The sequence below is a fragment of the Arachis hypogaea genome, chromosome 15 (assembly GCF_003086295.3).
Source record: "Arachis hypogaea cultivar Tifrunner chromosome 15, arahy.Tifrunner.gnm2.J5K5, whole genome shotgun sequence".
Lineage (NCBI taxonomy): Eukaryota > Viridiplantae > Streptophyta > Magnoliopsida > Fabales > Fabaceae > Arachis > Arachis hypogaea.
In genome coordinates this window covers 27,945,268-28,016,428 of record NC_092050.1, presented here as the reverse complement: position 1 = coordinate 28,016,428, position 71,161 = coordinate 27,945,268, and the positions used below count along the sequence as shown (strand labels likewise).

Here is a 71,161-nt window from a genome sequence, read left to right as displayed (position 1 = left end):
TTAGATCCTATTTTATTACTCAAATCGGAAAGCCAAGGTTTTAATGATTCTAAATGAATTCGGCAAAATGAGTTATGCTATTCTCCCCTAAAGACTTGAGACTCTGTCGAGAAACTTTGTTATAAAATCCCATTGTGGGATGGGTGATTTTGAATGTTCCCAAAATGAATCTTTAACTTTCCATGGTTTTGGAAGTTTTGGAAAGAGAATGCCGAGAGTGGCTTTGTTTTAAAAAGGGAACTCACTTTGAGTAAATTTGGCTTATGAGCCTGAGATGATTTGAGGAATGAGATCTTTAAATCCAAGGCTAAAAAGAGTTGAAATTTGATTTCAAAGTGAAATGGCTTGAGAAAAGTGATTTATGGCTTAAATGCCGGTTTTATGAATTTGATGATGTTGAATGGTGGAAGTGTTGTTTTGTTGTGAGCCGGAATGGCCGTGTATGCTATTGAACTATGGCTGATTGCTGAATGAGTTGTGAGCCGTATGGCTGATTATGAATTATGAACTTAAGCCGAAGGGCTGTATTTATTGATAAATTGGCTGGTTCTGGATTGAACCGTGAGCCGGATGGCTGAGATGGATGGCGATCCATGGTTGAGTATAAATGCATGTATGCAATCGAATGAATTGTGAATTTAAGCCGGATGGTTGAGATGAATGTTGTATGCGAGTATGCTTGTGTTTTCTCTCTGGTCGTAAGGGTGACAGGGCACCGATGCCCTCTAATGGCGACAGGGCGCAGATACCCTCTAATGGCAACAGGGCGCAGATACCCTCTAATGATAATAAAGCGCAACAGAGAGACTGTATCCGGGTTAGCTACCGGACACGTCGGGTTGGCTTGGTAACCGACAGATGATATCATCAGCCACTAGGGACAGGCATGCATCATATGCATTTGTGTGACATTGGTTTGGTGTGCATATTATACTTGGTTTGCCTATGTGATTAATTGCTAACTGTTCTACTTGTAATAACTGTTTGTTTGTGCTTGAACTTCCTATCTGTGTTTGCATCTGGGACTCTGTTGGATTGTGGTGATTGGTTGATGGTAGGACTGTTTGGGGCCTAGGGCCGTGGTTGAAATGAGATGAACCGATGGTTAATTTCGGTTTTGTGTTTCTGGTTTGGAATAAAATATGAAAGGCTGTTTTGGTTCAGCATAGATAAACCATTTTGAAAGGCTTTTGAGTTTTTGAGAATTAATTGTTCCTCTTTCAGAAAAGATTTCAGACTTATATTTATTGTAAACCGTTGTTTTTGAAAAGAGGTATAAGACGGTTATTAATCACTGGTACGGTTTATCTTCACGTATCCTATTACAGTAATTCCCAAAAACCCTCTACTGAGAACCCTTTCGAGGATGATGTTCTCACCCCCCTACATTTTTCTCCTTTCAGGATATGGGCGCAGAAGTTACGAAGAGCTTATTTAATAGTTGTTGTGATGCTCTGTATTGTTTTAGTTATGGTTTACTGCACCCTCGCCTTTATCTTGATATAATCTGTAAGAGGGATAGGAATTGTATTGGATTATGTTTGTAACATTAATTATATATATATTTGTATATATATATGGATGTACTCTTTTTGAGTTTTGTAAGTTGTATGGTATTTATGGATGTACGTTATCGGATGAAAGTATTTTTGGGAGCGGTATTGTGGTTTAAAGTTTTAAACAGGCTCATATTTTAGTATTAAATAGTATAAGTGTCGTCGTAATATCCGATCTATCAGAGTTGCGCAGCCGGAAGCGTGAGCTTTGGTAGTTAGGGTGTTACATTATGGTATCAGAGCAGTTCTTCCTGTAGAGCCTGAGGAATGGACTGACTATGCTTCAATTGCATACTCTGAGTGTTTGTCATGTATTAGGTCTTGTCGAATGACGAGAATTAGAGCTTTATGCACATGACGGTCTATCGATTAACGTTGTTAGTCTTGCGTTGCATAATTCCTAATATTAAGTTTGGCCGGCTTAATACTAGTGAATTATGTATATGAAAGCACTGATGGGTTATCATAGATGAAATACGAGTTTTGAGTAAAGCGAATCGCGGGTTTTGGGAACGTTAGAAACTATTTCTCGAGGCTATTCAGTTGTGTGTCTTGAATTCTGTTCGAGTCGACCTGTTCCTTCATGTCCTAATTTGAAGTTCTTGTTTGCCAATCCTTTTGAAAAGTAGTTTGATTTTTCAACTCTATTCCTCCATTCATATGCATTCTTGTTTGATCTTAATTGCATATGCTTGTTTGGAATCCTTGTTGCGTCTATTTTCCTCTGTTTGAGTTCTTCTTGATTCAGGTATTCTTTGATATAGCTTTGAACTTGTCTTAATGCGCTGTGCTTTTAACTCCGGATTCCGAGTCTATTCTTTGAGAAATTGTTGATTCAGTTTTTCTCTTATTTGACAGTGATCACAGCCAATTTCGAGATTTTTATAAAAATTGCTGTTGACTAGATATACACTTATCTATATGTGGAACTTTGAAGATTTCTTATACAGTTTAACAACTATTTATTTCTAATGCCTCACCTGTACTTTTCTGGTTTATGGAACTGCATTTACTTTAAATTACAATTTGACTTTCTAGTAATTTTACTATAGTTTCAATGCACATCTTCAATTGATTATGTATTTGAGGTATTTTTCAAAATTCTGGAAAGAAAGGGGATTCTTCGCTTTTATTCCGGTTGATTTTTGTTGATAAACTTTACCTAAATTATTTTTTACTTGAATTCGGTTTAGCATACTACATTGTTGGTGCTATTGTGATTCTTTTAAAAATGTTGGACTCATGGCTTTCTTCTTATGAGCGGACTAAAGTCTCTTTTTAAGCTTTTCACCTCTATGAATGTCATACGTGATTCTATTTTTAACTAATCTTTTACGTCTTGTGAACATTACCACTGATCTTGGTTCGCCCCCTCTTGTGAATCCCATCCTTATGTGAGTCAGTTTGATTCATTTCAAAATTAGTGCATCGCTTATTCACTCATTATCTTTACAAGAGTTTTTAGTCAAAGGATTATCCTTGAGAAATTACTAATGATTGATTTATCTTTTTCTATGACTTTTGTATTCTTTTGGATCAATTGAAAGCTTGTTTGATGACTCATGCCTAGTGAATCTTGTTTGAACTACTTTGATTTAAGATCCTTTCTAGTATGGCTTGACTCCTATTTAGTACATCTTAAACTTCTTGAATGTTCTTCTGAGATGGTGATTTCAAGAACACTTTTGGAGTCTTGTTTTGAACTTTTTAAAGAAGTTTTGAATTCTCTTGTAGGAAGTTTTAAACAGAATTTATTTTCTGTTGCTTGATTGAGATTTGAAACCATTGTTCAATTTTGACGAAGTTAATTTAAAGTTGGCATGCACTATTTTAAATGAAGTTTTTGGAAAGTTTCCTTGTTTAGTGGAAACCGGTTTGCTTGTAACGCACCACTTATTTCCTTTACTAAATTGTAAGCAAATTTCTACCTCGGAATTTCTTTTCTAAAGAGAGTTTAACTTATTCTTGCGTCCATGCTATAAATGTTATACACGCTTGTTTGAATATGAATTTTTAGAATTTTTGAACAAGCATTTGATTACTTCCAAGTTTTTATGAACTGCTTTTGGTTAAGTTGTGCATCTAATTATCTTTCTAAAATATTTGATGAAAATATTTTAGCTCTTAGCCAAAGTTGTGTGCATTTTGTTCTTAAAACTCTACATGATCTACTTCAACATGAAAACGTATTAAAAGCAAAACCACGTTTATGCTTTTATTTTTCTCTTGAAGGAGGCTTGTTGCTTAACTTTTCTTTTAAACTGCGAAGTGATTTTTCTGCAAGTTTTCGTTTCTTTTAAGAACAATGTATTCGAAAGTATTTTAGTATGCTCTTGAGTTTTGAGTTTGACTTGGGTTTGAAATATTCTCTTCTGTAAACCTTATACTTCTTTGACTCAGCTTGAGTTTGTTTCAAACTGATGCACTGGTTTTCTTCTTATTGATCCTATTGAACTTCTTTGATCCAAGGGTTATCTTTGAAGTTGTCAATTGGTTCATTGCTCGCAAACTTCACTGCTTGAGCATCCTTGTTTATCTGGAATTGGATACACTCTCTCAAATCTATGAGTATTATTGTTGACATTTATCTCTCATTTCTAAATCTTGTATCCTTCTGAGTAGACTCGAGAATTGTTTTGATATCACGTGCGACTTGTAGACGTAGTAACGCGATGTGTTAGTCTTTAAGACGTGATATGTGTATACGGAAGTTGAAGCGGCAGGTGTGCAACGTATGAGTTGTGGGTGTTTTGTTCCTTGCGAACGGGTTTGCGATTGTTAGGCTTATGATCGGATATGGGGTTTGTAAAGTGCTCGATGGAGTTGGAAGGTTGAAGCTTTGAGGTTGAGATGAGATTAGTGTACAGATGCTGAGCACGTCGTTGTAACCTCATCCTGTTTTATAACCTTCAATGCCTTACCTTACTATAACATGTTTGACCCATGTCACCTTTTGCAATTGAGCCTGCCTTGTAGCGTTTGCTTTGCAATCACACTCCTACCTTTACATCCTTATGCTTATGACAATCAAAGTATTTGAAAATCGTATATATGATTATATTGAAATATTTTTGCTTCTTCCTTAAATGTGTTCAAGGGTGAACCGTTATGGAATTTCTTTCATTTTGTATCAATTTTCGAGGGCGAAAATTTTTATAAGGTGGGTAGAATGTAAGACCCAGAACCTTTGAAAAGTATTATTATGATCAAATCTCAAACCATATTGTTATTTATAGCCTTAATTTCAGAAATTATTTTATTAAAGATAATTAAGGCAAGTTTTGATTTATTGGATTTGAGATAAGCTATGATTATTATCCAATTTTATAATTATTGGATTATTTTCTATATTTGAATTATAAAGTTGATAGTTATAAAATAATAAGTATTTTATATGATTTGGATTGGATAAGTAATATTTTAAATATTAATACTGCTATTTTGGAAAATGAAAAAATTAAGTATATTATTTCTTATTATTTGATTTGGGCATTTTATTGAAAATAATTGTAGAGTTGATGAACAAATAGTATTTTATATATTATTATTATTGGATTAGAATTTATTTCTAATTACTATATTATCCCTATTTTTAAGTGAAATTACTAAAATGCCCCTAACTCTAATTTTTGAAAATGAAACCCTAACCCAGTGACCCGCTAACCGACCCGGTTTTCTTCACTCACACTAAGCAGCAGTAGCTGCTGCCCCTCTACCCTAGACACCCACACGCAGAGGCAAAAAGGAAAAGAAAGGAAGAAACAAACGAAGCAAAAGGAGGGGTTCAAAGAAGAGAAGAGGGGAAACAGAGAGGGGACTCGCGGATAGAGAGAGATGGAATCGCGTCCGCCGTTGACCCACACCCTGCCGTTCCGCGTGACTGTGCCGACGTCGCCGTCAGTTTTCCTTGTCGCCGATGATGGAGAACCAAGAGAGGGGGACGTGCGAAGAGAGGAAGGCGCCGTGTCTGGAGGCTACCACCATCGAATCCTCCTTGTCACCGCCGTTCGGATCGAGAACAGGAGAGGAAGGAGGCGCTGTTTGACTGCCGCACCTCGCCGTCGATCGCCTTTGAACCGCGCCGAACCCAGGACTGCGGGCGTGAGGGATGCGATGCAGGAGCCCGACACGAGAAAGAGGGAGCGCACGTGCTCGCGCGAGGGGAAGGCGACGCTGCTGTCATCGCCGTTGCTGAGCTGCCGTCGCCGTTCCCCCAGAACCGCCACCGCTGGGTCGCTGTGAAGAGGGGACCGCTGCTGCGACGCCGCTGCTACTGTGGCTGTCGCGGTGTTCATCGCGTCCCTGGTCATCGCCGGCTGTTCTGATGATGTCAAGGGGTTCAGGCCGCCGCCAGTGTCGCTGCTGGAGAAGGGAGCTGCATCTCTGTGATTCTGACCACCGGGGATGGTTCTATGACTTCTGAGACCGCCGCCGGAGCTTCTGGCCATTTCTGTCGCTTGAGACCCTGCTGCCGTCGCCGGAAAAAGTATGCCGGTAAGGGTTTCGAATTTGATTTTCGTTTCTTATGAGATTCTGGAGTTTTATTGTTGCGGCATGTTGGTTTCAGTCACCGTTGCCGGAATCGGGTCGCCGCAGCCGCTGGAGGTGGCTGCCGGGGCCACCGCCAAACCGGTTCAGAGACCACTGCTGTTTCGGTTCAGCCGCTCTTTCTTTAGTTCGGTAAGCGTTTCGATTTGAAAGCCCTTTAGTTACCGTTCTGTTATCATACGCTGAGGTTTGTGGCGTTAATTGCTATAAGATTGAGTTTCGGTTGTTGTATGTTGTGATTAGAGTTGTTGAGACTGTTGCGAAAGTGGCTTGGAGCTGAGGTTTTGGTTGCCGCCAGTTCGGTTTGAGACAGAAAGGACTTGATGAGGCATATGGGTTATGGATTTTCGTTTTGAGGTAGGGGCGCTTTCCGAAAACTACAGTTTATTATTGGAATTATTACATATGGATACTGATGTGAGATATGGTGTAATTAGTGATTGTATCTGCCTTATGTATTATTTGATTGACTCGAACGATTATGGATGTTGGCTTGGTTGAATTGTTGTGTGGCTTGTGAAATGTAATGTTTGAAGTTGATTCTATAAATATTTGAAATGAGTTTAATCCGTTGAGGATTGGTTTGAATTGAGTCAATTATTTGATGATGTGAAAGATAGAATGCTCTTGAAATCCAGCCCGGGTTGCTTTAATTGCTCTGGTTTTGATAAATGATTTATTGCGGAACCGATTCTTTAAAGCTTTATAAATGAGTTAAATCGGTTGATATTGAGTTAATTTTTGAAATGGTTTCCTTGAGGTATGCCATTGAGGCGACTGTTGGATTTAGCTTGCTTTTGAATCGATTTCTGGTTTTGAGCTGTTGAAAAGGAATGAGAAACGGTTTAGTTGGGACCCGAACCGGGTGGCAAAAGTCCAAGTTTTAGGGGAGGTGCTGCCGAAATTTCTATAAAATCCGAGTCTTTATTGAAATGTTGTCTGGAAAATGATGAGTTAAAGACTTCTGCTATTTTATTTGAATTATCAAGAAAAGGATGATTCATGCTTTCGAAATGAGTTAGTAAAGAGGAAATTGTGATTTAGTCTTGCTTCTTAAGAAAGGCATTGTATCTCTTTCAAGAGAAAGTTATTTAGATGAAACTTGTGTTTTAAACCTGTTTGAATGCGAAAAGGGTTTATGCCTTTGAATTTGACTTGGGGGTTTCAATTAAAGAAGTTTCAATGACTTTGAAAGAACCTGAATGTCTATTGACAAGTTTTATTTTGAAATGTTTTGAGAAAGGTTTTAAGTACTCTTTGAACTCTGAACTTTTGCAAGACTAAAACAATTTTGAACAGTTGAAACGCTTTAGAATTTATCATGGGGGTTGAAGCTGGTTTTGCCTAAGTAAAGGAAACGGCTTTGAAAGAAGTAAATGATTACGTGACTCGGTTTGGCTTAGATCCTATTTTATTACTCAAATCGGAAAGCCAAGGTTTTAATGATTTTAAATGAATTCGGCGAAATGAGTTATGCTATTCTCCCCTAGAGACTTGAGACTCTGTCGAGAAACTTTGTTATAAAATCCCATTGTGGGATGGGTGATTTTGAATGTTCCCAAAATGAATCTTTAACTTTCCATGGTTTTGGAAGTTTTGGAAAGAGAATGCCGAGAGTGGCTTTGTTTTAAAAAGGGAATTCACTTTGAGTAAATTTGGCTTATGAGCCTGAGATGATTTGAGGAATGAGATCTTTAAAGCCAAGGCTAAAAAGAGTTGAAATTTGATTTCAAAGTGAAATGGCTTGAGAAAAGTGATTTATGGCTTAAATGCCGGTTTTATGAATTTGATGATGTTGAATGGTGGAAGTGTTGTTTTGTTGTGAGCCAGAATGGCCGTGTATGCTATTAAACTATGGCTGATTGCCGAATGAGTTGTGAGCCGTATGGCTGATTATGAATTATGAACTTAAGCCGAAGGGCTGTATTTATTGATAAATTGGCTGGTTCTGGATTGAACCATGAGCCGGATGGCTGAGATGGATGGTGATCCATGGTTGAGTATAAATGCATGTATGCAATCGAATGAATTGTGAATTTAAGCCGGATGGTGAAGATGAATGTTGTATGCGAGTATGCTTGTGTTTTCTCTCTAGTCGTAAGGGTGACAGGGCACCGATGCCCTCTAATGGCGACAGGGCGCAGATACCCTCTAATGATAATAAAGCGCAACAGAGAGACTGTGTCCGGGTTAGCTACCGGACACGTCGGGTTGGCTTGGTAACCGACAGATGATATCATCAGCCACTAGGGACAGGCATGCATCATATGCATTTGTGTGACATTGGTTTGGTGTGCATATTATACTTGGTTTGCCTATGTGATTAATTGCTAACTGTTCTACTTGTAATAACTGTTTGTTTGTGCTTGAACTTCCTATCTGTGTTTGCATCTGGGACTCTGTTGGATTGTGGTGATTGGTTGATGGTAGGACTGTTTGGGGCCTAGGGCCGTGGTTGAAATGAGATGAACCGATGGTTGATTTCGGTTTTGTGTTTCTGGTTTGGAATAAAATATGAAAGGCTGCTTTGGTTCAGCATAGATAAACCGTTTTGAAAGGCTTTTGAGTTTTTGAGAATTTAATTGTTCTTCTTTCAGAAAAGATTTCAGACTTCTATTTATTGTAAACCGTTGTTTTTGAAAAGAGGTATAAGACGGTTATTAATCATTGGTACGGTTTATCTTCACGTATCCTATTACAGTAATTCCCAAAAACTCTCTACTGAGAACCCTTTCGAGGATGATGTTCTCACCCCCTACATTTTTCCCCTTTCAGGATATGGGCGCAGAAGTTACGAAGAGCTTATTTAATAGTTGTTGTGATGCTCTGTATTGTTTTAGTTATGGTTTACTGCACCCTCACCTTTATCTTGATATAATCTGTAAGAGGGATAGGAATTGTATTGGATTATGTTTGTAACATTAATTATATATATATTTGTATATATATATATGGATGTACTCTTTTTGAGTTTTGTAAGTTGTATGGTATTTATGGATGTACGTTATCGGATGAAAGTATATTTGGGAGCGGTATTGCGGTTTTTAAAGTTTCAAACAGGCTCATATTTTAGTATTAAATAGTATAAGTGTCGTCGCAATATCCGATCTATCAGAGTTGCGCAGCCGGAAGCGTGATTTTTGGTAGTTAGGGTGTTACATGTTGCAACTACCCTAAGCAATTTCCACAGGCCACTTCTTAATTGGTTTAATTTAATACTGAAACTAAAAAAATAAGTCTAATCTCTCAACACGGGCGTGTGACATCAATCTGATCTCTGACACGGGCCATGTCACAGTCCTCTCCCGTCTGATCTCTCACATGGGGCGTGTAACAGCACTCTAACCTATCACATGGGCCGTGTGACAGCCATCTGAACTTTCGCACGGGACATGTCAAAGCGAGCCACTTTATCATACGGATTCTGTTACAACCATCTGACCTCTCGTATAGGTCGTGTCAAAGAGAATCGCTTTCTCACATAGCCTTGTGGGTGTCCAGTCTAACGGAATTAACATCAAACATGAATTACAAATTAAATTGATGAAGCCCTAAATCAAATACGAATTAAATAGAAAGCCAAAAATTGGCTGGGTAAAACTACCCTGTGTTACCCCCACCAAACTCCGTTAACAATCGAACTAAAACTCCGAAATCGTCAAAATCACAAGTATTGATATAATCATCCAATCAAATCTCAAATCTCAAAATTGAGTTCAGCCAGGTAAAACATCAAGTAGCATAAAATAGCAGAGGATTGAAGACTACATACCTCAAATGCAGTAACGTAATCGCTAGGAGAGTCAACTATCACACCCCGATTTCGTTGTGGCGCCGCAATTTTGTTGTGGCGCTGCGATTTCGTTGTGGCGTTGAGGAGGATAAACAGTGCACATAGCTTGGATTTTCGTAGAGAAAAAAAAAAAGAGGATATATTCTTTGGGGACAAATCAAACGAACGGAATTTAAGTTTTGGGAAAAAACGAGTTTTGAAAAAAACGAGTGGAGAGAGAGAGATTAGAGAAATCAGATGTGAGACGCGCGTGAAAATAAAAAAAACATGGAAAAGATAACTTGATAAAACTACAATCACAATCAACTACGTATTCCGTTGGTGAAATAACACGGCTCATAAGAATATATTGCATATAGAAAGTGTTTCGTGAAAATATTCAAGAAAAGAATCAATTTAATGAAAATTTATTTTCTAATTACTTCTATGAAATATATGAACCAGATAAAACATGTTATATATGCGAGTATATGACACTCACAACAAAAGTAAAAGTAACAAAAAGTTAGAAAACCCACCTTTATTCTATGATTTATATAAAAAAATATTTTAATTAATCATTATAAAATTCAATTAAAACATACTTCAATTGAAAAAGAAATTATTGTGACTTAGTTTAAGAATTAATTTCTCAAAATAAGAATTTTGTTACATCATCAATTGTGTTCAACTTTTATTTATATTTTTGAGATAGGAGACATACAATAATAAAAGTTACAAGCTTATTTAATGAAGAGGGAATATATTTTTAAACTCATGTATTTGTTTGAATTTGAGAACAAATTTGTGGCTTGCTTTGAACTAATAGTATATTCAATGTAACAAAGGTGAAAAAAGACAAGAAAAATCAAGTTGTTTAGTGATCACCATTTCTTGATCTATTATAACCGCAAACTCCAATATTATATGCAATTAACATAATTTCCTTTTATTTTAAATCGTGCAGATTATAAAAGAAAATTGAGGGCATTGTAATATGCTTCATACTTCTATTTATGTTTAGCATTTTACATGTTATCTTTAATTGTTTATGCTCTGTAAGACCGTTAGTTATATTAATTACAAATATTTTGTTAAATTTAGTACATGAATAAAAAATTTTGAATTTGAATTATTTAGTATTATATATTTCAGTCAATAAAATCTAAAATTTTATTAATTTTTAATTATATAATATAGCATAGATAAACAACATTAATTGTTCTTGAAACAAAATTTTAAATATAAAACGGTCAAATTTATAAAAAATAGTGTGTATTGTCTATAAATATGCGTGGACTGCTCTCTAGTTTTAATTAAAAATTTTTTAAAGTAAAATATTTAGAAGATTTTGTTCACTGTCTAAAATTTTTCAAATTCTTCCCTGAGAATTTTATGAAATTTAAATTATCTTTTATTCTTAATATTTTTTTTTTTTGCAAAAGATAGATCTAATTTAATTGGTGAGTGACATAAAATTATAAATAAGTCCAATACTACGAAATTGCTGATAGCGAGGTTCAAACATAGAACAGTGCACATGCAACGGCTTCCCTTGCCAATTTATCTTTTTAACATTACATGTGACAAAAAATAAATATATAATAAACTATGAACGGATTTTTTTTTTTTTTGTATTCCTTTTAAGTATGAATATAAATAAATTGATATATTAATATTAATTGTGTTATTTTTTATTTTTTTATTTATTTAAATTAAAAAAATATTTTATACTAATGACTAAGTTTTTATCTCTTTTTACATCATAAATTATATCTAAAGTTGATATTTAATTATTATTAATATATTTTTAAAAATATATATTTTAAATTTTAATTTTAATTTTATTTTTATAATTTATATTTAATATGACTGAGTTAACTGGATGAATCAATGATTCACTGGTTAAACTAATGACCCAATAACTTCTATCGTATGACCGAATCAATTATCAGTTCGATTCTGATAAATATGTGTGTCATAGTGATGTGAGTCATAATGCTACATGACCAAATTATTTTAGGAACTAAATTTAATTAAATTAATCTAACAGCTTATTTCTACAATAAAAGTCAACTGAAGAAGAAAAAAAAGACGCATAAGAAGAAGGAAAAAGACTTAGTTAACCTTAGTTATAAAAATAAATTATTGACACAGCATTGGAGTTATCAACATGTGACGGCAGCTAACCGCCACAAAATGTAGCTTTCTCTTTACATCAACTTAGTTATAGAAATTATCAATTAATTTTCTCTCTTAATTAGTGTGAAGAAAGGGATCATGAGGTATAGTTCTGCCTAATCCTAGTAGGTCCTAAAATGGCTGAGATGCATAACAACCAGCAAACCAAAAGTGTACAGATTTTAATTCTAGATCATAAACTAGTTAGATAGATGAAATTGAGGGTATTCACTGGTTGAGCTTTGTTTTCACAAGAAAACTTCGTCCACCAACTTCTATATGAACACACACTTTGAGACATACGCATGTCGCGTAATGCATCCTAGTTCTTCTTGTTCTGCATGTAATCTGGAAGCATATTTGTTTGTTCATGGAGCAACTGAAATGCAACTTTCTATTCAAAAACAACTAAATATGTTTCTTTCATCTGAAATGACCAAATTAATTCATCATCATGATTGCAAGTAGAAGTTTGTAGAATAGAGGCAACTATTTGTTGAGGGAAAGTGTTGCGTATCATCTCTTCATTTCACCCTAGGTCTCTATACATTAGCTGATAAACCCATTGTGGACCTGGAATAGTTTGAGTCGGTGTTGAAATACATTACCTTGTAGTCATGGGTTGTCATAGACGCAAATGCTTCTGTCATTACCTATTTTATATCATCCTCTTTTCAAGTACATTCCGTTCTCCTAACAAGCTTTTCCAAGTATCTTTTATAATCATAATAAATTATTACAAAGAATGGATGTTGTCATTCTTATTTTAATAATATTATTTTTTTACAAATCTATACAAACATACAATATAAAAAAAAATTGTGTAAACTGACACTATCAAAAATAAGAATGGCTTATTGTGATTCTTTAGGTCTGACTACATTTTTTTAATCATATATAAATGATTAAATAATTAAAATATAAATATAGATTCTATTGTAACTGAATGTAATTACCGTTTTTCATTCACTTGTATCTAAGACGTCTTTTTCTCCTCTACTATATATTTCATCTTTCAATTTCTTGGCTACGACCATAAGAGTTGCAAACTTGCAACATATTGGTAATCTTTTTTATTATAAACACTCCATATTGATAATTTAACAGCTCACCTTTCAAGCTAAAAGGTTACCAAGACAGAATAAAGTTAGGAGAAAGAAAATAAGTCTCTACTTTGTACATTCACAGTGTATAAGACTAAAAGCTGATTCAGGCTGGGTTTTAGATGTACAAGTGTACAATGCGTTTTGGTCACAAGCCTTGCAGCACTACAAAATTATTGGAGTTTTTCACATAGTAATCATGAAAGATTTTTGGTAAATCAAGTTAAAACAATTGATCTGCACAAACAGTTGGATGAAGTAAACTCTTCTTCAACTGAGAAAGGGCACAAGAAGATCCTATAACACTCACCTAGTTGTTTGAATCGTGGTGCTTGTTGAATTAATTCTTACTTCCTTCAATTTCTGACAACTATCTCAGCGAGGTTTGCTTCAGTTTTCCATTGGAGGTGGAGTCAGACAATTAGAAACTCCGGGCAGTCTTTGGGAAGGATCTCTCGCCGGAGTACTTGGTATAGGGGAATCAAATTGACCCACTCTCAATTTCTGTAGGGCTGCAAATGACTCTCTTGTGGCAGACATTGCTTCAAAGAAGCGAGTGCAAGATGCCAAAGCTACTGGAATGGGTCGAAGCATTTCCTATAAGGATAAAAGAAAAGGTAAAAAACTGCAAGTATATAAATTTATTTGTGTCATTTGTGTCATTAGGAAATGCTAATTTGATTAGAAACAAAAAGCTAACAACCAATAACTACAAGGAAAAAAAACTATATTTTGCAGTTCTTGGTTGTTGGCTCTTTTCTAGTTGTCAAATTAGCATTTTCCTTATGTCATTATTCGATCTGGGATGGCCTAAAATCAATTCCAGTTTTGCACCAGTTGCCTTTGAAAACAATTGATAAAAACCTTCAGAATATGCAACAGTCACAAAGCCTCTAAGGAGAACCTCCATTCTGTAGTATTTACTATCTACTGGTATACTTATCATATCAAATAAGGGTTCATGGATGCAAATATAAATTAACTAATGATTTATGACAAGATGTTGCCACAATAAATATACTGTAGAAACATACCCCCCAAACTGAAGGAGGTTCCTTGAAATTCTGACTCCACTGAAAATCTGCCACTGATGCTGTCAAGGCACCGTAATCACTAGCTGCCTTCATCAGTAGTTCAGAGAATTGTTTCTGCAAGAGTTGAAGAAATATATATGACAGAAGCGTTAAACTTTCTTAAATGGAAGTCTACTCTCATGAATCAATACAGCATTACATCAATTTTCAACTAAAAGTGGATGGTGTGGATATAAGGTAAAATTTGGATTAATTCATTCTTTCCCCCAAGATTAATAATCTAGACAATTCTATAAATATGTAAAATTAAAGGGAAAACAGACTAATTATACATGTGAAGTTAAAGGTAGTATCATAGGAATTGTTATGATTCCAAAATATCAGATTTTAGTCTTCAGATACAAATTTAATCTTTACATTACAAGTATACACACATTTTGCTCCAAAAAACTTCAGCTCAACAACTCGGGCACTGAGAATAATTGAATGAACTCAAGAAGCTAACACGACACAGTGCATAAACATAAGCCTGAAAACTATCTAGCGTCTACAGCAGCAGTGGAGAAGCCAACTAATTCCAATTATTTTACCCCATGGAGCTGAAACTTCCAGTTAGCAAGTGAATTCAAGCCAACAAATATCTTTGTCATGCTATGGACTAAATCTTGCTACATCACCAACTACAACACAAGATAATGAAGTGTGTCTCCCTGCCAATGAGTAATGCTACTAACACAATCAAAAACCATTCACCCGCCCCCCTAAATTAACAATTTTGCATGGAGTAATTTTTGCTATAAATCAGTAATAAATAACAATTATGATTTCACCAACCTGAAATTCTGCTTCTACAGGAATGCAATCAAGAGAATAAGGCTGCTGCAGGCGAGCTATGATGCGATCCTGCAACATTAAATTCGGTAAATCAACTTATCCCTAATGAACTAATCCAGGGAAACTACCGAAAAAGGAAAAAATACTGAAAGCAGGTATAATGGAGGGCACAGCCACATTACCTTATTCTGGATAACATCTTTCAGTATAGCGGTAATCCTCCCCAAAGTCTCAATTTTCTTTTCCATTTCACTCACATGCGTCAAATGCGCAACATTCTTATCATCCTACACAATTTCACAAATCTTATGAACTCTTACATCAATCATAAAGAGAAACTAATAAATCTCCCCTAAAAATTAGGCAATATTTTCACATAATTCACAAAAAAATTATACCTAACATGAATCTAATTTGCAGAATGCGAAAACACTACAATGGATTTCAGTATAGCGATGCTGGGAAGATCACCATAATTTACCATTTTACCCACAAACTTGTTTAAACTTTAAAGTATAATAATAAAATAAAATCGAAGGTACAGAATAGAAGAAGAAGAAACCTTGCGTCCTTGAAGTTCCACTTGCAAATCCGCGATCTTGCGTTGAACAGTGGTTAGTTCCCTCAAAACCCTGACCAAGTCCTCGCCCTTTTCGCCGCTACTCGGAAGAGAAGGTTCCTAGAAACAGAGAGAGTTGGTGGCAAAACCGTAATTTCAGTGAAACAAGATGAATGCGGAATCTGAATGAATGAATTATGCGTACCTGAGGCGGTGGTTGGGAAGCGGAGACGGAGAAACCAAGATCGGCGGCGATGGAGAGTGCGTCGGACATGCCACCAATGCGCCTGATAGGCTTCTTCCCAACCCAACTTGACTCGTTCCCCATTGACATTTCTCAATTTTCCAAGAAATAAATTGAAGAAGAAGAAGAAGAAGAAGAAGAAGAAGAAGAAGAAGGAGGAGGAGGATAAAAGGGAGATATTAGAGTTAGAATATGATTTAATAAAAATTTATGAGCAAGCAACAGAGCCTCTGGTTTAAGTGTTGAACTGAACCACGAAAGAATGGAGTCTCTTTCTCGTCTTGGTTGGAGTATCTTCGCAGATCACATAATTAAATTTGAAATTTCATTTTAGTGATTTTAAAGGTTGTTTGACTCGTTTGACCAAACTATATTGCACAAAATTAATAATTTTCATGACCATCTGAGTAATTTTTTTATTTACTGTAAAATTAATAATTAAAAATTATTAGATTATTTAATTTATTTGATTAAATTATTATTTATGTGTAAATAATTATATATAAATTTTTAATTTTTAATTTTTAAATTTAAAAATAATAATATTGGACTAAATTTTTTATATATTGATAATTTTGTGTAAAATATCAGAATATTTGATATTTTAATATTTTATAATACTATAATAGCAGCACAATTTGCCACTGACATATAGTAAAAAAAAAATTAACAATATATAAAAATAAAATATTTTTTAATTATAAAATACTAAACGTTGTTTTTAGGAATTTAAAATTTTAAGATGGATAAAACGTTACTATTGAATTATAAAATCCATAAAAACGTATAACACAAAATCTGGATTATTTTTAGGGAATTCATCCCTAGTGGCTAGATATAAAAAAAATAAAAATAAATAAAAAAAATCTACTACTGTGATGGTATGGCTGTAGCTGTATGACGCTTTTTTTTCATGTAAATGACAAAATATGTGTCTGTTTAAATTTTATTAATTATTAATTTATATTTTTTTTAAAATAAGTTTTTACTTTTTTATTGATAAAATATAGGTAAAAATATTTTTGGTGAATTATGTGATTTTAATATGACAAATAATATTATTAATTTATTATTACTTCTATGTTTGATATTTATTATTTTTCAAGACTTTTATGTCCTTTGTAATTTTTTTTTTTAATAAAGATATGAGACTCGAACCCGCAACCTCTTAATTAAGTATAGAAAGACTATGCCATTTGAGCTATTACTCATTAGCTCCTTTGTAAGACATTTGGTGATGATGATTTTTAAGTTTTAACTTTTAAGCATAATATACCTGACCATGGTGATGTTTTTATTGTTTTTGTGAATTTTTTTTCTAGAATATTATTTTTTTTTTCTGGGATCGTAATTTTAAACTGTGTCTTAAAACTTATTATTTGCTAAAATTTATCATTTATTAATTAGTCTTAGCATTTCAAATGGCATAAAAATCATGCTTTTCTTTTCGTTGATTATATTATGATATAATTTATAAAGCAGGGACAAAGACCCGAATATGATACAATACGATAAGAAACACACAAATTTTAATTTTTTATAAAATACGATAGCACAATAAATTTATAAAATATAAAATATTTTTTTATAATTATAATATTTTAATATTTTATTTATATTAAAATATAAATTTTATATTTTAACTATTTTTAATATTTTTTAATTATATAAAATATTTAAGATATTTTTATGCATTAATAAATGAGAATATATATTATTTTTAAATTTATAATAAAATATAAATTAAAAATAAAATTGAACAAAATTGATGATATTAAATTTTTAATTTTATATATTATTTTATTATAATTCAATTATCTCACTTAAACTCCATTAAATTAATTAAATTTTTAAACTATTTAACTAAACAGACTAAACGATGTCATATCCAATTGATTTTCAGAGCTACTCACAGATAGGGGTGTGCATGGTCCAATTCAGTCCGAAGACCCGGTCGGTTCTGAACATTTTCGAGATTAATTTGGTGTGATTTCATCAGGTCTAGGGTTAGGTAAGGGTCTTAAAAATAGACCACGGTCATTATTTCGGGTTGGATATGGGCCATAGCTCGGGTCATTCGAACTCGGCCGATGACTCGGTCATCATACACAATTAATATTTTGTGTTATTAGTGATGGAAGATGTCTATTCTTATGTGGAATTTAAGTATTGTAAACCTTAATATTTTGTGTTATTAGTTATTATAAAACTATAAGTTAATGTTTTATGTTTAAAATGCATATGATTTTAGACTAATGCATAATATTGTGTTATTTGTATTGATTTAAATATTTGGTGTCATTAGACAATATTAGTATTAATTATGGTTATGCTTTAATTTCAGAAAAGAGTTAGTTCTTGTTATATTTTTTTAAGTGAATTTTACCATGTCAAATAATTGTTGGAATCTTGAAAATTTGAATATTTTCACATGCTAACTTATAGGAAGGTATAGGAAGGTATCAAGGTAATGTAATGTTAACAGCCCGATTTTCACCCGATTTTTACCTGATATAATCGTGACCCAAAAGTGTATAAGTTTCATCGGGTCTAAGGCCAAATTCAGGTCTAATAAATAGACTCAGTATATATTTCAGACCGGATCTGAATCACATCAAATCCGGTTTCATCCGACCCATGCACACCCCTACTCACACCCCTACTCACAGACCACTTACTTTCTTGTTCTTTTTTTTTTTCTCGTATTTTTTCCCTTCACGGGTTTCTTCTTTTTCTACTGTTATTTATTACAAAATTTTTTTATTTTTTCAAAAATTTGTGTTAATTTTTTTAAAATCATTATTAAAAAATGTAATATTAAAGAAACTTGTTCATCGAAAATTTTTCATAATAATAATAATATCAAACGAACTGTTCATATTCCCAAGAAAAAGCAAATAACAATTTTCTTCCAGAAATAATCATAAAGTACACTCCATTCTCACTTTTTCATAGCTTTAGCAGTTTACAATGATGCTCATTCCAAAAATTTTATATTCTCTTTCAAACTAAGGAACTAAGGACATCCTCGATGTTCCGTCACGATGAAAAATGCACTCAACGTGTATCAGGTTAAGCTGCGTAAATACTACTTTAACATTGCGGCTTTTTGTTATGGCAACATCAATCACTGAGAAACTTGCGTTTTTTACTCGTGTTCATGTAAGGTCTAATAACCCATTCTATTTGAGCTTCAGCTTGATCTACAGTTCCCAGCTTTATCTGCAACGTGTTTGAGAAAAATAGGGACATTGGGTTAATTGGTTAACAGTGAAAATAGCAACAAGCATAGCAATTAAAACTGAACTGAGACACCAAATAAAAAAAGAACTGGACTGCCGTCCCGTTGCTTCAATAGAGTTTATTATCAGTCTGATTTTAATAACCATGGTATTAGGAACCGGTTCGGTATTCAATAACAATCGGAACAATACATTATTTTATTTAGTAAATATGAAATAAACATTAACAAGCACTAGCATCTTGAGATTATAGAATAATGATGGCTGCTAATTTTGTAATACATGGCAATATGGATAGTTTTATGTAGTTCTTAGCGTAAGTTAAGCAAGTGTGTGGTAGAAAAAGAGACAAAGACATGCTAGGGGTAAAATAGAAAAAAGAATTATAGAAATGTGACCTAAAGGTGGTAAAACTGCCTCAACTCATTTAAAATAGTAGTAGATAGTAGAAAGTAGAACCATAGTAGTAACTAGTACGTAGATAATTTACGATTTTAATATTTGAATCTAATAAATTAAACCCCAAAAATAAAAAAGGTGGCCCGCACTGCTGCTAACACTAATAGATCAAAATTTACAATGATGGTATTATTAAATTAGTTTACATTTTGTCAAACAGCTGTGCTCAGAAACATATCCAAAAAAATATATATATCCGTGTAAGCAATTTTACAAATGGCTGGGGTAACAAAAAGGATATTTTTAAACGTAAAAGTAAAATATGTAATCAACAGAAAATTTTAACTTTTGTGCAACATTACATCAACCAAAACAAAGAAACATGTACACACATGCAAAAGGCAATCACTGAACTACAGTTTTCTTAAATTTAGTAGCATGTAGACAGATGTAGTTACTTTGTTTTGAGTGGAAGATCATCTTTCCTCATAACATAACAACAGACAAAGAAGCAATCAACGGTGAGGTTAATAGTAATGCAAACCTGATAAAGTCGCAACTCAAACCGCGGACCAATTTCCTTTAGTTCAATAGACTTCGGACCTCCATGCTTTTCATATATGTGATGCCTGTATAGAATAAACACTAGATTTCAAATGAGAAGGAAAAAAAACACTAACCAGCACAAGTTCACTGGAACATGAATGAATAACGGATATTTATAAATTATAATGAAAGGTCAAATGCATAAGATTGTAAATGCAAAACCAACCTAAACGATACATAGTCAGACTGGTTGGAAAAAGTCACAATACGTTTTGTGTCTGGTTTTGGAACTGGGAAAAGATACTTTAGAATGTTGGCAGTCCTTTCACCCAACTGTTTAAAGTCCAAAATGAATTCCAAATAAGATGAGTAGTCAGAACAAAACCAGCATAATTATTGCTATAGATAGTAATTACTTTCGATAATATTGAATTTGCAGAAGTATATATTCCATACATATATAGTTGGGAAATTAACGAATAGAAAAACTGGCCAACATAAACAAAATTCTAATCCCGAATCACAATGCAAACAGAACCAACCTTGCACTTTTATTCTTACAAGATCAATACATATATTTGCTCTGACCAGTAGCCTACTGATACATCATCTTTTTCATTCCAAATTAACCTAAGTTTGAATCTTGGTTAAATCATTTGTCGTCTCTAAGACTAATTAGTAAAAGCACCATTAGAAACCCAACTATTTTAATAGACCAATGCTTAAAAAGTTGACAATGTGCCTTCTCCTAGTCCTAACCTGTGCTCAAATCTTACTCTTAACAGTTTAAGCATCAGAGGAAAATCATTTAAATCACTTTAAAGTTTAAACAGTCAAGCTGCAACTGCTTCTAGTCCAATACAGAACATTATGGTTTCAAGACCAGACAAGATAGCATTGGCATGACCAATAGATATCTGAAAGACCAGTGGCAAATGCAACAGACCAAAGATCAAAACCATGGGCAGTTTCCCAATGACATTCGAGCAAGTAAAAAAAATAGAGATCATGTTGACTTATGAAAACCTTAGTTGAGAAATTATCAAAAATCAGATGTGGATAAGCCTCGGGCATTGTACCAATGGCTTTCTTGTCTTTAATTTCATGCCTTGTAACCTATATGGAAAAGAAACAACTCAGCATTTTGTCCATACAAATATATATTAGAAAAAGTAATACTTTTTAAGACCAACACTTACCACATTGAGCAATCCAAAATATGCAGTTGGACCATATGGCAGATGGCAGACAATTAAGCCATCCGGCACACCACGATGTTCATGAACCAACACAACATCTGTATAATCATGTGCACGGCAAGACTCTATAATTTCAGAAATAACCTAAAATGATAGTGACAACCATCCAAATACAAACACACAACAGAAAAGACAATCAATTATTCAGTTTATATTTTAGCTATATAATAACGATTATATTTTAGCTGTATTTATTATCATTACTCATTAGCAAGAAAACAATAAATGGAAAATCAACCAAATAGTCAATTATTCAGATTTTGAACGTATACAAGAGATAATAAATGGAAAGAAACAGTAACGGTTACAACCTGGCCACCACGATTCATTCTTTGTGCATTCGGAAAGACATAACTCAGCTCCTGAACATAGAAAATTGAGTGTCACAATAGTCAAAACATTATCCGGAATTTACTAGGACAGAAAAAAAGGAATAAATAAAATAGAACATTATGAAAAAAAAAATCAAGAAAACAATTGAAGTGAGAAAACCTTTACAAACTGTTGAAGAGGAGCACTTGGATCCCTGGAAGTGGTTAGCAAAATTTTAGGATCTTTTTCCGCAGCATGTGCATACTCATCATCAATGTGCGTTCTCGGGACTGAATTAGACGCAACAAAAAGTGGAGACAAAATTTCAGCAATCACATCAATGTCTCTTTTGAAATAAATCAATGCAAGAGAGAATAAAACATCAAAAAAGTTTATGAGGGAAAGGCAAAATAGCCTAAAAGCTTGGGTACCAGGAGACAAAGGGTGGATTTGTGATATTGGTTTTCAGAGGGGAAGGGAAGGAAGTTAATCCCTTAATGGATAGAGTAGAGTTCATTTTACTTTTCAATCCCTTCCCATCCATCTCTTTCCCTCCAAGAGCCCAAACTCATAAACACACCCCAAGGAATGATACAAATAAAGCTTATTTTGCTCAATGCCAAAATATTCTTCTGTATACATGTTCTCATGTATGACGCTTCGATTTATCAGGTCAGTGTCACATGTATTAGGAGTAAGGACTCGGAACAACTCGATGCTTTCAGTATGAATATAGTGCCTTTCTCAATAAAACATGACCTCTAAGACCTATAAAACTACTCAATCACTGAACAGGGGAAGAAAAAAGTAAATCAAAACAAACCAAAAACCAAGAATGCCATCAACAATTATAAATAGAGGAGTGCTAGGGGGCCAGCAACTTTTGTGTTTTGTAACCATCAATTGGCCATCAATAATGTTTTTAAATTTTAATGGTGTGAGATTACATCCAATGGTGAGAGATCACTCACTTTTCTTTTGATGGTTAAGTGCTGGCCACAAAACACAAAAGTTGCTGGCCCCCTAGACTTTCTCTTATACTTATAAAAATCACCAGAACTCACTATGATATGGGTTATTGTTGGCAACACTTGAATAATTAGAAAAGATACAATGTTTTCCCCTATCATATGCAGAGTTTCCACTTAGAGTTAAACTCCTAAACCAGACAAATTTTGTCTATTAAAGAATTAACCTTTTACGTGGCATGAGTCAAGTTAGTTAACCATCAATTATATGTCTATTCAGTGTTGTCTGTTTTGGTACAAAGGAGTTAAGTAGAAAGCATATAAAAAACTAGCAATGGTTATAGATAACTACATATTGAGTTGTGTACTAATGGATTATTATGTTTGTCTTTAATAGCTTCTTACTAAGAACATTACAGAACTCATTGGATAAAACAATGAATAAAATTAAATTATAACACAACATAATCAAATTCATAAAAAAATTTACTAACTAAATTAAAAAAATAGAAAAAAAAAGGTGAAGACAAAGTAAGAATATAACACCAGCTGTGTTTTCATCTTCGAGATCGATTTCTCGACGAAGTGCAGCCTCCTCATTCCTAAGCTCAGTAGGTATTGGCTTCCCTTCTACATAAAATTAAAACTAAACACATGAACTAACAATAATAATAAATAATGATAAAAATTTTCACGAAAACAAGTGAACTAAAATTAAAAACGGTAATGAAAAATTCATATGGAAGGAAGGAAGAACCTTGAAGTGCTTCTCTGATCTTGCGCTTCTTTTCGTAGAGCAAGCGTTCTTTGCCTTCTAAGCTCTTCCTGTATAAATACTCCCTCCTCATGCGAATATTTCTACGCAACATTTTGGCGGCAACCACACAGAACCAAACTGACTCGCAGAGAAGAGAAAGAGAGAAGAAGCTAAGTTGTCAGGTGGTACACTGGTGGCGGCGGAAGGAACGGAGGCCACGGAGGAACAGTGAGTGAGTGAGTGGGTGAATGAGAAGAGAGAGACGCTGAGTGGAGAGACGAGAGAGAGAGCTTGAGAGTTGAGCTTTAGAGAAGAGTCTGACCAGACACCAGAGCTTGTGAGTTGTGAGACAGTGAGGGAGGCTGATCCGCTGATGAGAGTAGAGAGGGATGAGATCGTTAGTATTTGCAACCCTTAGAAAAACGACGTCGTCCGAATTTGAAAAATTATCATGGCCGGTCCTGGTTTTATAAACCGGCCGAGTCATCGATTTTCATCAAAATCGGGCATGTCAGTTCGGCCTGGGTGGCTCAAACCCAGTCAAATTACCAATGTTCTAAAAATCGAACTAATGATCAAATCGTATTCTTTTTATAATAAAATATAAATAAATATACCAAAACATAGTTATGACCTAATATAAAATTTAAAATATCTAAATTAAAGAATAGAAAATTTAGTAAATTAATAATTTGAGAAGAACACACCAACCCAATAATCTCAAAAATAACAATAGATACACAATAATAACAATTTAACAAATAAGCAAAAACAAGACCTAAATAAAAAATCCAACAAATTAAATTGCAGTAATCTAATAATTTAGTAAATTAAAATAACAACAGTCCAATAAATTAGCAAATTATCAACTTAACAAATTCAAGAATAGAAAATCACAACAAAAACAAAAAAAATTAAAGACCACAGAACAACACAAAAACATTTAACAAACTAATAAGTTCACAATAACAGTTAAAACGATAAACAGAGAATAACTTAACAACTAAAACAAAGATTAAGACGGTAGAAAAATTGCACCAAATTAACAAATTATAACAAGACAATAACACCACCATTAAAATTTAAAAGAAAGCAACAACAGCAACAGGAACAATTGAAAGTTACACAGCAACACCAACAATTAAATCACAATAACACAATAAAAGCTACACAGCATGACAGCAACAATAAACTTTGTCATAGATTAACTAGGATTATCAAGATTTCATGTTTTCAGCACAATTATTTTCGGTACATTACAAATAAAAAAGAAGCAACAAAACAGAGTATAACACAGCACAACAGCAGTGATCAGAGCTAATCATTCAACAATTCAATCTGAATAGCACTAGCAGCAGCAGAATCCTAAACCAAAGAACAAAGAACCAAGAAAAAAAAAATGAAGAAACAAATCTAAGTAGCACTACCTAAATCCTAATCCTTCGTTCTGACTTCTGAGCACTCTAAGCAGAGGAGCAGAAGCGCGACGGAGACAAAGGTCAGGCGACAAACACGACTCGAAGACGGTGGTAGATTGGAAGAGCTGCAGGTGAGCAAACGAAGGGCAGACTCCAAGATGCCGAGTTCGAGGAAGAAGCTGCGATTGGTGGGTTGGAAACTTCGAGCACCACGACCAGACAAAGACGGTGGTGCCTGAGCGCGACAGAGCAGACAAAGACCAGGGACTGACGCCGAGCTCGAGGAAGAAGTTGCGACTCTTGAATGAGGAAGAAGAGCGGACAACAAGGCGATGCCTGAGTGCGACGGACTGCGGCAGTCCTTGCGGTGGTGGCGAAGCTAGGTTTCAGGGTTTTAACTTTGAGCTTTGTTAATTTTGAACTGCAGAGAAGAGGAAGGAAGGGATTCTAACGCCCTTTCTTTCTTTTAAGTTCAAAACGTGGTCGTTTATTGTAAACCAATCGGGTCTTGGTTTGGTCTAACCGGCCAGTTCCCGACCTTTTTAGTGATCCATAAACGGTTTTTAAAATTGCAGTTTTCTCTTTAGGACCGAACCGCATATGTGTTTGGTTCCCAATCGAAATGGTCTAACCATCCGATCCGATCTGATTTTCAAAACCATGGCCATTGCCCATTGAGTTTTCGATCGAACAGGTCTGATACTATACCCAAAACAACGTTGTTTTAATTCTTGAGCCAAAAAAAAATAAATTCCATCAAAAATTTAAAATTATAACAAATTCCTTATTAAAAAAAAGCAATTGTGCTTAATATTATAATTTGAAAATTTTATAAATTTAAAATTACAATTATTTAAGATTTATTGGTATTTTTTTATTCAACAAATTCATCATAATTTTTTAAGGATTTATTTGATGTTTCATTTATAACTATTTTGTTTTAAATCGATTTTTCTGATCCAATATTGATTCTAAAAGCTGATCTTTAGTTGGTGTTTTTATATTCGACCAGCCAATTAGTTCTCGTATATGTAGTGTCTAAAAATATGTAAACCTCTCTTGTATAATGTCTCAAAATGTGTAAATTCATGCTTTGAACTTTTTTATATTAGTCATTATTCATTAATAATTAATTAAAAAATAAGAATAAATTATCATTTTTTATGATCAAATATTTGAATATTGAAAAAACTAATTCATAAAAAAAAAATAAAACTAACATTGTATCTATTCTGAAATAATACCTAAAATCAAGGTGATATAGGTCTAGACACGAGGTCTAGATTCCTTTGGATAAATGTTTTGACTTGTTTGCTAGGATAGTGGATCTATCTGATGTCCTCGTCTGAACGGTGGGGGTACCTGCAAGGAATTCCAATGCTTAAATTATCAAGAGCTTTAGTCAGGTCTAAGTAAATTGGGATTGAGAAATATCTGAATTTGGTGGGGTATTTATAGAGGCAGGTGATTACTTAGCCACCACTCTCGATTCTCCTCATTTACAGCAGTGGACAGCTTCTTCTCCAATATATGGGGAGTTATCCAGCGTTAGAGTAATGGATGAGTTGATGGTGAATATTTGGAGTAGTGGGTTGACAAGGTCTTACTTGTCACTCAAATAGGGTGGGTACGGTTCATAGATCTCGTACCCCCGAGTAGGTCGGGTGGGTCGATCCGTGTGGTTAAGTAGCACAATTTGCGTGAATCTGTTGGGCTTTTTTGGATTCATTGTTGAAGTGAATGTTTATTTGGACCATGGTTTTGGCCATGTATAAATAGTGCCCCTACTCATGATCGAGCTTACGAAAATCGGGATCTGAGCAAAGAAGGTTGTCGTGTTGTTGTCATTTTGCTTATTTGTTAAAAAGTCATAAAAATGCAAAACTTCTTACTTTGATAGGTCAATATGCTCGACGTGATTGGAGCAATGTAGCTAGACAACTCGACATGATTTGATGGGACTGTCTCTTCGTCTTTTCATAACTGTCACTCTTGTTCTTCCAAGTTCCCATTTTTCTTTGTTTCCAACGGTGCTTCCAAGGTTTTCAGGAGTTCTTTGTTGCATTTCTTGCCACTTCAATTTTAAGGTGGGTGTTTTTTCTTCTTCCTTCTCTCTGTATGCATTGTTGCACTACAAGAAAAGCGCTGAAAATCATCGGATTTACTATCGAATTTAGTGGCAAGAGCACTCGATCAACGAGGCTAAGCGATCTGGCGAAACTGTGGATTTAGCAACGGATTTGATGAGAAATTCTTCAAGTCAACAAATGGGCGCCAATTTTAGTGTCGGATTTACTGTCGGAAGAATCCAAAAATAGACACGTTAAATGGAAATGCTGTGTTTTCGTGATCCGAACCGTGTTACCGTTGGAAATATCCATCAGTAAATCAATCATGTCCTAAATTGAAACTGTGAACCCCTCCCCCTTCATTTCGAATTCCTTTTCTCTCTCTCACCTTCCTCTCTCTCTCTCTCTCTACCCTCTCACAGTCTCACCTCTCAATCTCTCTCTAGCCACTGCCACCTCCGCTGCCGCTGCTTCTTTGTCATCTCTTCCCTCTATTTGCATCCCTTCTCTCTTCATTTCCTCTGCGATTGAACCAAAACAGGGCACCCCTGTTTGAGCTACTCTAGCCCCTATTTCCCCATCATTTCCAACGAGTCACTGCCGTCGGCGCCACCTGCTTCAATGGTTGGCCTCCACTGCTGGTCCAACCCATCCCTCCTTCCCTTTTGCCCTGGTGTAGTTCTTTGCTTACAGGTTTTTGCCCTTTTTTTCTTTTAATTTCTATTAAGTTAGATTAGTTTTAGAGTTAAATCTCAAAGTAGTCCCTAAACTTGCACTCGAACTTCAAAGTGATCCCTGAAATTAATAATTACTTAAATTCGTCCCCAAAATTTCTCTCTGAGACTCATAGTAGTACCTAAAATAATTTTCGTCCATCCTTGCTATTGGAGATGACTGCAATGACGTCATTTTGTATTTATTAAAAAATACAAGAAAAACACGCTCCCCTTCCCCAACCCTTCCTCAGTTCCCCGTTTCCCTTTCCCTTCCACGCTCCCCTTCCCCTTCCCCAACCCATCCTTAGTTCCCCTTTCCCTTTCCCTTCCCCTTCTCCTTCCCCAGTCTGAGGCCATTCCCCTTTCCCTTCCCCTTCCCCTTCCCCTTCTCCTCCTCCTTCCCCAACCTGAGGCCATTTTCCTTCCCCTTCTCCTCCCCATTCTCCAACCTCTACTGCTATGTTAGTTTTTCGTTATTATTATTATTATGGCACTGCACTCGGTGCCTTTTGTTTCTCAGCTGCACTGAGAGCTGTTACCGTCGTTGATCTTAGCTGTCGGAACCGACTCGCGTCTTCTACTCCAGTTTGCGACTCTTGGTTCCAACAAGTCAGCGCGTCGCCGCTGACGCCTCTCTGCTTTTCCTTTTACACTAGCTGCGCTGCTATGTTGTCATTCTGTTGTCAGAGCTGTTCTCAAACTAAACTGATACAGCAGTGACAAGAGTAGCAGCGGAGTTCGCCATTGTCAAACCACAGGTACGATTTTAATGATCACTTCTTCAGAAGCACATCAATTTTTCTTTCTTTTTTTATTTTTAGCTTTTATTGACTAGAAACTGATGAGTAATGAGAATGTTTAGTTAATTTATCTATAGAAATTGATGGTTGGTTGTGTATAAAGAAAAACAAAATGAGGTAATGGAGGAATTAATTTTGGGATAAGGGAGGCAGAGAGAGACTGAGAGAAGACAAGAGAAGAGGGAGATGCATAGAGAGAGATAGAGATGAGACAAGAGTGTTAGAGACTAGGTTGGGGAAGGGGGAGCGTGCGGCGCGGCGCGACACCGTGACGGAGGCCGGCAAGAAGTGGCAACAGAAAGAAAGGGAAAAGGGCTTGGGTTAAGGAAAGGGAGGCTCGGGTTTTCTTTTTTTTTTAATAAATACAAAACGACGTCGTTTCAGTCCTCTCCAATGGCAAGGATGGACAGAAATTATTTTAGGGATTACTATGAGTCCCAGAGGGCGATTTCAGGGACGAATTTGAGTAATTATTAACTACAAGGATCACTTTAAAGCTCGAGTGCAAATTCAGGGACTACTTTGAGATTTAGTTAGTTTGATTTTGTTAATTAGCTTAGTTAGATTAGTTACTATTAATTAATTATAGGTGGTTAGGTTAGGATAATTTGGTTTAGATTATTAGGTTCTGATTGTTGTTGTTAAAAGTGTTTGGATTGACTTGATGTATGATGGATTAATTGCTGCTGATTTGATGCATGTGAACTGCTGCTGATGTTCATATTGTTAATTGTCTGATTGTGTGGTGATTTACTGTGTTACTGTTGTTTACTGAATTTGTTTAACTGGGAATTGCAATTTGTTGCCTTGCTCATGCTAAATTTCTAAGAAATGTTGTTGGTTTTGTGCTGTTAATTGATTATAGGTGGTTAGGTTAGGATAATTTGGTTTAGATTATTAGGTTATGATTGTTGTTGTTAAAAGTGTTTGGATTGACTTGATGTATGATGTATTAGTTGCTACTAATTTGATGTGAGTTGCTACTGATGTTCATGTTGTTAATTATTTGATTGTGTGGCGATTCACTGTGTTATTGCTATTTGCTGAATTTGTTTAAGTGGGAATTGCAATTTGTTGCCTTGCTCATGCTGAATTTCTAAGAAATGACGTTGGTTTTATGCTGTTAGTTGATTATAGGTGGTTAGGTTAGGATAATTTGGTTTAGATTATTAGGTTCTGATTGTTGCTATTAAAAGTATTTGGATTGACTTTATATGTGATGGATTAGTTGCTACTAATTTGATGTGAGTTGCTACTGATGTTCATGTTGTTAATTATTTGATTGTGTGGCGATACACTGTGTTATTGCTGTTTGTTGAATTTGTTTAAGTGGGAATTGCAATTTGTTGCCTTGCTCATGCTGAATTTCTAAGAAATGATGTTGGTTTTATGCTGTTAGTTGATTATAGGTGGTTAGGTTAGGATAATTTGGTTTATATTATTAGGTTCTGATTGTTGCTATTAAAAGTATTTGGATTGACTTTATGTGTGATGGATTAATTGCTGTTGATTTGATGTGAATTGCTGTTGATGTTCATGTTGTTAATTATTTGATTGTGTGGTGATTCACTGTGTTACTGCTGTTTGTTGAATTTGTTTAACTGAGAATTACAATTTGTTGCCTTGCTCATGCTGAATTTCTAAGAAATGATGTTGGTTTTGTGTTGTTAGTTGATTATTGGTGGTTAGGTAGGATAATTTGGTTTAGATTATTAGGTTCTGATTGTTGCTGTTAAAAGTATTTGGATTGACTTGATGTGTGATGGATTAATTGCTGCTAATTTGATGTGAATTGTTGCTGATGTTCATGTTGTTAATTGTTTGATTGTGTGGTGATTTACTATGTTATTGCTATTTGCTTAATTTGTTTAACTGGGAATTGCAATTTGTTACTAATATGTTCGCTGTACAGACATGACGACAGATAGTAGAAGTAGGTCGAGTGGGTCATCACGTGGTCGTGGTAGAGGGAGGGCTTCCGCCGAATCTCCCAGAGCTGCCCAATCATCGCCCTTTATCTAAGTCTTCGATATCTTCCTCATCACTCAAGTCATAAGTTGGAGGTTGCGAAAAATCTACCTCCGCATCATCTTCGTATTCACTTGGTAAAGATTCTTTCATCTCAAAGAGTTCACTTGTAGATGCAAGTTTATTACTAGGAGAACTTGGTTCGGGATTATCATTATCAAGGAAACTTGCTTGTTGAGTTGTTCCGTCCAGTTCTTCATAAGATACCTGCTTCGGGGGTTGTGCACTATCCTCCTTAGCATCAACTGCACTCTTCCTGACAGAATTCTCCACAATCTTGGATTCCCAGGGAGGTTTAGCGTCTCTTAAATCTTCAACCAATTCTTCTTCTTCGATAGTTTTAGCTTCCTCTACTTGTTCCAGTACAAAATTATGCTCCTTACTGTCCATTGGAGTTTCTAGTATCTCATTCATGCTGCGTTCTTCATTAGATTGCCCACATGAATCCATGGGGGTTCCTTGAGTGTCTGAACGTCGGGAAGGTAGTCGATTTATCGCTTGATTCAATTGGTGAAGCGTGGCATGAAATTTTTCTAATGTTTCCTTGAGTTGTTCCCTTGATTCTTGGGGTGATGGATATGGACATGGTGCATAGGAAAGTGGTGGTTCTTGGGAGTAATTGGGTTGGAATTGGGGTGGATAAGGGTTAGGGTCATATGGAGGTGAATGGTGGTAGTTGGCTTGTGAGTGTGGTGGTTCAAAGCTGTATTGAGGAGGTGGTTCATAGGCATATGATGGGACTTGTCGGTAATTACAAGGGGGTCCACCATATCTATCATCTTGGTATGTACCTCGGAATGGTTTTTGACTATAGTAATTTGGTGGGTGATGGTTGTCACGAAGGGGTCCACCATAACTATTGTCTTGACATGCATTATTAAATGGTCGTCGTCCATGGTAGTTTGGAAGGTGTTGTTGCCTAAAGGTTTGATCAGATCCTCGTGGCTCCGTCCATCTCTGATTGTTTTGACCTTGATGCATGTTCCTGTTATAGCTTTCATTCCTTTCAACAATATTCGAACTAAACTCAAAGCGACGGGGGTGAGAGCTCATAGTAATAATTAAAAATTAAAAACAAAAGTAAAAGCAAATAAACATGTAAAATAAAATATTTACAATAACCAATAATAAGGCACACAGTTGCAACTCCCCGGCAACGGCGCCATTTTGACGAGCGAAACTCTCGCGCGATCTAGAATTTTCACAAATAAATTTCCATTGTAAGTATAGCTTCTAGACCGACAAGAATTCCTTTCGTACAAAAACGTGTTTGTCACTTAAGCAAACCCAATAAAATTTATAACCGAAGTATTTAAACCTCGGGTCGTCTCTCAAGGAATTGCAGGGCAGTGTGATTTGTTATTGGTTATGGAAAAGGTAGAATTTTTGGGTTTTTGAAATAAGGAGCAAGTAATTTAATTGACAAGGAAAATAAATTAATAATTAGAAAATCTCTTGGCAAGGTATGAGAATTGGGTTTTCAATCCTACTTAGTCAACCCTTACTAAAGCAAAGGAAAGTCAAGTGGACTGATTAATTTAATCTTCAAGTCCTAGTCAACTCCTATGGGAAGACTAGCTTTTAGAGCGATCCAAATCAATCAGCGATTCCAATTTCAATCAACAGCTGAGTTTGATAACTCAAGTGTTACCAATCACTTAACCAAAACCAAAAGGAAAAATAAATCTAAATTAAATTGAAAGCATCATAAATAGAATAAAATAATCATTAATCTGAAATACCTCAAATAATATTAAATAGAATATTCAAATCTTGACATGAAAAGGTTCATAAGCTAAATTGGAACATTAACAAGTAAAAGCATTGGAATAAACAAAAATAGAAGAGAAACATTAATTAAAGGAAATATTTGAACCTGGGATTGAAGTAGTGATCATAAAATAAAAGGAATCATAATCCTAAAACCTAAGAGAGAGGAGAGAACCTCTCTCTCTAAAAACTATGTCTAATCCTAAAATTATGTATATTGAATGTTCCTAAGTTGTTGTTTGATTCCCCCATTCTCTGGCTTATATTCTATGTTTCTGGATTTGGAATTGGGCCGAAAAAGGGTCCAGAAATCGCTGGGGCGTTTTCTGCAGATTCTTGTACGTGGCGTCTGTCACGCGTTCGCGTCATATGGGAGTTTTTCTTGTCACACGTACGCGTCGGTTGTGCGTACGTGTCATTTGCGTTCTGCTCAAGGCATGCGTCCGCATTGTCCACACGTTTGCGTCGATGCCATTTCGCGCTAGGCACGCGTTCGCGTCGTCCATGCGTTCGCGTCGCTGCCTTTTCTTTAAAACTCCATTTTTGTGCTTTTCTTCCATTTTTGTATGTTTTCTTTCTATCCTTTAGGCCATTCCTGCCCTATGAGACCTGAAAATACTTAACACATAAATCAAGGCATCGAATGGTAATAAAGGATAATTAAAATTAATATTTTTAAAGTATAGGAAACATGTTTTCATACTTATCAAATAATAAGGAAGGAAAAGTAAAACCATACAATTCATATGAATAAGTGGGTGAAGAATTGATAAAAACACTCAAATTGAGCACAAAATGAATCGTAAAATAGGGATTATCAGTGCCTCCTACTGCTATGCCCTCTGCAGATGCAACGACCTTGTCGACAGAGCCTGCGGTGGGTGATTCCTCCAATATTTCCAAGCAGGATGCCCTTCCACTATCGGCCGTCATCCGGTTGAGGATTTGGCCCGATGACATGCAGTCGTGAGTTCAATTTTTTAATATTAACTTTGTTTATCTTATGTTTTTTTTTATCTTCAGTTTGTTTATGTTAAGTTTGTTTTAATATTAAGAATTTTGGCATTGTTTATGTTAAGTTTGTTTATCTTATGCCCTTCCTCTAATAGGTTTACACTGAACCCTAATGCTTGCATACAGGAGATATCGGATGTTATTAAGTCCATGTACGATCACCCAGCCGACCTACACACAGATCCCGGCTGAGACTAGAGAGCTCTAGTTTCAGCAGTGGTGGGTAAGAACCCAATTTGGTTAGAATTGATTTACTGTATTTTATTCTAACTAACTAATGTTGGTGAATCACGTTTTGCAGTTGAAATTCATATGGGATGTGGAGCATAACCTCATGATCCGAAAGATCTACGACCACCGGGAAGCCAAATATTTTCAGCAGATGATGAGCGATGTTCGTCAGAGAAAAATCACCTGACGAAGTGGATTCGTCCAAACATCAAGCATGACCTGGAGGCTCACTTTAGAGATAACGAGGCCTTCAAGCGTCGACGTCTGACGAACATCGCCAACAGGGCTTTGCTAAGGTCGTCGAGGTATACGGGTGGGTCGGCGACCTTCATGAAGATGAGACTGGTAAGAATTTTGGCATTGTTTTATGTTATATTAGTTACTTGAATTAGTTACTAGGGTTTATGGTGTTTAATTTCCTTTTTTATTATCAAGTTACTTAAGTAGTTAGTAGAGTTTAGGGTGTTTAATTTGCAATTTTAGCGGATTTAAGTGGTTAGGATATGTTAGATTCGGCTTTGAGATTGCTGAAAAATGTTGGATTATTTAACTGTTTGCCGATTCCTGCTGCTACAATTTTTTTGGAAAATGCTTGACTGTGAAATTTTTATAAGATTTTCATTTAAATCGAAAAATTTCAAATTATGTTTTTGACTGTAGAATAAAGATTTTCTGCTTCATATATATTTGTCTGTCATTGTTTAATTTGTTCGTTTATTTTATTGTTTGGTTGATCTATTAATTTATAGTCTAAGTCGTTGGATCGTGAGGCGACACTGTCAGAGACCTTCAAGTATACACATACTTTGACAGCAAATAAGGAGAGATTTGCTGACGAGCGGTCGATAACCTATTATGTGATTTTAAATTAATCCTAAATTTCAGCTTCATTTAGTTTAAAGTCAATTATTTAACTATTATCCTAATAATAACTATCGTGTGTGATGCAGGAGTAGTATCAGCAGAGGTTGGAGGCCGCGACCCAACAATCTCAGCCACCTGGTGGAGCCGACAAAGCCAGCTCCGAGACTTCAGTCGTGGATCCTGATAGGATTTGGTGCGAGACCGCCTCTGAACCCCACAAGAATCGCCGCTTCGGGTTGGGCTCGTTCTTCGGCATTGGCCTCCACTCCTTCACGTTGGTGGCTTCCTCTACCACCAGCCTTGCTGATCCCCAGGAGGTTATCGACCCGAGGGAGGAGGTGCATAAGCTAACACAGGAGCTTCACCAGCAGCAGGAGCAGTCTAAGGAGAGGTATCAAGAGATTCTTGTATGCGTTGCCGCTAGCTCGGACCTGACGGAGAAGCTGGAGCAGCTCGAGTGGCTGCGACAACAGATGGAGGCTGCGGCGCTACTGGTTACCCAGCAATGCTGCTGGAAGGGCACCGACGGCAGCACCTACTCCGCCGCCTCAGCAGGGGGACCACGACACTGCCGCTGCCACCAACGACAACGACAATTAATAGGATTTATGAAATTGCTTAGGGTTATATGCATTTTTGTTTGTTTATGGTACATTATTCTACTTCGGTGACATTTTATTGTATTCATACCATTTATTTTTAATAAAATAATTTGTTGATTTCGGCTAATTTTAGATTTCTAATAACGATTTCATTAAGAAGAGTTTTAATTTCATTTTGACGGTTAGTTATTGCTAAACTGTGCCAAAAGAATAAATAATAAAGATCCTGCCGATGGATTTACTGTCGGATTAATCTGACGGTAATCATCAACCCAGGCTCGACAATCCATTGTAAACACGGACGGAAAATCCGTCAGTAATTAGCGTCGAACGAAAAAATCTGCCGGTAAGAGGTTCTGGCGACGTTTATACCGTCACCTACAGGACGACCGTAAATTCGACAGTAAGGTACTTAGCGGCAGATTTATTTGATTAGTCTTACGATAACCGGCGTTTTTCTTGTAGTATTATTTTTTTCCTGCTTTGTTCTTCGTGGCTTTGTTGCATGCTAGTGATTCCTTTATTGTTGATCTTTTATTTATAAAGAATGTTTCTAAATTTCTGAAAATGTCTCCATAAAGATTGTTGGTTTAAAGGTACTTGGTAATTGTAAATTGTTGTTTCTGGCAAGATGATATTTGTTGCTGTGAGTGGTTAATCTTTGTTATTGTGCATGATTTTTTGGGGCTTACCTTGCCCCTAAGGGATGCTGTTGTCATCTTTCTTTTCTCTTAGAATCTCGATGAAATGAGAGGATTCTGTCATTATTGTAATGATCTCCACTTCTAGATCTTGAATCAAATGTTGTGTGTCTATCTTGTTGCTGATCATCTGCCATTTGTTAAAGATTAGACTCCAAGTACCTGACAACGGCACCAATATTTCGAAGTAATACATGAAACCAAGGTGATATGGGCCTAGACATGAGGTTCAGACTCTTTTGGGTGAAGGTTTCGACTTGTTCGCCGAGATAATGAATCTGTCTGACATCCTTGTCTTAAATACTGTTGGGGGATACTTGTAAAGGACTTTGATACTTAAATTAACAAGAACTTTAGACAAATTTAAATGAATTGTAATTAAGAAATACTTGAATTTAATAGTAGGTGATTACTTGGCCACCACTCTCAATTCTCATCATTTACATTAGAGGGCAACTTCTCCTCCAATAACTAGTGAGTTATCCCACATTAGAATAATAAATGAATTAAGGACAAATATATGGGGTAGTGGGTTAACAAAATCTTATTTGCCATGCAAGTCATGTCGAGTATGGTTCATGAAACCCATGCCTCAAATAAGTCGGGTAGATCAGCCCATGTGGTTAACTAGCACAATTTGCGTGTATCTATTATACCTTTTCAGGATTTCTTGTTGAGGTGAATATTTATTTGGACCATGATTTTTGGATCATGGTATAAACCGTATCTATAAAAAATAAACTTCATTTGACCGAAGTACTGAATGGTTAATTTTAGAATTGACTTCATTAAATATTTTTCAAATTATTTTTTTTTTATCGTCTTCAACTTTTTAACTTCTTAACCCATCTCAAGCCTTTAGTCTTTGCTACCACCATTACCCAACCTTTATAACATTAGCGATAAAATTAATAAGATTAAAAAATAAAATTTTTAAAGGATAAAATTGCAATAAAAATCAGTGTTTTAGGTTTAATATCTATAACAAAATGCTAAATACATATATTGTGTCGTAGTGTGAGGGTACCTTTAAAAAATTTGTGCTCCCTGCACAGCCTAATTTGCTCACTGCTCGACATGTTCCATCAATGACAATGTGCAGTTTGCCTATGACCACTTGCTAAAAAAGCGGCTGGATGGTTTTAAATTGCACCTACAATGGTGGTTGTGGATGTGGCGTGATGCGGAAATTGGGGTTAAAATGGTATACATAGTAAAGGTTGCAATTTCCGCTAAGATTCCAATGCAGTTAACGCCTAAACAACAATCTTGTGGCCGCATTGGTCACTCGTGTATTGAACCAAACTCCCAACTTGTCAGAAACCTTCGGTAAGTGCAAAAGTTCGACCAGCTAGAGGGGGTGGCAAACCAGTTATAGCTTCTTCAATTTCCTGCATAGCATATGCATCACAAAGATATAGCTAACATTCTCCCAGGATCCCAATCACAAAGATCAGGGCTTTGAGAGGTTGAATATATTATTTTCAAGATTAAAGGGAGCATCTTACCTCCACGGTGTAACGTGCTGAAAAGTGAATCAAGAGGATTGCTCTGTTCTTAAACCGTTCTGCATAACCAATTATCTGGAAAACAACAGTTATAATAAATAAATTGCCACTGAAATTTACATGATGCATTGACTGCTTTTTGTTGCAGTATATAGCATACCTCGGACAGATGCGTGTGTCCATAATCTTTGGCATGCTCCACAGTGATTGAATTGTTCACGAAGGTACACTAAAAGAGAAAAGGAGAAAAGCCAAAATTAGTTCATTGAGGTTGCAAAACTACAATCTAATACTAATGTTGTCGCACAATTGCTATTCTATAACTTCGTCACATAAGCATGGTTTTTTGTAGGTGTCTATTTTCTGCTTTTAGAAACGGTTCCGTTTATATTTATTTTCCTCACTAATTACAATCACCAACTCTCACTAATTATCATCACTAACTACACATCATATATTATTTTTTATTTGCTCACTCATCATCACTCTTAAATCATGGCCACAATGTTTCAACATTAAACTTCTATAAGTAACACTTACTACACTCGAGTTGTTTCATCCGATGATACATTCGAAGATTCCTATTGGTATTACTGTAAAAATATAAAGTTCATATTACACATTTATAAAAATTTCAGTTCATTGTTATTAACTTTTGAGAGAAGCGAATTCTCAAACTTTTTCCAAACAACAGATGAGTTTACAAAACATCATTCCAACTAGGAAAGCAGATTTTTCGGTTAATAACTGACAAACAAAAAGAATCCAAACATAGTCCTTTTCATCCAGAGAGAAAGAAAAAGAGAAAGAGAAAGAGAGAAAAAGAGAACGTTAGTTGAATAGAAAAACTAGTTTACAAACTCTTTCCAAATAACATATACTTGTATTTATTTTTATTCATTCTAAATAAATATTATTTTTCTTTCATTCTATGCAAGATTACTAAATTTATCATTAACCTAACACATACTTTCTTTGTTTCAAATAGAAAAAAGTATTATATACTATTTTTCAAAAAAATATATATCCATCTTAATCTCACACATTACATGGGTCTAAGTCCAATCCATAAAGAATTACGAAACCTAGCACACAACATATTCAATGATTTATAAGTTTAAACATGTTGGACAGATACCATTCACCTCTATGACAAGAATTCTAGCCCGCAAAACATCAGTGTTATCTTCATCAACTATGAAATCTGACATGGTGTCTCCCGTGAATGCGATCTCAGGTTCTGTCAAAGTGTATGTTATCTGCCAAGTACCAAGCTTGATTAGCATGCAAAGTGAACCAAAAGATATAACAGATGATCCACCACAACTTCTACCACAAATAGAGTGCATTTGAACTTTTCACCAAACTTCCATGTAAATGATGCATGGATTATAAACAATATTCTTAAGCACAAAAATTAATTCAGAGAATCTGGCTCAAACAAAGAATGGAAAATGGTATCTATGATTTATACCATATCGCAAACTGTTGGTATCAGTGTATCTCAGTAACAATAACATGGATTTACTGAGGAAATGTAGAAAAATCTTAGGAAAACAAATACAGATAGTTACTGGTATTCAAGGGGATCTGGTTTCTCCCCACAAGTTCATTTTCTTTTATACTGCTCCTAAACAATTAAACTTGCCATCAACCCAATCTACCCATGAGTTGGTAGGTTGTTAAAATTTGAGCCCACCCATTGCATAACACTTCTTCTTCCTCGCACAATGGCCCACACAAGCTACAGAAAGTTCAGTGCTTATGAGAATAAAAAATACTGAACAACAAATAACGACTCATTTGCCAATGTACTGCAAGAATAAACACTAAGTAATATGTAGCTCACCATTTTGAAGTTTACGACCAAATATAAACCATACAAACATTATGTTAATAGTCAGCTACAAGTTATAACCTCCTCCGTGGCCATGGCCACCAATCACCATTCCATTTTGTGTGCATTTCATTCTTCTTATCAAATACAGATTAACAAAAGATACGGGAAAAATACCAAACAATTGGGACAGATAGAGCACCATTAAAACTGCAACAATGTACATGTTTCAAATTGTTGACAGTAGAATAATGAATACTGACCTCCACACCAGAAGACTTCAAATTCTTGATTTCATTTCCGGAAAGACCGATGTATTCTGGTTTAAGTTTCTGCCTTACATAGTACAGTATATAACCCTACCCCAAAAGAGTGCATATTAGTTAGATTAAATGCATATTAAGTATCTGTCTTACATCAATCAAAATGCTTTTGGTTTCATAGAAAGGGTGTTGCTAAAGGTCATTCAAAATTTATCTGGTGAATATGGTGACAAATGGAAGTTTGATAAACATAATTTTTAAAGCTATTTTCAAGACTTAAATTACAAAATAGATGATTTTAACTTAAAAATAAACAGGTTTAAGACTTCAAATATCGAAAGGATCAAGTAAGAGATTACAAAATAATAAAGCCTTTCAAAAGTCATCTGCTATAGTGCCTCTCGGAATCGCCAATGGCACATAAAACTGCAATGAGAAAGCATTATCAAAACAGCTACTCTCAGAGAGCACCAAAACCTAAAGCTACATTTTTCAAACAATGCCCTAGTCCATAGCACCAAGGAATATATAGCTTATGACTCGAGCAGCAATTGCTGGTTGGGTACCTGGCTGGGTATAACATGGTAAGTCCGAAATGCTTTTACTTTGAGATCTTTTCTCAAATAAAACTCCTCTCCTGCAAATGTAAGCCATGTATTAGCAACTACCGCGCATGATTGGAATAACTCAAAACCTTGGATCTTAGTTGCATAAGTTTGATTGAAATTAACCATTACCTACATCTAACCCAATCAAGTTGTGCTTGAGCTCTGAATGGTCCATTTTCCTATGGACTTTAAAGAGTTTCTCTACGTCCTCTTTTACTGAAATTGGTACAATAATTGTTGGTGGCTTCATACGGTACAGGCCACGTGTGGCAACATACATCGGTAGTCCTCCCTGATTAAACATTTGTATGTCACAAGACAGAATTTCAACAACAAATTAATTCAGCCATACATTCGCTAGATAAAACCCCAATGCAAAATATTAGCATAAAGGGCAGCTCGCTGCACAAGCATCCCCATTAATGCAGGATTTGGGGAAGGGTTGCACCGTGTAATGTACGCAGCCTAACCTGATAATTACATCATTGGCTCCCCTTCAAAGTATTAGGTTAAACAATAAACAAAAAATTATTCATATACTGGTTTGATAATATTATTACAATGTGATACATGTGCAACAAAATTCCAAACAGGATCTCATGCATGCATTATGCACAAAGAAGACTAACTATGTGATCCATGTGCGCATGGGAGATCAACAGAAAGTCTTGGGAAACGGCGCGAGGTGGGCAGCGACCAATGTCGAAAGCTACTTTAAGAGTGGGAAACATGATGCAAGTTTCATGGCCTCCAATGGACAGACCCCCAACTGGGTATCCCTCAATATTCAGATCCTTTGCTTTCTTTGAAGAATTTGGCTGCTCATTTTTTGGCTCCATAAACAATAACTGATATAACAGAAAAGAAGAAAATCATAAGAGGAAGTAACATGAAATCAGAACAATTAGTATAGGAACTAGAACCATTAACTTTAAAGAAGATAAGAAATAGAAGTCTAATCACAGAGTAACTTAAAAGTATACAAACGCATGATTCAAATTCAAATGAGAAACACAATCGTTAAATTTAGTGTTGACTCTTTTGTACAATTCCCAAATTGCCTTTTTTATTATCTTCTCTATCACAGTCCTCTTAAACATATCTATCACAGTTCTCTTTAACATAACTGAATCAAACATACAATCCTAATAATAGTCTTAACCCCTTCACCTCCCTCACTCACCGTTCTCAGCCGCTTAACTTCTTAATCTCCACTCTCGCTGGCTCAACCTCATTCTCTCAGTCACAGAGGCGGCCTCACTCACCATAATCACCTCCCTCATCCTCCCTCGCACGCCACCCTCAGCTGGCTCAACCACCTCCAGTGATCTCCAACTCCCCTAGATCGTCGCCGCCAGCTTAGTCCCTGCCAGATCTACTCCTTCTCGCCATAAACTCAAGACATTTTCTAATTCAGAATTTCTACTGCTCAACATCCATTCAAAACATTCAGAAACAAAAACTCCAGATTTACGATCGAAGCTTCTGGATCTGGTACCAACCTCCCTGGATGCAGAATCAAGCTCTCTGGACAAAGGCGGTTGTGGGCGGCGCGAAATAGACTCGGCTGAAGAAGCCAACGATGGAACCCCTTTGAACACCATTGTCGCGCGACGAACGGCCAGCAACAGCGCCATCGTGAAGGAGAAGCGGAGCAAAGAAGACAAAAACAAGTTCTATTTACCTTGATGGAGCAGCAATGGGGAAGGGCGAAGATCTTGGATCTTGTGGGTTCCGTCGCGAACTTCTGATCGTGGCTATGCCACCACCACTCAACGGCGGTCTTACCTTGGGACCGGAAAGATGAGACGCGCGGCCACGAATAACGATGACGCCACCAAAGAGAACAATAGCAGGTAATAGAGAGAGAAGAGAAAAGGGGGAGCTGGCTCTCTGGAACAGATTTTGGTCTGGGAAGGGGTGAAAAGGGAGAAGTCTCAACCCTGCTCTGCTGTTTATCCTGGATTTTTTTATTTTGGTTTTGAATTTGATTCTGGAAAGTAGTTGAAGAGTTGAGACGGAGAAGATAATAATAAAAAGGGGCAATTTGGCCACTTGGGAATTGGTCAAAAGAGTCAACACTAAATTTAACGATTGGATATTTTTGTCAAACAATATATATTTTTCATGGGTACAATGTCAATTTAAATTTTTTTATAATTAGTTTTGTTAGCATTCAAATCTTTGATGATTAGAAATAGCTATTTACTCCAAATTCAAATATCAAAGTTTATAATTAAAAAAAAAAATCAAAACGCATAGAAATGACAAACACAAACTTACCCAGAAACTCATCACATAAGCAACAAAAATTCAGAATAAAAAAAGATCTAATTAAAGTAATCAGCAAACAATTGAAAACACAAACTTACACACAAAAAAATTATAATTAGCTTCTCCAATATTCTGGCAACAAGCATCAAGAATCACATCCGCATATGAACCAATCTCAGAAACAACATTTTTTTCAAGATGTGCAAAACAAACCATCCCCTGCCCCTGAAAATCGTACAAGGGAAAGAGATTTACCAATGATTGACCAACTTCTATTTTAACATTCAAACCTTCTAAACAGTTCTCCTAAAAAATTAGTACAACCTCAAAGAAGAAACTACAAGTCTAAAACCCAACTTCATGTTTCAGTTGCAGTTACAACAATAGCATACCTTAACCTCCGGCGACCAATGATCAATGGAAGTCAGCGAACTAGGAATCACCAATCCACAAAACTTGCCCAAAAGAGAATAATAACCTATGACAACAAAACCAATTCAAACCCCTAAATAACTCAATTCTCAATGCATCACAAAGGAACAAAATAGAACTAGAACCAAGGTTCACTCTTTTATCTTCCCCTTTGTGCTTGAACAATAATCAAATCTCTGTAACACTAGTTGCTACAGAGAAACAAACCATACTCTAAATGAATCGTATTAAAACTTAAGTAGCACCCTTTTGTACAAAATGTGCTTTGCAATTAAAAACCAAACATGATTTTGCCAATTATGCTGAATTCAATTGATACTCAATTTGAACCTTTCGAATTGCAGTCTGAGAGGCGACGTCGGCGATTGCAAGGCTTCTGAGAGGCAGGAGTCGACGGGAGGGAGACAGCGACGACAACGTCTACAAAGTGGCTGGAAGGCGACGATTGCGACGGCAACGAAGGCGAGAGCGAGGAAAGCGAAAACGGACGAGCTTGTGCCGGCGAAGTGAAGAGACGACGGCGGAGAAGGGGAATGCGGCAGCTGGGTAGGTGGAGAGCACAGCTGGCAGACAGCTGGGAGAGGAAGAAAATGGTTTCAGAGAGTGAGGTGAGTGCGTTTAGGGTGAGATTGTTTTGAGAGAAACTGTTTCTTCTTTTTTTTAAAAAAAAAAAAAAAAAACTTCAAACGACATCGCTTTTATTCTGAACCAGAAATCTTAAAAAAATCGGTCCGGCTCACATGATTTAGCAGTTAACTGCTGATTCAACGGTTTTTTCATTGATTTTTTGTTAGATCTTAGATGGTTTCTTATGTCAACCAAATCAACTGGAGAATTGGTTTTTAATTAACTCAGTGGAACCAACTGGTTCGATTTGGTTCGATTTTTAAAATTATGGTTTGAAATTTAAAATTTTTAATTAAATTCTTGTAATGAAATCAACTTGAATTAATCGAGTGATCACGTGGTCCGTTTAAACAAGTGTTAGGGATTCGAATTTTGCCTTAAAAAAACTCAGTTGCACGAATTTTATCCGCGAAAAGAGTTCAAGAGTTTGTCTTTTAATATCTGGTTATTTTTTTTCTCATTTTTGTAAAATTAAAAAATTAAGGAAATTTATATTTTGTTTTTTCTTGGTTTATTCTATTTCATATTTTTAATGATGAAAAATGTGGGGAGTTAATCCTCTCCAGTGCAGAAAAAACTGGATGGTCTCAATTATTTAATCTAACCCTTCATTGCTCTCTCTTTTATCTTTATTTTTTGTCCTACTTATAAAATTAATGGTGAGAAATCACACTTTATTTCCTTAAGTGTTAAAAAAATTGAGGATCTATTTCCAAAAATGTGAAGTGTGTGCTTGTGGATTCATTTTGCAGGTTCCGATAGTGTTAGATCAAAAAAAAAAAAAAAGAAAGAATTATATATAATTTGACCTTAAAATTCAAAATTCAGAAACTACTTAAACAAGGAAAGTTGCACTTGATACAGTTGTAATCTCATTGCTATCTTTGCCACCGTATTTGCATATCTCATAATCAAATGAAAGTCAACACGCCAATTTTAATGCATGATATCCCTTATTTTGAGCACCAATGGATCAATAAACCTAAAACTATATTGATAATTAGTAACAAGATTAAACGACATCTTACAAATAACATCTCGTTGACCCACATCCCAAACTAAGAGATTACCTCTCCAAATAGCAAACAATTCCCCTTGAAGAATATTATTACTCTCAATCATTCTCAAATACCCTCTTTGCTAACTCTCATTACAATCTTTGATAATGCAAGCAAAACCAATACTATCACCAGATCTAGGAAAACTAGTATCACAATTAATCTTAAAAGTACCTACAGATGGAGGATTCCAAAAACCACTTAGAATAGAAGGGAGGGACATACGTGGTAATTCATAAACACTCCTAAGCTCCTTTTCTGAAGCTAAAGCCAGACAAATCACTTTTTTCGAAGGCTAAGTCTCATGAGAATTAAAGATGTTATTATTCCTTACTCGCCATATCCACTAAAGTCCTGAAAAAAACCTAAACGGATTTTCTTTGCTATGATACAAGAACTAGTTCTTCAAATCCAAAAGATAACAAGAATTATCCAACCTGTGATACAAGCTGAGTTTTCCTCCCAACTAAAAAGCTGCTTACACAACTATAAGTAATTATTGCGTGAGTCATAAACTTTGGATGCAGCCTCTCAAACCAATGCTAACCCGCTTCCGGATCTGTTTGCAGATCTAGATTGTTAAAAAGAATGTTATCTTTTAGATTCTGAGATACAGGAAAATAAAGAGTCTCCAAATACCAGAGAGAGAGGGTTCTTACAATGAGCAATTGCTAATGTTAATTATCAATATGTATAAGCAAATCCAACTTCAACAGGTTTGCCTCACTTCTTTCATTTTCTTTGGGGTACATTATGACAATGAAGCTTGAATCTAAACTACTCCTAGTGGCTCACCTTTTAGGTTTGCTTCACTTTCATTATACAACAAAAAACATTGTATATATTATATAACCTTCTGTTAAAAAAATAAAATAAAATAAAATGGTACTAAAAAATCTACTAATTATTCAACCTTTTTCCCTTAGCTGAGCTGTGGGCACATATATAACACATGGTTCCTTTGCACCCTTTGCTCTATGGTTTTGAACTTCAATTAATTTAACCTTCATGCTATCTAGTTTAGCCTTCAATTTGCTAAGTCTTTCAAATTCCAACTCTGCTGCCTTAGAGTCTCCTCCAAACACAAATTCCATCTTTCTTTTCTTTTCTTGTAACAGCTTCTTCAAGCCAACATCATCACTCCCTTCTTCCAAGTCCTGAAAAGATAATGTGAAAACTTGCGAATTATGGTCCTTCTTCAAGCCAACATCATCAAGGCATCTATGCTTGTAAGGGGTAATCCAATCCAATCCAATTCAATTAAAACCATTAAAACGATTAGAACTGCAAAAATTTGGATTGAATTTGATCTTACTTTTAACATACTACATGGATTAGATAGAATTTCGGATTTGATTTTCAACGAAATCTTTACTTTCATCTCATTATACACTCAGTTTTTTGCTTTGCCAGAGCTTGTTTGTGCAGAAAGTTACTTCCAAAGCACCAAAATGCATACAGAATGTGAGATTTGTGATAATAGGTAAGTACCTTGTTGCCATTTTCTGCTGTCTTAGCAGGAGATATTTCCGGTTGCCTTTTTTTCCAAATACTGCCAGAAGATGACTTCACTTTCTGTCTATCGGTAATACCGTTACCATTATTCGGTGAATGAACCATCGCAATTTTAGAGGCCTTTGATTTCTGCAAAATCTCATCTTTGTCCACAATTTGTAAACTGGAACCCTTCGAGGTCTTGCACAACAAACTCAAAGGCAGCTCTCCTCCTTCGACTTGATGCTGAACAAAACTCACTCATGTTAGAGTTATTACAAATTCAAACTAGTATCCAATAGCATAACATGATACTAAATCCTTAAGTCTTCACAAGCTTGATGTTCCAAGAACAATTCAAGGTTTGACAACATCCTAGTTTACACTTCGCTGCAAATTTATCAGTGCCTCTAGAAAAATTCATCAATCACAATTTGTCCTACTTCTTACTCTCAGACAACTATTCAAACCAAAGTGTCATTGTTGCATCCTTCCATATATATACATACATGCAGCGAAAGTGAAAATCCAAACACTATCACTAACCTTCCTGGTTTTAAGAGCTAAATAACGAGCATTTTTAAACCACTTGCTAACCTGCATTTTATAATGCGTTAGTAAAGAAAAACAATGCAATAAGTGTGTGAAGCTAATGCAGTTTGCATATAAAATTCAGAATAAAATAGAAACAAGATAGTGAAGATACAGCAAGAGCCTGTAAGGAACAACCTTTGCAGCATCAATTCCCAACTCTTTTGAAATGTGTTCCTTCACGGATCTCGGAGGAAGTTCATTGTCTGCGAAAACTTGGCGAAGCTTCTGGCACATTTCATTAAAAACTAGGCACAGATTAGTGACTATATAACTCTATACTTGAACTAAGCTGGAATTGTTGTGTGTTAAGTAATACCTCAACTGCATGATGTGGAATTCTGAAGCAAGATCTTTTTACATGTGTGTGCGCGCCCTCTCTCACTGTATCGTTGTTCTCATTATTCGGAAATTTATTATCGCTTTCGTGCAGCGTCATAAGTGTATTAGCAGCATCAGATTCCTTTTCTCTCCGCTTCCTTTTGCCAGGACCCCAGTCTTCATCTTCACTCATTTGTTCACATGGAGGAGCATCCTTAAACATTTCCTACATAGATATATGAACTCAAATGATTTTCATTTTGCATGATCTTAATCATCATTGAAATATAGCCAGAGAAGGAAATAACTAACTCAACTCTTTGGATGCGATTCCACACACAAAACATAATCAAATACATCATCTACATGACATGATGACAATCTAATACAATCAATATTCCAATTCATAAACAGAAATCCAATAAGTTAACAAAAAGCCTTGATGCTTTGAGCAATCGACCGAAGCTAAGTTGTCAACTTTGCTCCGAAAACATTAGTATATTCTTATGCTGGATAAGAACTTATATATACTCACATCATAAAGTTTCCTGTAGTCAACTGCTTTACGCTGCCTGCGGCTGCATACTATTTCCCCGTATCCATCAGAATCAACGCAACTATTAACAGAAAGATATTCAAGGCTCATGGCTTTGTCTACAGGAGAATATTCATCGTTTAAGGACGAAAGACTGATAGAGCTGCTTGAATCAGATGGACTTTCATCAGTGCCTTCTGCATTGATGTTGTGAGTGTTTTCTCTCCTGTCCGGGTTATAATCATCATCTTCTGGATCATCTGACGGCCATTCTTCTTCCGGATTTAATAAAGCGGCACAATCATCTGGTACAGTAGCTTCTTCCTTGAATACATCCTTAATTCAAGAAAGAATGTTACATCTGTCAGTAGTGATAATGTATCAATTATCTAGAGACAATTGAAAATCTGAAAAAATGGTGCAAGAAATTATTAGTGTAAAATACCTGCCATGTACTGTCCAAGGAGAAGTCGGTCCCAAGATGAGCATTCGTTGCCTCGAGTATTTCCATCTTACATTCACAAAACTTGCAAAACCAGCATTGGTCTCCAGGAGGAACTGTGCAGTGTAAATAAGCAATTTGGTAATGAACAGTCATCGGCACCTGAAAAGGCTATAGAACAAGTTGACATGCATGGAAGGGAACTCACTATTTTCAGTGTCCAACGGTGGGTCAAGACATCTTTGGTGAAAAGCACGATTGCATGTGCCGTCGCAGAGTATAATGTCATTATCGGGGAATGCTTCAGGCAACTTGCATTTTGCACAGAATATCTACGTGAAGGGAAAAGAGAAAAATGAACATACAGAACATGTTTGGTCCAAAGCATGATTGAATGAGCCATCAGAGTATAAAGATCACTATCAAGAGAAGCTTTAATCAACTTGCTCACATGTTCATGATATACAGATCCATCTGGAGCAATGACGGAATCTTCAATCCTGCCCACAGAACTAAGAGCATCCAACTGGCAAATGACATCGCGAATGCCAAGTTTACATTTTAAAATCTGCTTCTTTGCTCTTTGTAGTTCCTTCTCCGGTCTAATCTTTTCTCGACTGTGAAAAGAATTTCCACAAAAAAAAAAAAAAAAGAACAAGATCAGCCACAAAGTAATTTATCAATGCAATGTTCAAAACTATATGTTATTTATCCATGGAAGTATGGAACTAGTATTCATCTAAAGGGATTAATGAATTTTAGAGGAGAGGATAGGCTCATTAAAAAAGATAGGAAGAATTGTCCTATAAGTAATTGAGTGTGAGAGCCAAATGAATTGAAAGATTCATGTTTGGTTTGGGAAGAGATCATAGACGTTTTCAAATGAATGGAAAGAGAATCTACTTTCATTAAGTGATTTATTACCACTGCTTAGCTTTCAATTCGCCTTTGACCATCAAATGAAATGTGAATAACCCGCCCCCCCCCTCTTTGAAACAAGGGGCGCCTCATTATTCTTATATGACCATATTGAATTGTAACTTCAAAAGTTTAAACAGCATACATAGAATTCTGCAAGATAATTATTCAGCAGAGAATGCATTCCTTAAAGACAAGGAAACTGAATCTTTAAACACAAGTTTTTAAAAGAAAATCAATTTCAAATCATTTTGTTACATTTCATGATAGACCACCATGAAGTTGTTTGCTCTGCGAAGTCAACTCCACCAAGTGGAACAAGACTTGGTTTTTGCTGTCGTCGTATATGGATTACACCTTATTTTCTAAGTTCCCTACAAAATCTATGAATGTAGATGTTTATCCTTGCTTCATATTTGTGCCTTTTACTATCAAGCTTAATTAACACACCCTGGAGACTAAGAACAAGAGCGAAAGTCCAATAATCTAAAAGCCATCTTAAAATATCCTAGTCAAGAAATGATACATAACTTATAGTAATAACAGATTAACAATGCCTTCACAGATTCTCTACAATGACAATAAGAAAAATAGACAGCTTAAAGAAAATAAAAAATTAGTACCTTTGACCTTTCCAGCCTTCTCCAGAGTATGCATCTATAAGGTTCTGCTCTACCTTCATTTTGATTAACAGATACCTTGTTCTCCTCTGCAGGCGCAAAGCATCATCAAGATCCACATTATCCCTTCGCCTTTTCCTCCTTCTCCTTCTCTTAACTTTTTGAATATTCACTTCCCCATCAGCATCGTTCCCGTCGACAATAGGACCAAAAGAAATTTTCTCCCCCGGTTGCTTTGTCGAAGAGAGCATCTGCAAAGATTTCCCATCATTGTAATGCATATTTTGTCCAACAATCAATTTTTCACTTGAAGCATCTTTGATTGACCCCTTGATGGAAGAAGAATCAGTAGCTGTGCCCCTTGATGTGGCTGTGCAAACAACGAGTTTGTGAGGTTTCGATTTCAATTTCTGCTTCTTCCCTTGGCCTTTTGTACTACTTGTTTCGAATCTCGGTGATAAATCAAGCTTTGAATCAGTATGTTTCCTTGAGTGACTAGATTTTCTAAATCCTCTCTTATTTAACTTTTTCTCAGTATCTCGCATATTAATTGATCATGTATAACCCACAAGTTCAGCTGAGAATATCACTAAACAAATTCAGTGGAAGAAGAAAACTCTTATGATGTTCTAGACCATGATCACTAAACAAATTCAATTAGTCCTTTTAAGAACCATGACTCAACTAAGCTAACAAACACTTCCAGCCACAAGGCAATTTAGCCACAGCCAAATTTTTGGTCCAAACAAAGAAAGAAAAAGAAAAGAAAGCCACAAGACCTTAATTTTTGTTAAGACACCACAAGATGCAAGCTCAATTTTTTATAATACCCCGCAAGCTCAAACCCAAAAACAACGAGAAACCCACTCGAGTTTAAGGCCAATTAAGGAAACTAACCTGTAAAGAAGGCAAAGTACGGTGAAAGATCTGAACTTTATGTAGCACTGAAGCTATCTCAAAAGGCAAAGCAAAAACCATTGAACCTTTTGAACAGAATGGTTTATATGAATGTGAAATTGGGACTCAGAATCCCAATGTTCACAGATAGACTAGAAACAACGGCTAAGCTTTAAATGTTTCTTGTTATTCTTCTTCTTCTTCCTAGTTCTTTTCTTCTCCCATTAACTCCACTTTTGTTGTGTAATGTGTTGTGTACCTTCTTATATAATTACAGTCCCAGAAAAAAGTGTTCACCACTGTTGTTTTGTCCCTCTCTTAATTTCTAACCAAAATTGCATCTTTGCCACAAACACAAGCAAATTTGCCCTTTGACAATTCTTTGATATTGTCTCTCAATTTTCAAATGAAAGGTGATATATAGAAGAGACAGAAAATTCTTCCTTTTCGAAGAGGATAAATTCCATCAAATGAAAGATGTGTATTATGGGAAGCAAACGAAATTATTACTTGGTGAAATTGAAGATATTGCCATTGTGGTTTTTAAAGGCATTTCATTATTTGCGTGAGAATAACAATTCAAAATGCGTTAGAAAAATGTTATATAAATAAGAAATAAGGATTTTTTTATTTAAATTAAAAATATATAATATTTACCGATTTAAATAAACGTGTAAGTATTTACTAAAATACATTTTGAGTCATATCTCGAATGCAGTAAGAAAAACCACAATACAAACGTATCTCGAATGCACTGCTCCCGTGCTGTGATACGGCACGTGCAAGTCATATCTCGGATACACCCGAGATATGAACAAGACGAGATCTCGGATACAGTGTATCCGAGATATGGCTTTAATTAGCCTTAACCCACTGCACCCGAGATATGCACATTTTTAGTGATTTGGGGTACTGCATTCAAGACAAGGTCTGGAACGTATATAAACCTATAGCATCCGAGAAATGCGTGGATTAGAGTGAAATTTTTCAAACTTTTGATATTCCGTACGTGTGAAAGCGAATTTCTTCACGAGCTATGGCCCCCGAGCATATGTCCGCGTGGGAGACATTAATAGACTGAATGATACTTGACACGTAGCTGGAGCGTTGGACTTTGAGGTTAGTATTTAATGAATTTCTTTTTTATTTAAATATTTAAACGTAAATTTAAATCGGTAAATGTTATATTTTTTATTTAAATAAAAAAAATCCGTGTTTAATAGGTTTAAGATTAGTAGATTTATATAATTATCTTGTAATGCGTTTAGGGTGTTAGTCTTTAGTGACTTAAAAATTTATATATATATGTTACATTTAATGTAAACGCATAGGTAGGTGCATTATAAGTTGTAGTACTGTTTAGGGACAATTAATGGTTTAGATGTAACCAATATGCGTTAGTTATCTATTTTGGAAATTGCAGCAACCACGGTTACTTTTGCCACGCCGTGTGACACTAAGTCTCTCGCCGTCACCCATCCTGCTTCCCTATATAAGGGAGGCTGGATTTGGGCATTGACGGAGGAAAAATGTCGGTAAAGATTTTTACAAAAATTATCGCGTTGCAAGTATAGTTCTAAACCAACAAATTTTCCTCTATCAATGTTTAAATTGTTTGTCACAAATACAAATCCAATAAAATTACCGAAGTATTCAAATCTCGGGTCGTCTCTCAAGAAATTGCAGGGAAGTATAGTTTATTATTGGTTATAGAAAAGTATTTTTGGGGTATTGAAATAAGAGACAAGAAATGTAAACAACAAGGAATTAAACTAACAATTAAGAAAAGTCCTAGCAAGGATTGATAATTGGAATTCCTTTTCCATTATCATAGTCACTTTGTGATGGTAATTGCCTTTTGCTCTCACATAGTTAACCTCTAACAATTGAAGGTAAGTCAAGTGAGTAATTCAACTTGAGTTCACAAGTCCTAATCAAAGACTAGAAGTTAGTGAAGCTCAAACCAACTAGCAATTTTCAATCACCAACCAATAAGAGACTTTGACCATTCAAGAGTCTCCAATTTACAAAATCTAAGCTAAGAATACAAAAAGTTAATTTAAAATCCAACCAAACATTTTATCAAACACTTGGTAGGCACAAAATAAAAGCAGAGAAAAGTAATAAGAGAATGTAAAATCTAAGACTAACAATTGCAAGAGATCAATAACACAAATTAAAGAAAGCATTAATAACATAAAAATATGAATTGCATTACGAAGATTAAGAGTAGCAAGAGTGCATAAACATAAGGATACCAAAGTGAAGAAAATAACAAGTAGAATTGAAGAACAAAGGTGCTAGAACAATAAATTGTAAGGAATTGTAAATGAAAACAGAAATTGAATCTAAATATAATAAGAAATTGGAGTAGAAACCCAAAAACCTAGAGAGAGGAGAGAGCCTCTCTCTCTAGAAAACTACATCTAAACCTAAAATTGTATAAATGAATGTGTGAATGATTGATTCCCCCATCCAGCTCCACTATGCAGCCTCTAATCAGTATTTTCGGGCCTGAAACTGGGTCCAAAGCAGCCCAGAAATCGCCCCAGCGAATTCTGATATCTATAGCACGTGACGCTCGTCACGCGTACGCGTCAGCCACGCGTACGCATCGCTAAACAAATCCCTGGTCACGCGTACGCGTCATCCACGTGTATGCGTCGCTTGTCTGCTTCACCAGTCACGCGTACGCGTGCGCGTTGCTGTCAGCTTCTCAAAACTTCAACTTCTTGTGTTCCTTCCACTTTTGCATGCTTCCTTTCCATCCTCTAAGCCATTCCCGCCCTATAAACCCTAAAAATACTTAACAAACATATTACGGCATCGAATGGTAATAAGAGAGAATTAAAATTAGCAATTTTAAGGCCAAAGAAGCATGTTTTCAATCATAATACAGAATTGGGAAGAAAAATGTAAAACATGCGAATTCTATGAATAAGTGTGAGAATAATGGATAAAATCCACTCAATTCAGCCTAAAATGTACCACGAAATAGTGGTGCATCAGGCATGCAGTTGAGTTGAGGGATTTTATGTTTGATAAGTGCTTGATCTCTGCATTTATCGAGCGGTGGAGGCCGGAGACCCATACGTTCCACCTTCCGTGGGGTGAGGCCAGCATTACGCTCGAGGATGTTGCCTACCACACTGGACTACGCACTACTGGAGAGCCTGTTGGAGTTGTACCAGAGACTTTCAGCGGTGGCATGGGCACCCAACATGGGAGCGGGCTGAGGATTTATTGGGCGCCAGGCTGCCACCACCGCAGGAGGAAGGGAAGTAAGTGTTTGGGATCAGGATGACATGGCTCAGGGACCGAGTGGCATATATCCCTGATGGGGCAGCCCCAGAGACTCTTCGGCAGTATGTCCGATGCTACCCGATGATGCTTATTGGGGGTTTCTGTTCACGGACAAGTCGGCTACACTTGTGCCGTTGAGATGGCTGCCACTGTTAGAGGATTTCGATCGATGCAGCCAGTTATCATGGAGTCTGCACTTCTCTGCTATACCTACCACTCGTTGTGCACAGCGGCATCCCATGACGTGACGTGCATTGCGGGTTGCATGCCGCTTCTTGTATCGTGGATATACCATAGGTTTCCGTGCTTCAGTCCAGCAGGTTACGACGTCGTCAAGTTCCCACTTGCTTCCAAGTATACGAAAGTTGCATCTAGGGTGTCCCGTCCTCGTGGATGTGGGACTGGACACCACTTGGATCCTGCCGCTGGATGGCGTTAGTTACCATTATTACTATATGTATTTTGCTTATTACTTATGTTTATAGACCTCCATCACATGTATGACTCTTTTTTAGTGCATCCAAATGTATAACTTGACTTGTTTATCCATGTGAATATATGTTTTTTTTATAGAAAATATTGTAACATTTATAAATAAAAATTGTCATGCACACTAGACCGTATCTCGGATGCAGTGGATTAAGGCTAATTAAAGCCATATCTCGGATGCACTGTATCCGAGATATTGTCTTGTTCATATCTCGGGTGCATCCGAGATATGACTGACACGTGTCGTATTACAGCACGGGGGAAGTGCATCCAAGATACGTTTATATTGTGATTTTTTTCACTGCATCCAATATGTGACTCAAAATATAATTTAGTAAATACTTACACGTTTATTTAAATCGATAAATATTATATATTTTTAATTTAAATAAAAAATTCAAGAAATAATGAATTTTAACTATACATGACAACTATTTTACACTAAAAGTAATATAAATAACTATAAAAACTTATGTGTAGCCATATAATTGTTTATATAGTATTTTATACTTATTGTATGATAGTACTGTAAGCAGCTGAAATGACCTATTACGTAATCAACTAAGATTATGGTTGTTGTTGACTAATTCTGTATCATTTTAGCAATTAAAGGACACAATGATCTTTAACAAATTATAAAGAATTCAAATATAGGGCAATTATCATGTAATATTAAACATTGTACCTTAAACATTGTATCTTAAGCATAAAAAATTAAAAACACATATCAAAAGAATGGATTTAGATTCTTTAAATTTTGAATTTTATTTTAAAGAATAAAATGTGATGTCTTATTATTTATTTTATAAATAGGATCAAGAGAAAATATGAGAAAGAAACTATTTAAAGGTGAGAGATCTTTACTCTTTAAAATAAAAATTCAAAATTTTGAAGATCTAAATTCTAAAAAAACATATTCAGTTAGGTTAGACCACTCAGCTATTTGATTGATTTATTAAACTAAATATTATATAATATTATCTATGTATTTATTAAATAATAATATTAAATAATATAAAATGATGATTTTATTCCTTTTCTATAATTATATCATTTTGAAACAATTTTTTTACACATTCCAGATATAAAAAAATATTATATAACCATTTTTCAACTAAAATATTTAAATAAAAATTAATGGTTACATAATCAATTATACTAAAAAATGAATATACTAATAAATAATTATTAAAAAAATTTAATTTTTTTAACATTTTCAAAAACACTCGTAGTCAAAATGCAAAAAGTTTTTTCAAAAAGTAAAGACTGAGTCAAAATACAAAACTCATTATGTCATAAAGATGGTGTTCCACTGTTCCTGGTGAAAATATTTGCAGCATATCAACATAAATGTAATGATGGATTAATTAACCAATAGTATTAGATTGATTTTGTTGTGATGAGGATGGATAAAAATGATGGATGTTCATTTATGGGTAGTTCATTTTTTTTATGTTGAAAGAAACAAATTCTTAGGATGAAGCAAATTTAATGAAGTTTAAAACATAAACTTTGTACGTCTATAAAAATATGTACTGAGACAAAAGGGTTACACATAATAATAAATACTTTTTCCTCTCTCTCTCTCTCTTTACACACTGCAATAACATAAAATTCTCTTTTTCTCTATTTCTCTCCGTGGATTTTTAAATTGCAATATACTAGTAAATATATAAATTACTTATATTATAGTGAGATAATTATATTGAATATCAATACTCCACTTTTCTATTTATACTTCTTTATTTTATATTATATCTTCCTTGTTTATTTATTTCACAACACGTTATCAGCATGAGACTCTAGTCAAATTTTAGAAATACTCAAGTAACAAATTTTTATTATGTCGAAACTCTCTCATCTTGAATTTAATGGTTGTGATATATATGAAAACAACTATTTATCATGGATATTAGATACTGAAATCCATCTTGATTCAATAGATCTTGGAGATATTATTAAAGCTGAAAATAATGCATCACAAAAGGATAAAACCAAAGCCATGATCTTCCTTCGTCGTCAGTGACGGACCCAAAAAATTTATGTTGGGGGGCAAAAATAATACACATTACTATCAAAAGATATATTAATTTAAATTTAAAAATATAAAAGTACACATTAATTATTCGAATACAAAAAAAAAATAAAAATTACATTAGCCGCTAGCTTTCTTTGCTTCAAATCTTGAAGGTACTTCTCTTCTTGTTTTCATATTTTGAAAATGTTGAATAATTGTTTCATTATCAACTTGATTGAATGTCTTTCTTTCTATATATGTAACTAAACAATCATTCAACCACTCATCTCACATTCGATTACGAAGTCGACTCTTTATGATATTCATAGCAAAAAATGTTCTCTCAATTGATGTCGTTGCCACAGGTAGAATCAAAACTAATTTCAACAGAAGAAACGCCAATAGATAAATAATATGCTTTTTTGTCTCAACTAACTTTTGAGATAGTCCGCAGATTTCATTTATATTTGAGAATTGATCATCAAGACACATATCTAATATAAAATTCTCAAGTTGACTATCAAGTGCCAAAAGTTGAGTAGAAGAGAATTCATGTGGATAAAATTCAGCTAAATGAAGTAACTTCTTCTTATCAAATACAAAAAACGAGTCACTTGGATTCAAACAAACTATACAAAGAAGTAGCTCGGTATTTACCTCTGTAAAACTATTGTTAAGCTCTTGAAGTTGTATATCAACTACTTGACAAAATAATTCAACTTGAAAATGATGCAAGTTTGAGACTTTTTGGATTTTGTGCCTTGATCTTCCTTGTGTTACAAATATGTCATTCATATTTGGAACAAGAATATTGTGACTATCACAAAACAGTGAAACTTCATTGAGCAAAGAGGACTAACCATCGTCTCTTATACTTTGCAATTGTTGCTTGGGCACTTTAACTAATGTCATAGCATTTAAATATCTTGATCACTTCTTTGTAGAGTTTAAGACAACTCATTAGTAACTCCTAATATACTTTTCATCAAATGTAATTGAATACAAATTCAAAAGATTGAATATGATTCAATAATTGACATGCATCAGCTCTTTATTCAGGATTATTTTCATCTTCCTCAATGACTTCAAGAACTTCTACCGTGAAAGAAAAAATAGAAATCAAGCTAAGTATTGTACCATAATGTGAGCCCTATCGAGTATCACCTATCCTTTTCAATGTTGTTTCTTGATTTAAACCATGCCCACTAGAAACATCTCCATTTGATAATGCAACAATTGTTTTTTGCATTTGACTTTCACGAAGCATGTCTTTACGTTTACAAAAAGCTCCAACAATATTGCACAAACTAGCAAGTAAATTAAAAAAATAGTACAATTTCGACATGTTTCTTTGTAACAACCACAAGTGCTAATTAAAGTTGGTGAACAAAACAATGACCATAAAAAGCACAAACATTTTCTTTCAACATCAAACTTTTTAAGCTATTAAATTCTCCCTGCATATTACTAGCTCCATTTTAACCTTGTCCACGTATTCTTGCTAAGTTTAAATTATGCTTTGCTAATAAAGATTCCAAAGCTACTTTTAACGATAACGCATTTGTGCTAGAAACATGGACAAGGCCAAGAAATCGCTCCATTACAATTCCTTCTTTGTTCACATACTGCAAACAAACAGCCATTTGCTCTTTAACAGAAATGTCTCGAGTTTCATCAACTAAAACAGCAAATAAATCATCTCCAAGATCATCAATAATAACTTTAGTAGTTTCATTTGCAGCAGCTCTAACAATATCTTTTTAAATTTTAGGTGCTACTAATTTAAGGTTTTCATGAGCATTTTTAAAAACACAATCAATCTTTGTATTATGTTGAGCAAGAAAGTCAAGAAGCTCCAAAAAATTACCTTAATTGTTTGAATTGTGCGATTCATCATCACCATAAAAAGCCAATCCTTGCCGCAATAATAACCTAATGCACTCAATTGTTGTTGTTAAGTGAGTTCGGTAATCTCTTTTAGCTTGGTCTGAATGCTTTTGAAAAATAACTTCAATATGTTGCTTTTGCTTCATGAGTGCTTCGCATTTTCTTCAAGCTTGATTATGAGCACTATCATGATTTCCAACATGTATTTGTAATCGCTTCTTCTTCTTCCAATTTGAAAAGCCCTCTTTTACAAAAGCATCACCACTCGCACCATCAGGTTTCATAAGATAGCAACAGAGACAAAAGATAGCATCTTTTGAAATACTATATTCCAACTAATTGCCAAATTCATCAAACCAATCAGCATTAAATCTACGAGAGAAATCCCAAAATTTGTTTGTGAAAAATCATGTTCTCTTGATTGACAAGGACCTTTTTGCAAATAAGCTCGTCTAACTTCATCTCTGTCATTTGGATCATAATTTGAAATTTTGAATCGCTGTCCAGGATCAGCTACCAGACTTTTCACATTGAATTCTAAGAACTTCTTTTTATTAGAAGAGACTAATGGAGTGACTTCAGATTCTAGTGGTAGATTTTTTTTTAAATATTTTTCTATTACTATTTCTAAAAATAAAAAAGATATATTCTAAATTAGTAAATTGATCAATTCACTTTAAAAATTTATATGCAACATAATTACATATAATAGAATAGAACGAAAGATAAACAAATAAATAATAAGGATCACTAAATTGAGAATAAAATAAAATATATAAATTCATGAAGAGAATAAAAAAATAGATTAATACCTTAACTATAATTGTTTGAATTAAAATTTGTAATTAAAAATATCAAAAAGAGAAACAATGAAATTAAAAGATACATAGAGTCATAGAGAGCTATATAAAACAAAATAGAGAATTTAAAATTTACCTTTTGATGAAGAGAATATGACCACTAGATAAGGAATAGAAAAAGAATGTTGAAAACATGAAACTAAGAAGAGGGTTTAAGAGAATAAATGAGTGACGGCTGGGATTTGAGAACTGAAGAAGACTAAATTTGATTAGATTAGCTAATAGTCAAAATAATAGAAAGATAAAATGGGTTTAGGGCTTTAATAATTTGGGCTTAATTTATTTATAGTGGGATCATTTAAAATTTAAAATGGGGGCATATTATATATGTATATTTTTTTTGTTTAAAAAATAAAATGAGACTGGGGGCAAGTGCCCCCCATTATCAAGCATAGGTCCGTGCCTTTTCGTCGTCATCTTGACGAAGGATTGAAAAATGAATATCTCACATTAAAAAATCCTGAAGATCTGTGGAAAGACCTTGAAGAAAGGTACAATCATCAAAAGACGGTGATACTTCCTCAAACCCGATATGAATGGACGCACTTGTGTTTAGAGGATTTTAAATTCATAAATGAATATAATTCAACAATGTTTGGAATCACCTCACGAATGAAATTTTGTGGAAAAAAAATAACTGATAATAATATGTTAGAGAAAACTTTCTCGACCTTCTATGTCTCGAATGTGCTCCTACAGCAGCAGTATCGAGAAAAGAGATTTAAAAAATATTCTGAGTTAATTTCTTACATTCTTATTGCTGAATGCAACAATGAGTTGCTTTTAAAAAATCATGAAGCGTGCCCAACTGGCGCCGCCCCATTTTCTAAAGTAAATGCGGCAAATCATTACCCCAGAAGAGGTAAATGGTAAGGTTTTAGTAACAAGAAAAATTATGGAAGGAAGAAGAATTATGTTCACAAGAAAGGATCTCACCAGAAGTAGGAGAAAGAAAGAAACACTAGGCAAAATAAATCAACATAGGATAAATGTTTTTGTTGTGATAGAAAGGGCCATTGGTCGCGTACCTGTTGTACCCCAAGACACCTATTCGTTTCAAATGATGCTGAAAATTCCACCACTCATTATCATGTATCTGATTTTTTTGAAGATCCTGAAGGAAATATTGGTCATTTGATCAATGATGAAATAGTTTAATATGTGAGATTGTTAAGTATTTATGTAAATAAATAATGTAAGAAACTTATTGTTAATTTTTATTTTCTATGCATCTGAATTTTAAGTATGATGTATAATAAAATATTTATGAATTTCAAAATTACTAAATGTGCCAAGTTCTAAAATAATAATAATAATAAAATTTTTAGTATATGATACTGTTGAGTTTGGAAAACTAATATCTAATTTGATGATCAAACATTATTAAATTATTAAATTGTTATTTGTTTTCAATAGGTTGTTTAATGTGTTTGTTAGTGTGCAAGTTTTATATTGGGTCAAAAGGCAATATAAGCCTAACTTCTTATTTAAAATTAATTAAGCCTTGTGCAAAAATTAATTTTAATATAAGTGATTGAATGCTGAAATAAAAGAAAACCAAATTGCCCAAATCACAAGCCCAAGTAAACTCTTATCTTGATCTAACAAGGCCTTGATCCGAATTGAGAGAAGAAAGAAAGTAATGGTCCAAAGATCTCATTGCTTGGTTTGGTTACCTACTCCCAGAGACTAATGAATTTCAAATTTTAACTCAATTAAGTTCATGCATTGGTAACTAAAAAGATAAAATTCATTTTGGTTGAATACTTTTTTTGGTAACCAAAACTCAAAATTAAATTGAGTTTAATTGAGCATTGAAAGCTTTGTCTCTTCTCTCTCTTTGTTTTCAGTCATATCATTTGTCAGAGAAGAAGATAGAAGTCATCAGAAGAAAAAGAAGTTACAAGAAAAGCCTATGGAAGAAAGGCTATGAGGAAAGAAGATCTGAAGAAAGGCATGGCAAGATTTTTGCAATTAAAAGCGAGATTTTGAAGAAGAGCTTCAAGATCCTCCATACCAAGAAAAGAAAGGATCCGCCTCTATCAGAGAAGAAGATCTCAGTTACAAAAGCTCATTTCCATTTTTGTTCATCAAAGAAAGAAGATAGCCTCTGGAGCTACACATAGGAAGAAGCATAAATGGAAGGAAAGAAGCGACTCCGGGTCAGAAGATCATCAAGAGTCCGAATCTTTTCTTGGAGCCAAAGATAAGATCAAGGGTTCAGATTAAAGGAGCTTGATGAAAAGGGTTGAGAGAGGTACATGCATGTTGGTTTTTGGTTTTCCCTCTCTCTTCTCTTTGTCTGAACCGCGGCTATTTATTGGAGAAGATGTTGTTGGGTTGGTTGAACTGGTTTCAATCTTGGAAGCTTCCCCTTCTATATTAAGGGTGAATGGCTAAGGGTTGAGATCAAGGAGAGAAAGTAAAAGCACGAAGTTCTCATAGCTACCCGAGCTTCCTGAGTTCTTCTCCTTCAATGTTGTTCATTTTGTTTTCTTTTTCTTAGTATTGTCTGCCTGAGTCTCATGGTAAAAGGCAAACATGGTGAGATTTGTAGGAAAAAGCCAGTGATAGGTAAAAGGCAGTGAGCAATATTAGAGAAAAAGCCATAGATGTCTCAAAGTTTCTTTGTACATCTGTATGTTGTGTTTCATGATCCTGTGGGGATTCCCTTGCAAGTTGGGTTAGCACTTTGTGGTTGAAAGCTAGGTTTTGAGTCCTAGTCAAATTCAGATTGGGTGTAGAATCTAGATTTGCCCCAGATAGGAATGGGTAGTTCTTAGAGAGAAATTGGTGTTTGTAATATTGTGAAAACATAGTGAAATTCCATCATTGTTGTGATAGAGACTGGATGTAGGCCACATTGCACCTAGTGGCTAAACCAGGATATATCTAGTGTTAATTCTTCATCCCTACTCCTTTATCTGTTTCTGTTAATCAGGAGACGAAAAACAAAAAGTGTCTCTCAACTCGGCACGAGACAAAACAAAAGTGTCTCTCAACTCGACAGGAGACAAAAGCAGAAAAATCTTCTGAAGTTTCTTTAAAAAGGCAGAAATTATTATTCAACAAAAAGGGGCTAAGATTCAACCCCCTTCTCTTAGCCACTGATTACCATCAGATACTATGTACAGTATTTCTTAGAAAAATAATCAAAAAAAATAATTTTATGCGCATATATTTCTACTCATTTTATTATTTGTATTTGAAGAAAATGGCAAGAACATATAGTGAAGATGTTTGCCTTGTGGATATTGCAAGTTCGCATACTATTCTCAAAAGTAATATATATTTTACTCATCTTGTGCCAAAAGAAGAATATGTTTATACTATTATTGGCTCAGACAATGTGATAGCAGGTTCTAGAAGAGCTATAATTTTATTTTCCAGAGGAACAAAATTCATAATAAATAATGTACTACTGTCTATCAAATCTCTAAGAAACTTGTTGAGTTTCAAAGATATTCACCAAAATGGATATCATATTGAAATAATGAATGAGGAAAATCATGAGTACTTATGTATCACAACTCATGATCTAAATAAAAATGTTATATTAGAAAAGTTACACTCACTTTCATCTGGGTTATATTATACTAAAATTAGTGCAATTGAATCACATGCCATTGTAAACCAGAACTTTACTAACCCAAATGAATTCATAACTTGGCATGATCGATTGGGTCATTCGGGAATAACCATGATGCGGATAATTATTGAAAACTCTCATGGACATTCACTAAAGAACCAGAAGATTCTTAAATCTAGTGAATTTTGTTGTGCTGCATGTTCTCAAGAAAAGCTAATTTTAAGGCAATCACCAGTAAAGATTATATTTGAATCCCTTGAATTTCTAGAAAGGACTCAAGATGATATATGTGGACCGATTCATCCACCATGTGGATCTTTTAGATATTTTTTGGTTCTAATAGACGCATATTTAAGATGGTCACATGTGTGTTTATTGTCTTCTCGCAACCTAGCGTTTGCAAGATTACTTGCTCAAATTATTCAATTAAAAGCACAGTTTTCAGAAAATTCAATCAAAGAAATTTGTCTTGATAATGCTGGTGAATTTACTTTCCAAGCCTTTGATGCTTATTGTATGGCTAATGGAATAAGCATTGAACATCTAGTAGCTCATGTTCACACACAAAATGGGTTAGCAGAATCACTTATTAAATGCCTCCAATTAATTGCTAGACCCTTAGTTGTGAGAACAAATCTCCCAACCTCGGTTTGGAGGCATGCTATTTTACATGCCACAACACTTATCTGTTTGAGGCCAACAAGTTACCATCAGTTCTCTCCTATGCAATTAGAATTTGGCTATCAGCCAAATATTTTCTATTTAAGAATATTCGGGTGTGCAATATATGTTTTCATTGCACCACCTTCTCGCACCAAAATAGGACTCCAAAGAAAATTGGGGATATATGTTGGATATGATTCTCCTTCTATAGTAAGGTATCTTGAGATACAAACTCGAAATGTATTTAAAGCCCGATTTGCAAATTGTCATTTTGATGAATCAAAATTTCTAACATTAGGGGGAGAGAATAAACTTCCTAAAAAGGAACTTAATTGGAATGCATCATCCTTGATGCATTTAAATCCTCGATTAGGACAATATGAACTAGAAGTTTAAAAGATTATACATTTGCAAAGAATAGTAAATGAACTACCTGATGCATTTTCTGATACAAAGAGGATAACAAAATCTTATATACCAGCAAAAAATATCCCAATTCGAATTGATGTCCCAGTTGAACAAGTGGCCATTGAAACAAATTCACGCCAAAAGCATGATATACCTATCGGTTTCAAAGACAAAAATTTTCAAAAAAGAAAAGAGGTAAATACTATTCCTGTTGAAAAAGACATAGTAAAGACATCTGTAGTTGTCCAAAATTCTGATATAATTTTGATGCCAGAAGACGTTCAGGTACCTAAAAATTGTGAAAATGATGAGATCTCAATAAATTATGTCTTTACAGGAGAAAAATGGGACCGAAATAAGACAATTGTCAATGAAATATTTGCAGATAATGTGGCATTAAATATCATGCATAAAAGTAAGGATCTTGAGCCAAGATCAGTCGAAGAATGTCGACAAAGAAATGATTGGCCAAAATGGGAAGAAGCTATGAAGGTTCTTGCAAAACGTAAAGTCTTTGGACCTGTAGTCCGTACACCAGAAGATGTAAAACCTGTTGGATACAGATGGGTATTTATGAGAAAACGAAATGAGAAAAATGAAGTTGTACGCTACAAAGGCCCGGTATAGATTATGAAGAAATATATTCCCCTGTAGTGGATGCAATAACATTACATTATTTGGTCAGTTTATCCGCATACCATAAACGACATATGCACCTAGTGGATATGGTAACAACCTATTTATACGGATCATTAGATCGTGCTATCTATATGAAAGTCCCTGAAGGACTAAAGATATCTAAACCACCAAATGAATATTCGCAGGGGTTATACTCAGTCAAATTTAAAGCAATCTGGACAAATGTGGTATAATCGTCTTACTGAGTATATAGCCAAAAACGGATTCAAGAATGATGATATCTGCCCATGTGTTTTCATAAAGAAATTTTCATCTGGGTTCATTATAATTACTGTGTACGTTGATGATTTAAAATATCATTAGAACTTCTAAAGAGATTCCAACAATTATAAAAACTCTAAAAGAAGAGTTTGAGATGAAAGATCTTGGAAAGACTAAATTTCGTCTCGACTTGCAGATCGAACATACAAAAAACGGGATCTTTATTCATCAAACAACATACACAAAAAAGATCTTGAAGAGATTTTATATAGATAAGTCACATCCATTAAGTACCCCAATGATTTTAAAATCTTTGGATGTGAAAATGATCAATTATGTCCTAAGGAAGAAAATGAAGATATCCTTGGTCTTGAAGTACTATATCTTAGTGCCATTGGAGCGCTAATGTATCTTGCTAATAATACACGACACGATATATCATTTGCTGTGAATTTACTAGCAAGCTATAGTTCCTCTCCAACTAAAAGACATCGGAATGGAATCAAACAAATCTTTCGATATCTTCATAGAACGGTTGATATAGGATTGTTTTATCCCTATGGATCCAAGTCACAACTAGTTGATTATGCAGATACAGGATACTTGTCTGATCCACACAAAGAGAGATCTCAAACAGGATACCTGTTCACATATGGTGGTACAGCTATATTATGTAAGTCCACGAAATAGACAATAGCAGCAATCTCCTCTAATCAAGCTAAAGTACTAACGATACATGAAGTAAGTCAAGAGTATTTTTTACTTCCAATGTATTCTATCATCATGTGGATTGATTGATCATAAAATAGCTCAAACTATTCTGTTCGAAGATAATACAACATGCATTGCTCAACTTAAGGGTGGATACATCAAAAGTGATAAAACAAATCATATTTCTCCCAAATTTTTCTTCACTAATGACCTTTAAAATCAAGGAACAATTGATATCCAACAAATCCACTCAAATGACAATCTGGCAGATTTATTCATAAAGTCACTTCCAAAATCCTCCTTTGAAAGATTAATACATCCGATTGAGATGCGCCAATTTCGAGATATTAAATAATGATGATAAGAAGGGGAGACTGTACTCTTTTTTCCTTGATCAAGTTTTTTTTTCATTGGGTTTTTCTTGACAAGGTTTTTAATGAGGCAATCCCCATTACAAAGGATAGTGTACTCTTTTTCCTTTACTAAAGTTTTTTCCATTGGATTTTTTTTAGTAAGGTTTTAACGAGGCATAATCCTAAATGGTTATCCAAAGGAGAGTGTTGTGACGAGAATGGATAAGGATGATGGATGTCCATTTATGGGTAGCTCATTTTTCTTATGTTGAAAGAAACAAATTCTTAGGATGAAGCAAATTTAATGAAGTTTGAAACGTAAATTTTGTACACCTATAAAAACATGTACTGAGGCAAAAGGGTTACACAAAATAACAAATACTTTCTCCTCTCTCTCTTTATACACTACAATAACATATAAAATTCTCTTTTTCTCTATTTCTCTCCGTGAATTTTTAAATTGCAATATACTAGTAAATATATAAATTACTTATATTATAATGAGATAATTATATTAAATATCAATACTCCATTCTTCTATTTATACTTTTTTATTTTATATTATATCTTCCTTGTTCATTTATTTCACAACACATTTTAAATTATATGGGCCATTTCTTTTGGTGTCTAAATTATATGGACCATTTATTAATATTTAAATGAAAATCCAACAAAGGATTAGTCTAAACTAAGACGCATAGAATGCACGCGCATAAATAGTTAAATGTGATTCATATGTTGAACAAATTCATTCAGCGACAATATGGTAAAACTATAAAAGTGTTGAATTTGATAGTGTGAAAATTGGACAAATATGGGTATGGGTTGTAATGGATTGATTAAGCATGCTTATTAACAATGATGTTGCCCTCAATGTATTTCAGCGCTTAGATGGTTAAATAAGTTTTATTTGATACAATACTGGTTTCCTTGCATTTAAAATGTTAACTGAATCTACGAAAGGTGGACATATTTCTTGTTTCCCTTGCGTTTAAAGTGACAACGGAATTTGTGAAAGGTGAACATATTTCTTGGTCTCTTTCTAGGCCGAGTCCGCTTCACGTGATTTTTTTTTATTTCCTAAACCAAAAATAGTGATTGGAATAGGAGGACGAGTAAGGGTGGAAAATGGACCTAAACCCATTAGGCCGGTCCGCGTAATTCACCAAAAAAGAAAATTGAAACCGCTACACTTTAAAATTCTGCCTAACCCGCACTGCTTAAATCGTGGGCTTTAGCGGGGCGGGGCGGGCCTCCCCGACAGGCCCATCATTTTTTTGCCCATGTTGATTTTATTATTTTGTTTTAAAAACCTTGGTTTATGATTATGCTTATTATATATTTATAATTGTAAAAATCTCAATATTTGTAAATTTAGAAATTATAATATTTTTATGTTTTTAGAAATTATAAATTTATCACAATAGTTGTGAATTATATATATTATTTAATATTTAATAATAAAAAAGGAGATTTGGTGGGCTTGACTGACTAAAACCCCATAGTGGTCCCTGAAATTGGGCGAGTTACCCATAATCGTCCTTGACTTTTAAATTCCCTAACAGTATCCCTCACATTCAGCTCTGGGACCCATAGTTGCCCTGTGACCCTTTCTGGCGCACAGTCAGCAAATAGAGTAATGATCTGGCACCTCCCATGCCATGCTGGAGCCAGCAACGGCTAGCTGACGTGGCAAATCTTAATTTTCTACCCAATGTGATCCTGGTCCCATTAAAACCCTAAAAGCTAAGAATGATTATTATATGTAGTATCTCTTCTTCCTTTCTCCTTCGTCCTATAATTGTGGTCTACCATTGTGATTTAACAGAGATTACATTGATGCTCTGAAGCAATGTTTGGAGGTGAAGGGCAAGTCAGTGGGAGCTCGATACGGTCAACAAGCAATGGATACAGGGTGAAGACCCAAAAGCGTAGCAGGGCTACGCGTGTACCAGAATGGTGTGGTTGCGGCTGCCGACCTGTGCTCCGGTGGTCTAGGACAAATTCCAACCCAAATAAGCTCTTTTTTGGGTGCCCAAATTATAATGTTAGCGGTAATTGTTGGGTTTTCCTGATTTTTCATTCGTTCCCCAACTTCTAATTTGGTTATTGAAACATTCGTTGATTGCAGACAATTGGTAAAAGATGGTGTGGTTTGTTTGTTTGGGCAGATGTTGGGCAAGAGGCTGTGCCTGCAAAATCAGAAAGTGTTAACTACAATGATGACCAGAAGATGACAGAAGGTTAGAGGCTGAAAAAATTAGAATATGATGTTATGAGTCAAAAGTTTATGATCAAATTATTGTTTCTGGCTGTTTCTGTAATGCTGTTATTCTTACTAGTGGTATTTTGCAAACTTTGAACTCAATGTTGAGTAATGATGCGATTGAGATCATATGTGTAATATTTGCATGAATGGAAAAAAGTTGCTCAACATCTAACTGTGTTAGCCAACCTTTTGGAGATATTAACTGTACTTGTATCACTAAAGGTAATCTGGATATATAGCAATAGTAAAATATATTAATTATTTTAAACCAACAAAGTCATGAGTCATAAGTTTTGACTGTCTTACAAAGCCATAAGCAAGGTGTTGCTAACAAAATAAACATAACCATATGTCTGGTAACAAAGTAGTCATAAACACAAAGTGAACCTAACCGAACAAGCATGTTATACAAAATTACTTGCAAATTGTCTTATACAAAATAACTCCCAACACAACAAGCATGTTATACAAAAGTCTTCAACTTTTCTTCCTAGGTGCCTTGAATCCCATAGTGGGAATGAACTTGAGGATACTGCCAAGCCTTGCAGCTGTTCCAGAACTAGCACCTTGCATGGGATTAACTGGCGCATGGGCAGAAGTTGGCGAGTTAGATGATTTTCTCTTTGGTGGCAGCTTATCCGGTCTTGACTTAGTGATGGTACATACTTCAGCAGCCTACAAGAATTGTAGTATATCAGAGGATGTGCTTATAATTACATAACACTAAACAGTTTACAAGTTGTCATTAGATGAAAAATAAACTGATTACCTGCTGCGACTCCTCTGGTTCAAAGTAAATTGGTCGAGAAAGCTCAACTTCAACTGGTTGGACATTAGTGTTTGTAGAGTCAGCTGGAGCATTCGTACCAACATTGGTGTCATCAGCAGCATTCGGATCAGGTTCAGCATTGGGGTTAGGTTCAGCAGCATTTGGACCATGTTCAACAACATTAGCTTCAGCTCCACCTATATTCTTAGTAGCAGCTTCTACTTTTGCAGCAGCAGTATCTGCTAATTTCTTCTCTTTACAATCCCTCTTTGTGTGGCCCTTCTCCCCACAGTAGCTGCATGTGAATGGTGCAAGCTGCCTCTTTAGGTTTGTGTTGTCCTTGGTGGAAGTGGGTTTGGATTTTTTGTAGCCACATTTAGCTTCATCTGTGTCCATCCGCCTTTTTTGTTGTAACTTACCTGGCCCCCTTTTAATCTTTGGAGGTTGGTGCTTAAGAGATTTTGAAATCTCCCAGAAGGTCTGCCCAGGAATGGGATTGAAATGATGCTGATATGTCTCCCTATAGGATTCCATAGTAACTAGTTTGTGGCAAAAATCCTCTAGATTTTTGTTCACCCTAGTTAGTGCAGCACAGGCATGCACACAGGGTATTCCTACATCTGAAATAGCAATGAATCAAGTTAGTACTTAGTGTATGGTAATAATGTATGAATAAATGTTACTTTCTACATAATAAAATCAACCTATCAGCATCCAAAATTGACATGTGCAAAGGTGCTTTCCTAGATCAACAACATGATTGACTGGGTAAGCATGTACCTCAAATTTCTCATAACCAGTATCACCTGTCCATATTGGGTGCCAATATTTTTGACTCTTTTCTCACTTTCTCCAAACGATTGTGAATTACCGGCGGTAACTTACCCACATGATTAGCTAATTTAACCTTGTTCTTTACTATTGTTCTCATGACAAACATTCTCACACCGTCAAGTAAAGTAATGATTGGCTTGGCCCTGGCCTCTTTAATTTTTGAGTTGAATACCTCACACGTATTATTACATATACTATCCAATTTAGGCCTGTGACTGAATTGACTCCTGGTCCAATGTTCTCCTCCCCACTGTGATAGATATGCCCATGCATCCTCGTTGATGTGCTTGATCTTGTCCATATTGTCTCTGAACTCTTGATACGTGGTGGCTCGTGCACACTCCCACAGCAAGGATCATAGTTGTAAATCCTTCTATTATTTGTTAAAATTTCTCCACAAGTGCCAAACACAAAAGCGGTGATGAACCCGTGGCATCACCTCTTCCATTGCCGGCAATAAACCCTTGGTACAAAACCATATACCATATCAGCATAATAGTCCCTAACTCTCATTCACGCTCACCATAATAGTCCCTGACTTTTGATAATTTACACATAATAGTCCTTGATTTTGATAAACGATACTCATATAGGTCCATTATATCTATCGTTCCTTATCCTAAGTATTAAAATTCAGCATAGACATGAATAACAATGCATACAATTCCCTGATGAATAAACAACATAGATGTTCAACACATGGAAGAGATAACAATACATACAATTTTCAGCTCTACTTATGGATAACAATGCACCTTTTTCTTACATACTCATAAATAAAAAAATACCTTCTGCATGTCAGATATAAAGCACCACCCATGTTGCCTATAGTCTCCAAGGTCTTGGTGTAGCAACTCAAGAAACCACTTCTAATTCTCCTTGTTTTCTACGCCAACAATTGCCCACGCTATGATGTAGATATGGTGATTAGCATCCTGCCCCACTGCAGACAGAATTTGCCCACCAAATTGAGTTTTCAGGAAAGCACCGTCCAGTCCAATCAACGGTCAGCATCCGGCTTTGAAACCATTCTTGCATCCATTCAAGCACACATACATTTTCTCAAACACTGGATCAGATTCTGGTTGGGGAGTGCAACAAATTTCAACTGTTGATCCAGGATTAGTCTTAAGAAGTGTAAGACCATAATCCCTCAGGATTTTGTATTGTTCCTTTTCATCCCCGAACACCACATTTTTTGCATCAAAGAGGGCCCTTGATATTGAGTTCTTGTTCAAGAACAAGTCAAACCTTGACTTGAAGTAAGTGGCAGCATCACAATATTTGAAATTTGGGTACTTCCTAACCTTCTTGACTAGTTTTCTCGCCACCCAATTTCTGTTAGCTGCCCTGTTCTTATCCTCCCTTGGGCATGTATGATCATTAACGAAGGTCTTTATTTGCCAACAAGTATCTTCATGATCCCTTGATGCATACACCACCCATGGACATCCTTTCACTTTACAAGTAGCCCTCATCCTCACATTGTCATTCTTCCTGAACCTAATCCGTCTGCCCTCTTGGATTGTGAACTCCCTAACAGCCTCCTTAAAGTCCCATTTTGTGTTGAATTTCATGCCAACTTCCAATTGCAGTTCTCCAAACCTTATACCTTCTCTAAACACAGGACAAAAATCTTTGGACTCCTCATCTGTCCCCTCATCCTCTGAATTTGGGGGAGTCTTCATTTCTTCAGAATGCCACAAATTTACCCCGTCTGAGTCAGCCCCTGGATCGTATGCATTATATGCATCATCCTCTGTTCCTCCCACAAAGCACAGGTCCACATCCCCATCTGAGACCTCCTCAACAAATGCATCATATCCTCAATAGTAACTTGGTCTTTATCCTTAGCAAATGCAGTAGCAGGAGCATGTTTAAATCTGATGTCTTTTTTAACAGTCTTAGCCTTACAAACATCATTATCATAATCATCATCATCAGAAGAACTATCTTCGATCCTTGACTTATACAAACTATCTTTGTCACTATCATATGAATCAGAGGATAGTGCATCACCTCCCTCCTGTCGTTCTTGCATCACTGCCTTTCCCTTAGCAACACTCCTCGTACAAGGCCTAAATTTATGGGTGGTTGTTGTTGTTTTCTTCTTGAGGGTGGATTTGGGTGTGGAGTTGGGTGTTGCTGTTGACACAC

The 71,161-nt window shown here is 35.2% G+C and overlaps 5 protein-coding genes across 20 annotated transcripts; all 5 read right to left on the bottom strand.

The window, feature by feature from the left end:
* Positions 1-13,204: 13,204 nt before the first annotated feature.
* LOC112750070 (AUGMIN subunit 2) lies at positions 13,205-16,188 on the bottom strand. Its single transcript, XM_025798599.3, has 6 exons — positions 15,793-16,188; positions 15,591-15,707; positions 15,211-15,315; positions 15,029-15,097; positions 14,195-14,308; positions 13,205-13,757 (listed from the first exon to the last, which is right to left on the bottom strand). The coding sequence occupies exons 1-6, from the start codon at positions 15,919-15,921 to the stop codon at positions 13,551-13,553; spliced, it is 741 nt and encodes a 246-aa protein (XP_025654384.1). The 5' UTR covers positions 15,922-16,188; the 3' UTR covers positions 13,205-13,550.
* A 2,473-nt stretch (positions 16,189-18,661) lies between these two features.
* LOC112750069 (uncharacterized) lies at positions 18,662-25,193 on the bottom strand. The gene is made up of 10 exons (XM_025798597.3): positions 24,742-25,193; positions 23,315-23,684; positions 23,104-23,187; positions 21,770-21,879; positions 21,589-21,639; positions 21,218-21,361; positions 21,045-21,134; positions 20,245-20,351; positions 20,017-20,101; positions 18,662-19,053 (listed from the first exon to the last, which is right to left on the bottom strand). Exons 2-10 carry the CDS (start codon positions 23,424-23,426, stop codon positions 18,955-18,957), a joined length of 882 nt encoding a protein of 293 aa, XP_025654382.1. The 5' UTR covers positions 23,427-23,684; positions 24,742-25,193; the 3' UTR covers positions 18,662-18,954.
* An 11,251-nt stretch (positions 25,194-36,444) lies between these two features.
* Positions 36,445-43,129, bottom strand: LOC112750068 (tRNase Z TRZ1). Of its 6 annotated transcripts, XM_025798590.3 has the most exons (11): positions 42,780-43,129; positions 42,410-42,495; positions 42,116-42,242; positions 40,373-40,591; positions 39,873-40,035; positions 39,702-39,772; positions 39,136-39,231; positions 38,181-38,294; positions 37,196-37,264; positions 37,036-37,110; positions 36,445-36,918 (listed from the first exon to the last, which is right to left on the bottom strand). In XM_025798590.3, the coding sequence occupies exons 3-11, from the start codon at positions 42,161-42,163 to the stop codon at positions 36,844-36,846; spliced, it is 930 nt and encodes a 309-aa protein (XP_025654375.1). In that variant the 5' UTR covers positions 42,164-42,242; positions 42,410-42,495; positions 42,780-43,129; the 3' UTR covers positions 36,445-36,843. The 6 variants fall into 6 exon arrangements, 5 of the variants coding, with proteins under 5 accessions (XP_025654375.1, XP_025654377.1, XP_025654379.1 ...); XM_025798592.3 differs by lacking the exon at positions 42,116-42,242 and having other exon boundaries at positions 42,780-43,055; XR_011873331.1 differs by lacking the exons at positions 42,116-42,242; positions 42,410-42,495; positions 42,780-43,129 and adding an exon at positions 41,246-41,417 and having other exon boundaries at positions 37,576-38,294.
* Positions 43,130-44,786: 1,657 nt separating this feature from the next.
* Positions 44,787-50,451, bottom strand: LOC112750066 (pathogenesis-related homeodomain protein). Of its 11 annotated transcripts, none has more exons than XM_025798585.3 (11): positions 49,953-50,451; positions 49,059-49,632; positions 47,969-48,134; positions 47,726-47,849; positions 47,521-47,633; positions 47,076-47,411; positions 46,539-46,766; positions 46,358-46,447; positions 46,175-46,225; positions 45,626-45,874; positions 44,787-45,291 (listed from the first exon to the last, which is right to left on the bottom strand). In XM_025798585.3, the coding sequence occupies exons 2-11, from the start codon at positions 49,598-49,600 to the stop codon at positions 45,043-45,045; spliced, it is 2,148 nt and encodes a 715-aa protein (XP_025654370.1). In that variant the 5' UTR covers positions 49,601-49,632; positions 49,953-50,451; the 3' UTR covers positions 44,787-45,042. The 11 variants fall into 11 exon arrangements, 8 of the variants coding, with proteins under 8 accessions (XP_025654370.1, XP_025654373.1, XP_025654372.1 ...); XM_025798588.3 differs by having other exon boundaries at positions 49,059-49,425; positions 49,953-50,447; XM_025798587.3 differs by having other exon boundaries at positions 49,059-49,306; positions 49,953-50,193.
* Positions 50,452-67,638: 17,187 nt separating this feature from the next.
* LOC140179638 (uncharacterized) lies at positions 67,639-68,784 on the bottom strand. Its single transcript, XM_072218943.1, has 2 exons — positions 68,171-68,784; positions 67,639-68,076 (listed from the first exon to the last, which is right to left on the bottom strand). The coding sequence occupies exons 1-2, from the start codon at positions 68,702-68,704 to the stop codon at positions 67,879-67,881; spliced, it is 732 nt and encodes a 243-aa protein (XP_072075044.1). The 5' UTR covers positions 68,705-68,784; the 3' UTR covers positions 67,639-67,878.
* Between the last annotated feature and the right edge of the window lie 2,377 nt (positions 68,785-71,161).

What these genes read in the sequence shown, in the direction of transcription:
- LOC112750070 (XM_025798599.3), bottom strand. Translation starts at nt 15,921, where the DNA reads ATGTCAATGGGGAACGAGTCAAGTTGGGTTGGGAAGAAGCCTATCAGG. An exon ending in CTTCCCAACCACCGCCTCAG is followed by an intron (nt 15,708 to 15,792) that starts GTACGCATAATT and finishes CTCTGTTTCTAG; the next exon opens with GAACCTTCTCTTCCGAGTAG. An exon ending in AAGATGTTATCCAGAATAAG is followed by an intron (nt 15,098 to 15,210) that starts GTAATGTGGCTG and finishes TTAATGTTGCAG; the next exon opens with GATCGCATCATAGCTCGCCT.
- LOC112750069 (XM_025798597.3), bottom strand. Translation starts at nt 23,426, where the DNA reads ATGTTGCGTAGAAATATTCGCATGAGGAGGGAGTATTTATACAGGAAG. An exon ending in CTCTTCAACAGTTTGTAAAG is followed by an intron (nt 21,640 to 21,769) that starts GTTTTCTCACTT and finishes TTCTATGTTCAG; the next exon opens with GAGCTGAGTTATGTCTTTCC. An exon ending in ATTTTGGATTGCTCAATGTG is followed by an intron (nt 21,135 to 21,217) that starts GTAAGTGTTGGT and finishes TTTTCCATATAG; the next exon opens with GTTACAAGGCATGAAATTAA.
- LOC112750068 (XM_025798589.3), bottom strand. Translation starts at nt 41,380, where the DNA reads ATGGCGCTGTTGCTGGCCGTTCGTCGCGCGACAATGGTGTTCAAAGGG. An exon ending in ATGCGCACATGGATCACATA is followed by an intron (nt 40,036 to 40,372) that starts GTTAGTCTTCTT and finishes ATGTTTAATCAG; the next exon opens with GGAGGACTACCGATGTATGT. An exon ending in CTTGATTGGGTTAGATGTAG is followed by an intron (nt 39,773 to 39,872) that starts GTAATGGTTAAT and finishes TTACATTTGCAG; the next exon opens with GAGAGGAGTTTTATTTGAGA.
- LOC112750066 (XM_025798585.3), bottom strand. Translation starts at nt 49,600, where the DNA reads ATGCGAGATACTGAGAAAAAGTTAAATAAGAGAGGATTTAGAAAATCT. An exon ending in TTCCACATCATGCAGTTGAG is followed by an intron (nt 46,448 to 46,538) that starts GTATTACTTAAC and finishes GAAATGTGCCAG; the next exon opens with AAGCTTCGCCAAGTTTTCGC. An exon ending in CAGCAGAAAATGGCAACAAG is followed by an intron (nt 45,292 to 45,625) that starts GTACTTACCTAT and finishes TTATCTTTTCAG; the next exon opens with GACTTGGAAGAAGGGAGTGA.
- LOC140179638 (XM_072218943.1), bottom strand. Translation starts at nt 68,704, where the DNA reads ATGGAATCCTATAGGGAGACATATCAGCATCATTTCAATCCCATTCCT. An exon ending in AACCAGAGGAGTCGCAGCAG is followed by an intron (nt 68,077 to 68,170) that starts GTAATCAGTTTA and finishes CAATTCTTGTAG; the next exon opens with GCTGCTGAAGTATGTACCAT.